Below are 72,089 nucleotides of genomic sequence, written 5' to 3'. Positions count from 1 at the left end.
AGGTCTCTAGTTTTAAAAAATGCACAGGTTTGGTAGGTTTCCCTAGGTGCCGGCTGAGCTAGAGGCCAAAATCTACAGGTAGTCACTTTGCAAAAAACACCTCTGTTTTCTTTAAAAAAATGTGATGTGTCCACGTTGCGTTTTGGGGCATTTCCTGTCACAGGCACTAGGCCTACCCACACAAGTGAAGTATCATTTTTATTGGGAGACTTGGGGGAACTCTGGGTGGAAGGAAATTTGTGGCTCCTCTCAGATTCCAGAACTTTCTGTCACCGAAATGTGAGGAAAACGTGTTTTTTTAGCCAGATTTTGAGGTTTGCAAAGGATTCTGGGGAACAGAACCTGGTCAGAGCCTCAAAAGTCACCCCATCTTGGATTCCCCTAGGTCTCTAGTTTTTAAAAATACACAGGTTTGGTAGGTTTCCCTAGGTGCCTGCTGAGCTAGAAGCCAAAATCTACAGGTAGTCACTTTGCAAAAAACACCTCTGTTTTCTTTAAAAAAATGTGATGTGTCCGCGTTGTGTTTTGGGGCATTTCATGTCACAGGCGCTAGGCCTACCCACACAAGTGAGGTATCATTTTTATCGAGAGACTTGGGGGAACGCTAGGTGGAAGGAAATGTGTGGCTCCTCTCAGATTCCAGAACTTTCTGTCACCGAAATGTGAGGAAAACTTGTTTTTTTAGCCACATTTTGAGGTTTGCAAAGGATTCCTGGTAACAGAACCTGGTCAGAGCCGCAAAAGTCACCCCATCTTGGATTCCCCTAGGTCTCTAGTTTTCAAAAATGCACAGGTTTGGTAGGTTTCCCTAGGTGCCGGCTGAGCTAGAGGCCAAAATCTACAGGTAGTAACTTTGCAAAAAACACCTCTGTTTTCTTTAAAAAAATGTGATGTGTCCACGCTGTGTTTTGGGGCATTTCCTGTCACGGGCGCTATGCCTACCCACACAAGTGAGGTGTCATTTTTATCGGGAGACTTGGGGGAACGCTGGGTGGAAGGAAATTTGTGGCTCTTCTCTGATTCCAGAACTTTCTGTCACCGAAATGAGAGGAAAACGTGTTTTTTTAGCCAGATTTTGAGGTTTGCAAAGGATTCTGGGGAACAGAACCTGGTCAGAGCCTCAAAAGTCACCCCATCTTGGATTCCCCTAGGTCTCTAGTTTTTAAAAATACACAGGTTTGGTAGGTTTCCCTAGGTGCCTGCTGAGCTAGAAGCCAAAATCTACAGGTAGTCACTTTGCAAAAAACACCTCTGTTTTCTTTAAAAAAATGTGATGTGTCCACTTTGTGTTTTGGGGCATTTCATGTCACAGGCGCTAGGCCTACCCACACAAGTGAGGTATCATTTTTATCGAGAGACTTGGGGGAACGCTAGGTGGAAGTGAGGTGTCATTTTTATCGGGAGACTGGGTGGAACGCTAGGTGGAAGGAAATTTGTGGCTCTTCTCTGACTCCAGAACTTTCTGTTACCAAAATGTGAGGAAAATGTGTTTTTTTAGCCAAATTTTGAGGTTTGCAAACGATTCTGGGTAACAGAACCTGGTCAGAGCCCCACAAGTCACCCCATCTTGGATTCCCCGAGGTCTCTAGTTTAAAAAAATGCACAGGTTTGGTAGGTTTCCCTAGGTGCCGGCTGAGCTAGAGGCCAAAATCTACAGGTAGTCACTTTGCAAAAAACACCTCTGTTTTCTTTAAAAAAATGTGATGTGTCCACGTTGTGTTTTGGGGCATTTCCTGTCACAGGCGCTAGGCCTACCCACACAATTGAGGTATCATTTTTATCGAGAGACTTGGGGGAACGCTAGGTGGAAGTAAATTTGTGGCTCCTCTCAGATTCCAGAACTTTCTGTCACCGAAATGTGAGGAAAACTTGTTTTTTTAGCCACATTTTGAGGTTTGCAAAGGATTCTGGGTAACAGAACCTGGTCAGAGCCCCAAAAGTCACCCCATCTTGGATTGCCCTAGGTCTCTAGTTTTCAAAAATGCACAGGTTTGGTAGGTTTCCCTAGGTGCCGGCTGAGCTAGAGACCAAAATCTACAGGTAGTCACTTTGCAAAAAAAACCTCTGTTTTCTTTAAAAAAATGTGATGTGTCCACGTTGTGTATGGGGCATTTCCTGTCACAGGCGCTAGGCCTACCCACACAATTGAGGTATCATTTTTATCGGGAGACTTGGGGGAACGCTGGGTGGAAGGAAATTTGTGGCTCTTCTCTGATTCCAGAACTTTCTGTTACCAAAATGTGAGGAAAATGTGTTTTTTTAGCCAAATTTTGAGGTTTGCAAAGGATTCTGGGTAACAGAACCTGGTCAGAGCCCCACAAGTCACCCCATCTTGGATTCCCCTAGGTCTCTAGTTTTAAAAAATGCACAGGTTTGGTAGGTTTCCCTAGGTGCCGGCTGAGCTAGAGGCCAAAATCTACAGGTAGTCACTTTGCAAAAAACACCTCTGTTTTATTTAAAAAAATGTGATGTGTCCACGTTGCGTTTTGGGGCATTTCCTGTCGCGAGCGCTAGGCCTACCCACACAATTGAGGTATCATTTTTATCAGGAGACTTGGGGGAATGCTGGGTGGAAGGAAATTTGTGGCTCCTCTCTGATTCCAGAACTTTCTGTCACCAAAATGTGAGGAAAACGTGTTTTTTTTAGCCAAATTCTGAGGTTTGCAAAGGATTCTGGGTAACAGAACCTGGTCAGAGCCCCACAAGTCACCCGATCTTGGATACCCCCAGGTCTCTAGTTTTCAAAAATGCACAGGTTTGGTAGGTTTCCATAGGTGCCTACTGAGCTAGAGGCCAAAAACTACAGGTAGGCACTTTGCAAAAAACACCTCTGTTTTCTTTAAAAAAATGTGATGTGTCCACGTTGTGTTTTGGGGCATTTCCTGCCACAGGCGCTAGGCCTACCCACACAAGTGAAGTATCATTTTTATTGGGAGACTTGGGGGAACTCTGGGTGGAAGGAAATTTGTGGCTCCTCTCAGATTCCAGAACTTTCTGTCACCGAAATGTGAGGAAAACTTGTTTTTTAGCCACATTTTGAGGTTTGCAAAGGAGTCTGGGTAACAGAACCTGGTCAGAGCCCCAAAAGTCACCCCATCTTGGATTGCCCTAGGTCTCTAGTTTAAAAAAATGCACAGGTTTGGTAGGTTTCCCTAGGTGCCGGCTGAGCTAGAGGCCAAAATCTACAGGTAGTCACTTTGCAAAAAACACCTCTGTTTTCTTTCAAAAAATGTGATGTGTCCACGTTGTGTTTTGGGGAATTTCCTGTCACGGGCCCTATGCCTACCCACACAAGTGAGGTGTCATTTTTATCGGGAGACTGGGGGGACCGCTGGGTGGAAGGAAATTTGTGGCTCTTCTCTGATTCCAGAACTTTCTGTTACCAAAATGTGAGGAAAATGTGTTTTTTTAGCCAAATTTTGAGGTTTGCAAAGGATTCTGGGTAACAGAGCCTGGTCAGAGCCCCACAAGTCACCCCATCTTGGATTCCCCGAGGTCTCTAGTTTTAAAAAATGCACAGGTTTGGTAGGTTTCCCTAGGTGACGGCTGAGCTAGAGGCCAAAATCTACAGGTAGTCACTTTGCAAAAAACACCTCTGTTTTCTTTCAAAAAATGTGATGTGTCCACATTGCGTTTTGGGGCATTTCCTGTCACAGGCGCTAGGCCTACCCATACAAGTGAAGTATCATTTTTATTGGGAGACTTGGGGGAGCTCTGGGTGGAAGGAAATTTGTGGCTCCTCTCAGATTCCAGAACTTTCTGTCACCGAAATGTGAGGAAAACTTGTTGTTTTAGCCAGATTTTGAGATTTGCAAAGGATTCTGGGTAACAGAACCTGGTCAGAGCCTCAAAAGTCACCCCATCTTGGATTCCCCTAGGTCTCTAGTTTTTAAAAATACACAGGTTTGGTAGGTTTCCCTAGGTGCCTGCTGAGCTAGAAGCCAAAATCTACAGGTAGTCACTTTGCAAAAAACACCTCTGTTTTCTTTAAAAAAATGTGATGTGTCCACGTTGTGTTTTGGGGCATTTCCTGTCACAGGCGCTAGGCCTACCCACACAATTGAGGTATCATTTTTATCGAGAGACTTGGGGGAACGCTAGGTGGAAGTAAATTTGTGGCTCCTCTCAGATTCCCGAACTTTCTGTCACCGAAATGTGAGGAAAACTTGTTTTTTTAGCCACATTTTGAGGTTTGCAAAGGATTCTGGGTAACAGAACCTGGTCAGAGCCCCAAAAGTCACCCCATCTTGGATTGCCCTAGGTCTCTAGTTTTCAAAAATGCACAGGTTTGGTAGGTTTCCCTAGGTGCCGGCTGAGCTAGAGACCAAAATCTACAGGTAGTCACTTTGCAAAAAACACCTCTGTTTTCTTTAAAAAAATGTGATGTGTCCACGTTGTGTTTTGGGGCATTTCCTGTCACAGGCGCTAGGCCTACCCACACAATTGAGGTATCATTTTTATCGGGAGACTTGGGGGAACGCTGGGTGGAAGGAAATTTGTGGCTCTTCTCTGATTCCAGAACTTTCTGTTACCAAAATGTGAGGAAAATGTGTTTTTTTAGCCAAATTTTGAGGTTTGCAAAGGATTCTGGGTAACAGAACCTGGTCAGAGCCCCACAAGTCACCCCATCTTGGATTCCCCTAGGTCTCTAGTTTTAAAAAATGCACAGGTTTGGTAGGTTTCCCTAGGTGCCGGCTGAGCTAGAGGCCAAAATCTACAGGTAGTCACTTTGCAAAAAACACCTCTGTTTTATTTTAAAAAATGTGATGTGTCCACGTTGCGTTTTGGGGCATTTCCTGTCGCGAGCGCTAGGCCTACCCACACAATTGAGGTATCATTTTTATCAGGAGACTTGGGGGAATGCTGGGTGGAAGGAAATTTGTGGCTCCTCTCTGATTCCAGAACTTTCTGTCACCAAAATGTGAGGAAAACGTGTTTTTTTTAGCCAAATTCTGAGGTTTGCAAAGGATTCTGGGTAACAGAACCTGGTCAGAGCCCCACAAGTCACCCGATCTTGGATATCCCCAGGTCTCTAGTTTTCAAAAATGCACAGGTTTGGTAGGTTTCCATAGGTGCCTACTGAGCTAGAGGCCAAAAACTACAGGTAGGCACTTTGCAAAAAACACCTCTGTTTTCTTTAAAAAAATGTGATGTGTCCACGTTGTGTTTTGGGGCATTTCCTGCCACAGGCGCTAGGCCTACCCACACAAGTGAAGTATCATTTTTATTGGGAGACTTGGGGGAACTCTGGGTGGAAGGAAATTTGTTGCTCCTCTCAGATTCCAGAACTTTCTGTCACCGAAATGTGAGGAAAACTTGTTTTTTAGCCACATTTTGAGGTTTGCAAAGGAGTCTGGGTAACAGAACCTGGTCAGAGCCCCAAAAGTCACCCCATCTTGGATTGCCCTAGGTCTCTAGTTTAAAAAAATGCACAGATTTGGTAGGTTTCCCTAGGTGCCGGCTGAGCTAGAGGCCAAAATCTACAGGTAGTCAGTTTGCAAAAAACACCTCTGTTTTCTTTCAAAAAAGTGATGTGTCCACGTTGTGTTTTGGGGAATTTCCTGTCACGGGCCCTATGCCTACCCACACAAGTGAGGTGTCATTTTTATCGGGAGACTGGGGGGACCGCTGGGTGGAAGGAAATTTGTGGCTCTTCTCTGATTCCAGAACTTTCTGTTACCAAAATGTGAGGAAAATGTGTTTTTTTAGCCAAATTTTGAGGTTTGCAAAGGATTCTGGGTAACAGAGCCTGGTCAGAGCCCCACAAGTCACCCCATCTTGGATTTCCCGAGGTCTCTAGTTTTAAAAAATGCACAGGTTTGGTAGGTTTCCCTAGGTGACGGCTGAGCTAGAGGCCAAAATCTACAGGTAGTCACTTTGCAAAAAATACCTCTGTTTTCTTTCAAAAAATGTGATGTGTCCACGTTGTGTTTTGGGGCATTTCCTGTCACAGGCGCTAGGCCTACCCACACAAGTGAGGTATCATTTTTATCGAGAGACTTGGGGGAACGCTAGGTGGAAGGAAATTTGTGGCTCCTCTCAGATTCCAGAACTTTCTGTCACCGAAATGTGAGGAAAACTTGCTTTTTAGCCACATTTTGAGATTTGCAAAGGATTCTGGGTAACAGAACCTGGTAAGAGCCCCAAAAGTCACCCCATCTTGGATTGCCCTAGGTCTCTAGTTTTCAAAAAGGCACAGGTTTGGTAGGTTTCCCTAGGTGCCGGCTGAGCTAGAGGCCAAAATCTACAGGTAGTCACTTTGCAAAAAACACCTCTGTTTTCTTTCAAAAAATTTGATGTGTCCACGTTGCATTTTGGGGCATTTCCTGTCACAGGCGCTCTGTCTACCCACACAAGTGAGGTGTCATTTTTATCGGGAGACTGGGGGGAATGCTGGGTGGAAGGAAATTTGTGGCTCCTCTCAGATTCCAGAACTTTCTGTCACCGAAATGTGAGGAAAACTTGTTTTTTAGCCACATTTTGAGGTTTGCAAAGGAGTCTGGGTAACAGAACCTGGTCAGAGCCCCAAAAGTCACCCCATCTTGGATTGCCCTAGGTCTCTAGTTTTCAAAAATGCACAGGTTTGGTAGGTTTCCCTAGGTGGCGGCTGAGCTAGAGGCCAAAATCTACAGGTAGTCACTTTGCAATAAACACCTCTGTTTTCTTTCAAAAAATGTGATGTGTCCACGTTGCGTTTTGGGGCATTTCCTGTCACAGGCGCTATGCCTACCCACACAAGTGAAGTATCATTTTTATTGGGAGACTTGGGGGAACTCTGGGTGGAAGGAAATTTGTGGCTCCTCTCATATTCCAGAACTTTCGGTCACCGAAATCTGAGGAAAATGTGTTTTTTTAGCCAGATTTTGAGGTTTGCAAAGGATTCTGGGTAACAGAACCTGGTCAGAGCCCCACAAGTCACCCCATCTTGGATTGCCCTAGGTCTCTAGTTTTCAAAAATGCACAGGTTTGGTAGGTTTCCCTAGGTGCCGGCTGAGCTAGAGGCCAAAATCTACAGGTAGTCACTTTGCAAAAAACACCTCTGTTTTCTTTAAAAAAATGTGATGTGTCCACGTTGTGTTTTGGGGCATTTCCTGTCACGGGCCCTATGCCTACCCACACAAGTGAGGTGTCATTTTTATCGGGAGACTGGGGGGAACGCTAGGTGGAAGGAAATTTGTGGCTCTTCTTTGACTCCAGAACTTTCTGTTACCAAAATGTGAGGAAAATGTGTTTTTTTAGCCAAATTTTGAGGTTTGCAAAGGATTCTGGGTAACAGAACCTGGTCAGAGCCCCACAAGTCACCCCATCTTGGATTCCCCTAGGTCTCTAGTTTTCAAAAATGCACAGGTTTGGTAGGTTTCCCTAGGTGCCGGCTGAGCTAGAGGCCAAAATCTACAGGTGGTCACTTTGCAAAAAACACCTCTGTTTTCTTTCAAAAAATGTGATGTGTCCACATTGCGTTTTGGGGCATTTCCTGTCACAGGCGCTAGGCCTACCCACACAAGTGAAGTATCATTTTTATTGGGAGACTTGGGGGAACTCTGGGTGGAAGGAAATTTGTGGCTCCTCTCAGATTCCAGAACTTTCTGTCACCGAAATGGGAGGAAAACTTGTTTTTTTAGCCACATTTTGAGGTTTGCAAAGGATTCCTGGTAACAGAACCTGGTCAGAGCCCCAAAAGTCACCCCATCTTGGATTCCCCTAGGTCTCTAGTTTTTAAAAATACACAGGTTTGGTAGGTTTCCCTAGGTCCCTGCTGAGCTAGAAGCCAAAATCTACAGGTAGTCACTTTGCAAAAAACAGCTCTGTTTTCTTTAAAAAAATGTGATGTGTCCACGTTGCGTTTTGGGGCATTTCCTGTCACAGGCGCTAGGCCTACCCACACAAGTGAGGTATCATTTTTATCGAGAGACTTGGGGGAACGCTAGGTTGAAGGAAATTTGTGGCTCCTCTCAGATTCCAGAACTTTCTGTCACCAAAATGTGAGGAAAACTTGTTTTTTTAGCCACATTTTGAGTTTTGCAAAGGATTCTGGGTAACAGAACCTGGTAAGAGCCCCAAAAGTCACCGCATCTTGGATTGCCCTAGGTCTCTAGTTTTCAAAAATGCACAGGTTTGGTAGGTTTCCCTAGGTGCCGGCTGAGCTAGAGGCCAAAATCTACAGGTAGTCACTTTGCAAAAAACACCTCTGTTTTCTTTTAAAAAATATGATGTGTCCACGTTGTGTTTTGGGGCATTTCCTGTCACGGGCGCTATGCCTACCCACACAAGTGATGTGTAATTTTTATCGGGAGACTGGGGGGAACGCTGGGTGGAAGGAAATTTGTGGCTCTTCTCTGATTCCAGAACTTTCTGTTACCAAAATGTGAGGAAAATGTGTTTTTTTAGCCAAATTTTGAGGTTTGCAAAGGATTCTGGGTAACAGAACCTGGTCAGAGCCCCACAAGTCACCCCATCTTGGATTCCCCTAGGTCTCTAGTTTTAAAAAATGCACAGGTTTGGTAGGTTTCCCTAGGTGCCGGCTGAGCTAGAGGCCAAAATCTACAGGTAGTCACTTTGCAAAAAACACCTCTGTTTTCTTTAAAAAAATGTGATGTGTCCACGTTGCGTTTTGGGGCATTTCCTGTCACAGGCACTAGGCCTACCCACACAAGTGAAGTATCATTTTTATTGGGAGACTTGGGGGAACTCTGGGTGGAAGGAAATTTGTGGCTCCTCTCAGATTCCAGAACTTTCTGTCACCGAAATGTGAGGAAAACGTGTTTTTTTAGCCAGATTTTGAGGTTTGCAAAGGATTCTGGGGAACAGAACCTGGTCAGAGCCTCAAAAGTTACCCCATCTTGGATTCCCCTAGGTCTCTAGTTTTTAAAAATACACAGGTTTGGTAGGTTTCCCTAGGTGCCTGCTGAGCTAGAAGCCAAAATCTACAGGTAGTCACTTTGCAAAAAACACCTCTGTTTTCTTGAAAAAAATGTGATGTGTCCACGTTGTGTTTTGGGGCATTTCATGTCACAGGCGCTAGGCCTACCCACACAAGTGAGGTATCATTTTTATCGAGAGACTTGGGGGAACGCTAGGTGGAAGGAAATTTGTGGCTCCTCTCAGATTCCAGAACTTTCTGTCACCGAAATGTGAGGAAAACTTGTTTTTTTAGCCACATTTTGAGGTTTGCAAAGGATTCCTGGTAACAGAACCTGGTCAGAGCCGCAAAAGTCACCCCATCTTGGATTGCCCTAGGTCTCTAGTTTTCAAAAATGCACAGGTTTGGTAGGTTTCCCTAGGTGAGCTAGAGGCCAAAATCTGTAGGTAGGCAGTTTGCAAAAAACACCTCTGTTTTCGTTAAAAAAATGTGATGTGTCCACGTTGCGTTTTGGGGCATTTCCTGTCGAGGGCGCTAGGCCTACGCACACAAGTGAGGCATCATTTTTATCAGGAGACTTGGGGGAATGCTGGGTGGAATTAAATTTGTGGCTCCTCTCTGATTCCAGAACTTTCTGTCACCAAAATGTGAGGAAAATGTGTTTTTTTAGCCACATTTTGAGGTTTGCCAAGGATTCTGGGTAACAGAACCTGGTCAGAGCCCCACAAGTCACCCCATCTTGGATTCCCCTAGGTCTCTAGTTTTCAAAAATGCACAGGTTTTGTAGGTTCCCCTAGGTGCCGGCTGAGCTAGAGGCCAAAATCTACAGATAGTCACTTTGCAAAAAACACCTCTGTTTTCTTTAAAAAAATGTGATGTGTCCACGTTGCGTTTTGGGGCATTTCCTGTCGCGGGCGCTAGGCCTACCCACACAAGTGTGGTATCATTTTTATCAGGAGACTTGGGGGAACGGTGGGTGGAAGGAAATTTGTGGCTCCTCTCTGATTCCAGAACTTTCTGTCACCAAAATATAAGGAAAACGTGTTTTTTAAGCCACATTTTGAGGTTTGCAAAGCATTCTGGATAACAGAACCTGGTCAGAGCCCCACAAGTCACCCCATCTTGGATTGCCCAAGGTCTCTAGTTTTCAAAAATGCACAGGTTTGGCAGGTTTCCGTACGTGCCGGCTGAGCTAGAGGCCAAAATCTACAGTTAGGCACTTTGCAAAAAACACCTCTGTTTTCTTTCAAAAAATGTGATGGGTCCACGTTGTGTTTTGGGGCATTTCCTGTCACGGGCGCTATGCCTACCCACACAAGTGATGTGTAATTTTTATCGGGAGACTGGGGGGAACGCTGGGTGGAAGGAAATTTGTGGCTCTTCTCTGATTCCAGAACTTTCTGTTACCAAAATGTGAGGAAAATGTGTTTTTTTAGCCAAATTTTGAGGTTTGCAAAGGATTCTGGGTAACAGAACCTGGTCAGAGCCCCACAAGTCACCCCATCTTGGATTCCCCTAGGTCTCTAGTTTTAAAAAATGCACAGGTTTGGTAGGTTTCCCTAGGTGCCGGCTGAGCTAGAGGCCAAAATCTACAGGTAGTCACTTTGCAAAAAACACCTCTGTTTTCTTTAAAAAAATGTGATGTGTCCACGTTGCGTTTTGGGGCATTTCCTGTCACAGGCACTAGGCCTACCCACACAAGTGAAGTATCATTTTTATTGGGAGACTTGGGGGAACTCTGGGTGGAAGGAAATTTGTGGCTCCTCTCAGATTCCAGAACTTTCTGTCACCGAAATGTGAGGAAAACGTGTTTTTTTAGCCAGATTTTGAGGTTTGCAAAGGATTCTGGGGAACAGAACCTGGTCAGAGCCTCAAAAGTTACCCCATCTTGGATTCCCCTAGGTCTCTAGTTTTTAAAAATACACAGGTTTGGTAGGTTTCCCTAGGTGCCTGCTGAGCTAGAAGCCAAAATCTACAGGTAGTCACTTTGCAAAAAACACCTCTGTTTTCTTGAAAAAAATGTGATGTGTCCACGTTGTGTTTTGGGGCATTTCATGTCACAGGCGCTAGGCCTACCCACACAAGTGAGGTATCATTTTTATCGAGAGACTTGGGGGAACGCTAGGTGGAAGGAAATTTGTGGCTCCTCTCAGATTCCAGAACTTTCTGTCACCGAAATGTGAGGAAAACTTGTTTTTTTAGCCACATTTTGAGGTTTGCAAAGGATTCCTGGTAACAGAACCTGGTCAGAGCCGCAAAAGTCACCCCATCTTGGATTGCCCTAGGTCTCTAGTTTTCAAAAATGCACAGGTTTGGTAGGTTTCCCTAGGTGAGCTAGAGGCCAAAATCTGTAGGTAGGCAGTTTGCAAAAAACACCTCTGTTTTCGTTAAAAAAATGTGATGTGTCCACGTTGCGTTTTGGGGCATTTCCTGTCGAGGGCGCTAGGCCTACGCACACAAGTGAGGCATCATTTTTATCAGGAGACTTGGGGGAATGCTGGGTGGAATTAAATTTGTGGCTCCTCTCTGATTCCAGAACTTTCTGTCACCAAAATGTGAGGAAAATGTGTTTTTTTAGCCACATTTTGAGGTTTGCAAAGGATTCTGGGTAACAGAACCTGGTCAGAGCCCCACAAGTCACCCCATCTTGGATTCCCCTAGGTCTCTAGTTTTCAAAAATGCACAGGTTTTGTAGGTTCCCCTAGGTGCCGGCTGAGCTAGAGGCCAAAATCTACAGATAGTCACTTTGCAAAAAACACCTCTGTTTTCTTTAAAAAAATGTGATGTGTCCACGTTGCGTTTTGGGGCATTTCCTGTCGCGGGCGCTAGGCCTACCCACACAAGTGTGGTATCATTTTTATCAGGAGACTTGGGGGAACGGTGGGTGGAAGGAAATTTGTGGCTCCTCTCTGATTCCAGAACTTTCTGTCACCAAAATATAAGGAAAACGTGTTTTTTAAGCCACATTTTGAGGTTTGCAAAGCATTCTGGATAACAGAACCTGGTCAGAGCCCCACAAGTCACCCCATCTTGGATTGCCCAAGGTCTCTAGTTTTCAAAAATGCACAGGTTTGGTAGGTTTCCGTACGTGCCGGCTGAGCTAGAGGCCAAAATCTACAGTTAGGCACTTTGCAAAAAACACCTCTGTTTTCTTTCAAAAAATGTGATGGGTCCACGTTGCGTTTTGGGGCATTTCCTGTCGCGGGCGCTAGGCCTACCCACACAAGTGAGGTATCATTTTTATCAGGAGACTTGAGGGAACGCTGGGTGGAAGGAAATTTGTGGCTCCTCTTTGATTCCAGAACATTCTGTCACCAAAATGTGAGGAAAACGTGTTTTTTTAGCCAAATGTTGAGGTTTGCAAAGGATTCTGGGTAACAGAACTTAGTCAGAGCCCCACAAGTCACCCCATCTTGGATTCCCCTAGGTCTCTAGCTTTAAAAAATGCACAGGTTTGGTAGGTTTCCCTAGGTGCCGGCTGAGCTAGAGGCCAAAATCTACAGGTAGGCACTTTGCAAAAAACACCTCTGTTTTCTTTAAAAAAATATGATGTGTCCACATTGTGTTTTGGGGCATTTCCTGTCACAGGCGCTAGGCCTACCCACACAAGTGAGGTATCATTTTTATCCGAAGACTTGGGGGAACACTGTGTGGAAGGAAATTTGTGGCTCCTCTCTGATTCCAGAACTTTCTATCACCAACATTTGAGGAAAATGTGTTTTGTTAGCCAAAGTTTGAGGTTTGCAAAGGATTCTGGGTAACAGAACCTGGTCAGAGCCCCACAAGTCACCCCATCTTGGATTCCCCTAGGTCTCAAGTACTCAAAAAGGCACAGGTTTGGTAGGGTTCCTGTTGGACTTTTGCTTATGCAGGGTCATCCCCAGTCTTTTTTTGCCTCCTGCCTCCTATTTTTTTTCTGACATGTTGCTGTTGGCTTTTCAACTCTGAGCACTTTACCACTGCTAACCAGTGCTAAAGTGCATATGCTCTCCTGTTTAAAATGTATGTAAGTGGTTTATCCATGATTGGCATATTTGATTTACTAGTAAGTCCCTAGTAAGGTGCACTAGAGGTGCCAGGGCCTGTAAATCAAATGCTACTAGTGGTCCTGCAGCACTGGTTGTGCCACCCACATAAGTAGCTCTGTAATCATGTCTCAGACCTGCCACTGCAGTGTCTGTATGTGTATTTTTACACTGTAAATTCGACTTGGCAAGTGTACCCACTTGCCAGGCCTAAACCTTCCCTTTCCTTACATGTAAGGCACCCCTAAGGTAGGCCCTAGGTAGCCCCAAGGGCAGGGTGCAGTGTATGGATAAGGTAGGACATATAGTAATGTGGTTTATATGTCCTGACAGTGAAAATACTGCCAATTTCGTTTTCACTGTTGCAAGGTCTGTCTCTCTCTCATAGGATAATATGGGGGCTACCTTTAAATATGATTAAAGTGTAGATTCCCCTAGAGAGTAGATGGACATGTGGAGTTTGGGATCCCTGAACTCACAATTTAAAAATACATCTTTTAGTAAAGTTGATTTTAAGATTGTGCGTGTGGAAATGCCACTTTTAGAAAGTGAGCATTTTCTTGCTTAAACCATTCTGTGACTCTGCCTTGTTTGTGGATTCCCTGTCTGGGTCAGTTTGACAGTTGGGTTGTTTTTCACCTCACACCAGACAGTGACACAAAGGGAGCTGGGGTGTGATCTGCATTTCCTGATTAGCTATCTCTACTAGGAGGGAGGGGTCGAGTGGTCACTCTCATCTGAAAGGACTGTGCCTGCCTCTGACAATGCTGTCTCCAGCCCCCTGGTGTGTGTCTGAGGCCTTGCCTGGGCAAGGCAGGATTTCACAAGAAGGTGTGAGTCCCCTTTGAAGAAAGGTGACTTCAAAGACTAAAATGGGTATAAGAAGGGCACCCAAACTTACAAACTTTAGAAACACTTCTGGAACCAAGAGGAACCTCTGCCTGGAGAAGAGCTGATAGCTGAGGAAAAAGTGCTGCCCTGCCTGTGACTGTGCTTTGTGGAGCTTTCCTGCAGTGCTGCTTCTGCCAGAGTAAGAGGGCAAAGACTGGACTTTGTGTGCCTTCCATCTTGAAGAAGAAATCTCCAAGGGCTTGATGTAGAGCTTGCCTCCTGTTGTTGAAGTCTCAGGGATAGCAAAGACTTCTTCCTGCCAGCACCTGGAGTCTCTGGAGAGACCCCTACTCTGCTCTGTGGTGCCCTTCCAGTTCCTGGGACCCTGAAAGGAGAGGCTGGCAGCCTAAGGACAAAAAATACACGCACTGAGCGCCGTGCGGAGAAAAGATCGACGCGAATCCGATCGCGGCTGAGAAAACGACGCGACGCCGGTTCCGCAGCTGAGAAACGACGCCGCAGGAAACGCGACCGAAAAACCGACGCCCGGAGCAGGAGAAACGACGCGCAGCATCGCTGACGGAGGCTGAGAGATCGCACCCTGCGCCGCGGGACTTTCGGATCGTCGTGTGGCTGGCTTTTTCAACACGCACCGCCGTGCCGAGTTGTTTTCGACGCACACAGCCGTGCAGGGTTACTTTCGACGCACACCGCCCGTGCGGGGTTATTTTTGACGCAAACCAGGTACATTTTCACGCTAGCAGCGCTAGTGTGGTGTTACAACTACCTAAAGACTCTTTTTATTTTAAACCTTTAAAAAAATCATAACTTGACTTGTGTATGTTGGATTTTTGTCGTTTTGGTCTTGTTTTGTCTAGATAAATATTTCCTATTTTTCTAAACTGGTGTTGTGTCATTTTGTAGTGTTTTCATTTAGTTACTGTGTGTGTTGGTACAAATACTTTACACCTAGCACTCTGAGGTTAAGCCTACTGCTCTGCCAAGCTACCAAGGGGGTAAGCAGGGGTTAGCTGAGGGTGATTCTCTTTTATCCTAACTAGAGTGAGGGTCCTTGCTTGAACAGGGGGTAACCGGACTGTCAACCAAAGACCCCATTTCTAACATTGGTGACCAGCGGTCGGGATTTGGACTTGTATTTGTACTTGACATACAGTAATTAAGTGTACACTACTGCTTTGATCTCAGACCACTACGTGACCACATACTACTTGTTTGGTGATCTTTTGATTTTTCTCTTAAGGACTCTTTTTATTCTACTTCCATGATTTTGCTGATCCATTGACTGATTCTTTTTTCTTCATTGGGAAATTATTTTCTGCCTTTGGAACTTTGCACTTGTGACCATCATGTCTCAATCTGGAGATGCAACAGCTGGAGCTGTGTTTGAAATGGAGAAACTGAAGGAGTACTCAGTTGCTCAATTGAAACAGTTCCTTAAAGATCTTGACTGTCCCACTGAGAGCTCCACCAGGGAGGGGGAGCTGCAACAGGCACAGAGGGCCTGGGTGACAATCAAGAAGGCTGGAAGGCACACAGAGGAGGAGAATATGGGGGGGGAAGTGCAGAGGATACACAGTGGTGTAGTGGAGGAACCTGTTACGCCTGGGGGGAGGGTCCCCAGGAGGGATGGCAGGGTGTCACCCAAGGGTCTGACTCCTGAAGAGTTACAGGACAGACAGGCAGAGAGGGAGTACCAATGGGAGCTGAAAAAGCTCAGTTGGGAGTTGGAAGAAAGGAGGAGGAACTTAGAGATTAAAAAAATGATTTATGCTTACGAGCTTAAATTGAAAGAGCTGGAAGTCATGAGGGCTGAGTCCAGCTGGAATGGTGGCAGCAACAATTGTATATCCAGTGATGCTGCAGAAGTGCACATGCCCAGAGAGGTGGTGCCCTACTTGAAGGAGGGAGTTAACACACGCCAGGAGGTTCAGGGGTATGAGGTAGCTCCAGTGATGCACAGGGTCCCTGAGGTGGATTGGGGAACTGGCATGGGGAGTCATATTCCTACTGGTGGGAGGGACACTCTACTGACTCTAGGTGAGAGTGACAGAGAGAGGGGTTCCCCCCAGGTAGAAGTCCTGGTTATGGAGTGTGAAAACATCCCAGAAGAGTGTGGGTTGAGTGTCAGGGACAGTCAGGTACTGTCTCACCAGTCTCAGGAGGGTGATGTGGGGTGCTTTTTCAAAGCAGAGTCACTGGATGGTTGGGTGAAGGGTACTTTGGTTAATTCATGTGAGGGGCTGAGTGATGTAATTGCTGGAGAGCATATGTCTAGTCCTTATTTTCCAGAGCTATGCCAACACCAGGTGGAGTGTGAGTTCTCTGACCCCAGGGAGCTTACAATGGAGGCAGACTTCTGGGTGAGTACCAGAGAGTCTGAAGAGGCATTTGGGGGTGCTCCTGAGAGGAGTGGTCTAGGTAGTTCCCAACCAGGTGAGGTAGGGAAGGATTGTAGTGTCCCAGGTAGGTTCCAGTGTAGTGGGATGGGTGAGGGACCCCATGTCCAGTCTCAGAGGAGAGGGAATGGGGATGGGTTGAGGCCCAAGGTGCCCGAGATCCGGTCCCAGGTCCTGGAGGGTTCCCTGCGGGAACACCAGGAGGGGAGCCTAGCCTGTACCATAGGGCCATCTGTTGAGGGAGACCCCACAGTGTCAGGAGAACTTGGGGGGGCGGCTGTAGCCAGCGTCCCACCAGTTCTGGTGTCTGGCAGTACCACTCCTAGTGAGGGGGTGCAGAAGTCCAGACAGAGGGTTGAGAGGGGGTTGCGGACCCCAGTGGAGAACCTGGAGGGTCAGGGGTCAGCTCTGAGAGCAGAGCCCCCCATGAATGACCTTGGTGAGACCATTTCTGGGTTGGGGGGAATCCAGACTCTGTCAGATGGGCAGAAGTCAGGAGACCTGCGCCAGCCAGACTCTTGTGTGGCCCTTCGGGACAGTGTGTCCCTTGAGGGGGGTAAGTGTGCCCCCCTGGAAGTCCTGGTGTGCCAGGCAATGGTTCAACCGCAGGGTGGTGACCCTGGGTTGAATGATCAGGTTCAGGGGGTAAACTCTGACCTGATGGGGGGTAAGTGTGCTCCCAAGGAAGTCCTGGTGTGCCAGGCAGTGGTTCAACCGCAGGGTGGTGACCCTGGGTTGGATGACCAGGTTCAGAGGGTAAACTCTGACCTGGTAGGGGGTAGGTATGCCCCCCAGGAAGTCCTGGTTTGCCAGGCAGTGATCCAGTCTGTGGGTACAGACCCTGGATTGGGAGGCCAGGTTAAGGGTGTCCCCCCTGACCTGGAGGAAGGGGCTACTGCTAACAGTGCCCCTACCATGTTGTCTTCTGGGGGGGCCACTCCTAGTTGGGTGGTTCAGGACCCCAGAAGAGAGGGCAGGGGGAGGGAAGCCTCACCCCTGGCCCTGGTCCAACCTGAAGGTACAGACCCCAGGTTGGAGGATCAGTTGCAGGTTAACATCCCTGCACTGGTGGAAGAATTGTGCAGGACTGCTTCTACAAGCACCCTGACAGTTTTTGACTCTGGGGGTGCCGCTTCTGCAGGGAGGTTACAGAGCCCCAGAGGGGAGGACCAGGGTCAGGTTGTCATCCCTGACCTGGTGGAAGAGAGAGTGGTCAAAGGGTGCCAGGCACCTGGGGCTACCACCCCCCACTCTCCACAGTCACAGTGGTTAGAGAGGCCTGAGGTCGGGCTCTCATCCCTGACAGTTGTCTGGGGCCACTGTGGCTTGCTGTCCTGGTGGACCGAGTTGCCCCTGGGGGGGGGAGGACGAGAGTCACACCCCGAGGGTGGAGTGGGCAACACCACTGTGTTGGCCCTGGTGGTACTATCTGCCCATTGCAATACATCTGTGAGCAAAGTAAAGTTAGGTGTTGCACAGATGGTGTCTGTAGATGTGGAGAAGGATTCCCCATGGGTTAGCTTAGTGGGCCCTGAGAGTATGGACAGAGGGATCCAACTGGAGTCAGGAAGGCGTAGAACTGGAACATGCCCCTGCTGTTGTGGGCCTGGGTCCCTGTTCTATCGCCCCAATCAGGGAAGTACATCAAGGTATTGATTGTTCTCCCCTGGCTTTAGGCTGGTAGGGGGTCGTGTTGGACTTTTGCTTATGCAGGGTCATCCCCAGTCTTTTTTTGCCTCCTGCCTCCTATTTTTTTCTGACATGTTGCTGTTGGCTTTTCAACTCTGAGCACTTTACCACTGCTAACCAGTGCTAAAGTGCATATGCTCTCCTGTTTAAATTGTATGTAAGTGGTTTATCCATGATTGGCATATTTGATTTACTAGTAAGTCCCTAGTAAGGTGCACTAGAGGTGCCAGGGCCTGTAAATCAAATGCTACTAGTGGGCCTGCAGCACTGGTTGTGCCACCCACATAAGTAGCTCTGTAATCATGTCTCAGACCTGCCACTGCAGTGTCTGTATGTGTATTTTTACACTGTAAATTCGACTTGGCAAGTGTACCCACTTGCCAGGCCTAAACCTTCCCTTTCCTTACATGTAAGGCACCCCTATGGTAGGCCCTAGGTAGCCCCAAGGGCAGGGTGCAGTGTATGGATAAGGTAGGACATATAGTAATGTGGTTTATATGTCCTGACAGTGAAAATACTGCCAATTTCGTTTTCACTGTTGCAAGGTCTGTCTCTCTCTCATAGGATAATATGGGGGCTACCTTTAAATATGATTAAAGTGTAGATTCCCCTAGAGAGTAGATGGACATGTGGAGTTTGGGATCCCTGAACTCACAATTTAAAAATACATCTTTTAGTAAAGTTGATTTTAAGATTGTGCGTGTGGAAATGCCACTTTTAGAAAGTGAGCATTTTCTTGCTTAAACCATTCTGTGACTCTGCCTTGTTTGTGGATTCCCTGTCTGGGTCAGTTTGACAGTTGGGTTGTTTTTCACCTCACACCAGACAGTGACACAAAGGGAGCTGGGGTGTGATCTGCATTTCCTGATTAGCTATCTCTACTAGGAGGGAGGGGTGGAGTGGTCACTCTCATCTGAAAGGACTGTGCCTGCCTCTGACAATGCTGTCTCCAGCCCCCTGGTGTGTGTCTGAGGCCTTGCCTGGGCAAGGCAGGATTTCACAAGAAGGTGTGAGTCCCCTTTGAAGAAAGGTGACTTCAAAGACTAAAATGGGTATAAGAAGGGCACCCAAACTTACAAACTTTAGAAACACTTCTGGAACCAAGAGGAACCTCTGCCTGGAGAAGAGCTGATAGCTGAGGAAAAAGTGCTGCCCTGCCTGTGACTGTGCTTTGTGGAGCTTTCCTGCAGTGCTGCTTCTGCCAGAGTAAGAGGGCAAAGACTGGACTTTGTGTGCCTTCCATCTTGAAGAAGAAATCTCCAAGGGCTTGATGTAGAGCTTGCCTCCTGTTGTTGAAGTCTCAGGGATAGCAAAGACTTCTTCCTGCCAGCACCTGGAGTCTCTGGAGAGACCCCTACTCTGCTCTGTGGTGCCCTTCCAGTTCCTGGGACCCTGAAAGGAGAGGCTGGCAGCCTAAGGACAAAAAATACACGCACTGAGCGCCGTGCGGAGAAAAGATCGACGCGAATCCGATCGCGGCTGAGAAAACGACGCGACGCCGGTTCCGCAGCTGAGAAACGATGCCGCAGGAAACGCGACCGAAAAACCGACGCCCGGAGCAGGAGAAACGACGCGCAGCATCGCTGACGGAGGCTGAGAGATCGCACCCTGCGCCGCGGGACTTTCGGATCGTCGTGTGGCTGGCTTTTTCAACACGCACCGCCGTGCCGAGTTGTTTTCGACGCACACAGCCGTGCAGGGTTACTTTCGACGCACACCGCCCGTGCGGGGTTATTTTTGACGCAAACCAGGTACATTTTCACGCTAGCAGCGCTAGTGTGGTGTTACAACTACCTAAAGACTCTTTTTATTTTAAACCTTTAAAAAAATCATAACTTGACTTGTGTATGTTGGATTTTTGTCGTTTTGGTCTTGTTTTGTCTAGATAAATATTTCCTATTTTTCTAAACTGGTGTTGTGTCATTTTGTAGTGTTTTCATTGAGTTACTGTGTGTGTTGGTACAAATACTTTACACCTAGCACTCTGAGGTTAAGCCTACTGCTCTGCCAAGCTACCAAGGGGGTAAGCAGGGGTTAGCTGAGGGTGATTCTCTTTTATCCTAACTAGAGTGAGGGTCCTTGCTTGAACAGGGGGTAACCGGACTGTCAACCAAAGACCCCATTTCTAACAGTTCCCTAGGTGGCGGCTGAGCTAGAGGCCAAAATCTACAGGTTGGCACTTTGCAAAAAACACATCTGTTTTCTTTCAAAAAATGTGATGTGTCCACATTGCGTTTTGGGGCGTTTCCTGTCGCGGGCCCTAGGCCTACCCACACAAGTGAGGTATCATTTTTATTGGGAGACTTGGGGGAACATAGATTAGCAAAACAAGTGTTATTGCCCCTTGTCTATCTCTACATTTTTTCCTTCCAAATATAAGAGAGTGTATGAAAAAGACATCTATTTGAGAAATGCCCTGTAATTCACATGCTAGTATGGCCACCCTGGAATTCAGAGATGTGCAAATAACCACTGCTCCTCAACACCTTATCTTGTGCCCATTTTGTAAATACAAAGGTTTTCTTGATAGCTATTTTTCACTCTTTATATTTCAGCAAATGAATTGCTGTATACCCAGTATAGAATGAAAACGCACTGCAGGGTGCAGCTCATTTATTGGCTCTGGGTACCTAGGGTTCTTGATGAACCTACAAGCCCTATATATCCCCGCAACGAGAAGAGTCCAGCAGACGTAACGGTATATTGCTTTGAAAAATCTGACATTGCAGGAAAAAGTTAAAAGAGTAAATTGTAGAGAAAAATTGCAGATTTTTTCACCTCAATTTCATTATTTTGTTTTTTTCAGTTGTTATTTTCTGTAGGAGACCCTTGTAGGATCTACACAAATTACCCCTTGCTGAATTCAGAATTTTGTCTACTTTTCAGAAATGTTGTGGTTTCTGGGATCCAGCATTGGTTTCATGCCCATTTTTGTCTCTGACTGGAAGGAGGCTGAAAGCTCAAAAAATCGTAAAATGGGGTATGTCCCAATAAAATGCCAAAATTGTGTTGAAAAATTGGGTTTTCTGATTCAAATCTGCCTGTTCCTGAAAGCTAGGAAGCTGGTGATTTTAGCACCACAAACCCTTTGTTGCTGCCATTTTCAGGGAAAAAAACACAATCCTTCTTCTGCAGCCCCTTTTTCCCAATTTGTTGAAAAAAACAAGATTTTCACTGTATTTTGGCTAATTTCTTGGCCTCCTTCTGGGGAACCCACAAAGTCTGGGTACCTATACAATCCTTAGGATGTTGGGAAAAAGGGACGCAAATTTGGTGTGGGTAGCTTATGTGAACAAAAAGTTATGACGGCCTAAGCATGAACTGCCCCAAATAGTGTGGGGGAAAAGGCCTGGCAGCGAAGGGGTTAAACACCTGTCTCCTAAGATAAGAGTACTCCTTGTGGGCTGAGCTGGTACCAAGAGTTGAGCAAAGATTAATTTATTGAGACCTTGACTGGCCCTAGTGGGGGATTGTGGTCATTTGCTAAGTGTATGTACTTACCTGCCCTGACCAAAAACCAGCTTTCCAACAATCTGACTTTACTATTAAAGAGGATTTTAAATTAAAGTTCAAATGAGTGGAAGAAGGATTTCTCTATCTGCTCCCAATCTGACGTTATCACTTATTAAGTGTAATAAAGTAACCCACTGTAGTCTATGAAAGAATTAGCCTTGCTACAGATAAACACCCTGCCTATTAGCTGTTCAATGGAGGCTGCTGACCTTGAAAATTGGTGAGGCGTAATTCTTGGCTCAAATTCGAAAGAGCTTTTTCTTGGAGGGCTCTCTGACACTTTTGTGCACTAAGTTTACTGTCTCACTCTGACTCACTCAGTCTCACTTGGTCTCACTAATTCACACAGTCTTAATCATTCTACTCTGGCCCACACTGTCTCATTCAGTCCCACTCATTCTCATTCATTCTGACTTAGTCTTACTATGACTCAGTCTCACACACAGTACCACTTAGTTACACTCACTATCATTCTCCCTGACTCACTCACATTTATTCTCACACATGCTGGTACTTACCATCATTCATTCTCACTCACTGTGACTCATTCCTTCACTCACTCTCTCTCACATTAAATCACACACATAGTCACACGCACATGCTCACAGTGCTCGGATTTCACTTGCTCCAAACAGTATCCCTGATGGCTGGCACAGGCACCTTCATGTACCTGTGTCAGCAATCAAACAATGTAACTAGCTGCCTGAGTTTGTTGCTGGACCAGAAGCGGGTCTGTATTTTATTGTTATTGTACAATTATTATTGTATAATTATTCACTCTTGATACAATAACAATAGACCACAAAACAAGGAGGGTGTAGTGTAGCTGTAGAGCCCATAAAGAAGAGCCGCTACTGGTCCAGAGACACCTATCCATCAAACCAACCCATTCACTCAATCATCTTTCCTTTCACTTATCCATCCCCCTTTCATCCATCCATTCAATCATCCATCCATCCTTTCACCTATCCATTCACCCTTTTGCTCATCTATCCATCCTTTCACTCACTCCTCTGCCTAGCTATCTATTCATCCTTTTACTCATCCATCCATTCATTCAGACATCTAGCTACCCTGACTTTCACTCATCTATCCATTGTTTTACTCATCCATCTTTACATAAATCCTTTCACTCATCCATCCTTTTGCTCATCCATCCATACTTTCACTCCATTGATTCATCCATCCACCCACTCATTCGTCTGTTTACCCTTTCACTCATTCATCTTTTAATTCATTCTACCATTCATCCATCCTCTCATCATCCATCCTCCCTTTCACTCATACACCGTCCCTGCCTTTCACACTTAGGTCCATACTTTCTCTCATTCATCCATGCATCTATCCATCCACCATTCCATCCATCCACCATTCCATCCATCCACCCACCCACCCATTGTTCCTTTCACTCACTTAGCCTCCCAAGTTAATTATGAGCCTTTATCTGCTGAGCTACAGACAGAAGAGGCACATCAAGAACCCCACCTCATTGTAGCTGCTAAAGGGGAGGAGGATGCTGATGCCCCTGAGGCAGGTAGAAGCTTAACTGCACACTTAGCCCTTCGTCCACTAGTGTAATTGTTGTCCATAGCTGGTTCTTTACCTTTCTTGGGCCTCTACAGTCGAGATAATGAGCACTCTGTCATGCTCAGCTCTATAATGTTTTTTCAAAGTGAAACCAAATGCAGTACTAAACACTTGTTACTGCCCGGATTGCAGCCTCCTGCACCCCTCCTACAGCCTGCTTCTCTGTTCCAACAACAAATTGTTGCCACCCACTTCGTCCTTGTTCTCATCGGCCTGCCCCACCCCCAGCCATTGAAGTGGCTGGAGCTTTGGTAACTTCTCCCAGGGCCACTGTGTTTCACCACAAAAGCAACCAGATCAATTGCTTTGTAAATCAGCACTGCCTCTCTCATCACTGCTGTAGCTTGTTTCTGTAGGTCGAAGAAGACCTCACCCGGCTGCCACTTGTGCAGTTAGGACATCTGCAGAGTTCACTAGAGTTCACCCAGGAGATTCAGCACACTGTCTCAGAGCAGTGATTTAGTTTCAGCTCCTCTGTTTATTTCCCTGTCCTTGTCTCTCCACAACAGAGGGTGGCAGGGCATCTCCCATTTGCCCATGAACACCAGTCACCCCTGGAGCTTTTAGGGCCTATCTTAGGGGTGACTTCTAAGTATTTGTTAGACCTGACAGCCTTAGGGTGGTCACCCCTAACTTTTTGTCTGCCTCCCTCCACTTTTTGGACACAGTTTTTGCTGGTTTTTATACTCTGCGCACTTTACCACTGCTAACCAGTGCTAAAGTGCATATGCTCTCTCCCTTTAAACATGATAACAATGGATCATACCCAAATGGACTATTTAATTTACTTATAAATCCCTAGTAGTGTACAATATATGTGCCCAGGGCCTGTAGAATAAATGCTACTAGTGGGCCTGCAGCACTGATTGTGCCACCCACTTAAGTAGCCCCTTAACCTTGTCTCAAGCCTGCCTTTGCAGGGCCTGTGTGTGCAGTTTCACTGCCAATTCGACATGCCATTTAAAAGTTCTTGCCAAGTCTAAAACTCCCTTTTTCTACATATTACACCCCTAAGGTATGCCCTAGGTAACCCACAGGGTAGGGTGCTGTGTAGGCAAAAGGCAGGACATGTACCTATGTAGTTTACATGTCCTGGTAGTGTAAAACTCCCAAATTCGTTTTAACACTGCTGTGAGGCCTGCTCCCTTCATAGGCTAACATTGGGGCTGCCCTCATACATTGTTTGAGTGGTAGCTGCTGATCTGAAAGGAGTAGGAAAGACATATTTAGTATGTCCAAAATGGTGATATAAAATCCTGCTGACTGGTGAAGTTCAATTTAATATTACTATTTTAGAAATGCCACTTTTAGAAAGTGAGAATTTCTCTGCACTTAAATCTTTCTGTGCCTTACAATCCACATCTGGCTGGGTTTAGTTGACAGCTCCTTGAGCATTCACTCAGACACACCCCAAACACAGGATACTCAGCCTCACCTGCATACATCTGCATTTTGAATGGGTCTTCCTGGGCTGGGAGGGTGGAGGGCCTGCTCTCACACAAAGGACTGCCTCACCCCCTACTGGATTGAACTGAAAGGGTACCTGGTGCACTTCTAAGCCACCCTTTGAAGTCTCCCCCACTTCAAAGGCACATTTGGGTATATAATCAGGGCCTCTGCCCCTTCCAACTCAGACACTTCCTGGAGAAGATAACTAGACCCAGAACCTGCATCCTGCCAAGAAGAACTGCCTGGCTGCCAAAAGGACTCACCTGACTGCTTTCTGTGAAGGACTGCTGCCTTGCTGTTGCCCTGCTGCCTTACTGCTCTCTGGCTGTGGTGAAGAAGTGCTCTCCAAGGGCTTGGATAGAGCATGCCACCTGTTCCCTGAAGTCTCAGGACTAAAAAGACTTCTCTCTTGCAACTGGACTCCTTGTGCGGCGAAAATTTGACGCACAGCTTGCTAAAAACTACGCACAGCCTGACCCACGGTGAGAAATTCACTGCACGCTGAACTGGAATGACGCAGCGCGACTTCGCAAGGAGAAGATTGACGCCGCGCCTGCGTTGCAACCGGAACATCGACGCCCGGTCCACCTGATCGATCCACAGCCGACCTAGGGCAACGCAGGCCGACTTCCAGAGGGGAAATCGACGCAGCGCCTGTCGTGCGGGAGAAAACTCCACGCAACGCCCACCAGAACGACACAGCGCTTGTGACCTCGCTCCAAAAGCCCAGGATTCCACGCACAGACCCCCGGGTGTCTGAAAACCCCGCAACCTGAAGAGGATCCACGGCCGAGCGCCAGAAACCGTCGCACAGCCATCCCCGTGTGGAAACTAAACCACGCATCGCCGTGTGCGTCCTGAGAAATCGATGCACATCCCTTTGTTTCCATGCTTCTCCTCCTTTGTGGAGATTTCTCACGCAAACCAGGTACTTTGTGCTTGAAAGAGACTCTGGCGGTCATTCTGACCCTGGCGGTCAAAGACCGCCAGGGCGGAGGACCGCGGGAGCACCGCCGACAGGCCGGCGGTGCTCCAATGGGGATTCCGACCGCGGCGGTAAAGCCGCGGTCGGACCGGCACCACTGGCGGGCTCCCGCCAGTGTACCGCCGCCCCATTGAATCCTCCAAGGCGGCGCAGCTTGCTGCGCCGCCGAGGGGATTCCGACCCCCCCTACCGCCATCCAGATCCCGGCGGTCCGACCGCCGGGATCTGGATGGCGGTAGGGGGGGTCGCGGGGCCCCTGGGGGCCCCTGCAGTGCCCATGCCACTGGCATGGGCATTGCAGGGGCCCCCGTAAGAGGGCCTCTACATGTATTTCACTGTCTGCTGCGCAGACAGTGAAATACGCGACGGGTGCAACTGCACCCGTCGCACAGCTTCCACTCCGCCGGCTCGATTCCGAGCCGGCTTCATCGTGGAAGCCTCTTTCCCGCTGGGCTGGCGGGCGGTCTGAAGGCGACCGCCCGCCAGCCCAGCGGGAAAGTCAGAATTACCGCCGCGGTCTTTCGACCGCGGAACGGTAACCTGACGGCGGGACTTTGGCGGGCGGCCTCCGCCGCCCGCCAAGGTCAGAATGAGGGCCTCTGTTTGTGTCAGCGAGACCGGATCCTCGGGGTTTGCACCTGTTCCCAATATGTCCACCTCTTGGCAGCTCCAAACTCTACTAGCTATCATAGCACAGAGGTAAAGAATGGCCAAGTGGGGGATGGGGTTTAGGTTGGGAACAGCAGGGAAGGAGACCTGTGGAAGCAAGAGTTAAGAACACAATAGCAAGGTATTCACATTAATCTTCATGAACTTTGTTTTAATTATCTATGCTCTAATAACATGAGAGATCATGAACTTTTCAATAACGTGACCTTTTTATAATCATATATTCTGAACATTGAACTCTCTCAAGTTAATCCTTAGAATAGCAATTACATCATAACAAGAGTCAATGAGTACATTTGTTCCCAAAGAATTAACTGCTATAGGATTCATGAATGATACTGTAGAATAGGCAAACTGACTAAACTTATTTTGTCTAGAAAGATCACACTCTATTTGATCTAATTGTCAAGATTCAATTGCCCAGAAATTATTGCACACCTTACTGTGAGACTGCTCATCAATACTCAAGTACCTGGAATGATCGCGCGCTCTGCCGATCTGAACTGCAGGGTCAATTGCCAAGAATGAATCTCGCACACTGTTGCCGATTCAACCATAAGATTGAAATGCCTCGAAATGATCGCGCACTCTGCCGATCCAAACTGCAAGGGTTAATTGCCAATAATGAATCGTGCAAACTGTTGCCGATTCAAGCATCAAGATTCAAATGCCTCGAAATGATCGTGCATTCTGCCGATCCGAACTACAAGGGTTAATTGCCAAGAATGAATCGCTCACACTGTTGCCGATTCAACCATCAAGATTCAAATGCCTCGAAATGATTGCGCACTCTGCCGATCCGAACTGCAAGGGTTAATTGCCAAGAATGAATCGTGAACACTATTGCCGATTCAACCATCAAGATTCAAATGCCTCAAAATGATTGCGCACTCTGCCGATCAGAACTGCAAGGGTTAAGTGCCAAGAAAAAATTGCACACACTATAAATCACAAAACCAAAACTCAAATGTTTCTAGAAACTGAGTCAAGGGATCCCCCCGACCTCCGCCTTACCGCCCTGCTTGAAGATCAGCAAGATAATGAGGACAGGGCCAGGAAATATCTAAGTAGGCCTCCGGAACAGGAGTTCAGGAAAATGCTGCTGCTCCGCACCAGGACCTCTGAATAGTGAGCACGTGGAGCTGGGATGGGTCCCTTAAATAGACCCAAGCCCCACCCACATGCCACACCCAGCCAGGCTGCAGGAAAGACTTGAAAATAAACAATACATTACAAACAGCATTAACCTTTTAGGTGCGGGCGTCGGCCACTGGCCGACGCCCACACACCCTCCCTGGTGCGGGTCACGACCAGTGGCCGACACCAGGAAGGGTATTAATAAGTCCTCGGGTGCGTCGCACCCGAGGATTATTATTTTTTTTTTAAACTTCCCTCGGGAGACACGGAAGCTTCCGTGTCTCCCCCCGCCCCCACCCGCCCCTTTGTGACGTCAGCACGCCGCAAGGCACGCTGACGTTTCAAAGGTGTTTTCCCCATCAAAGCAGGAAGCAGTCTTGCGGCCGCTTCCTGCTTTGATGGGGAAAACGGCCTTTTCCACGTTCGGGAAGGCCTCGTAAGAAAGGGGAGAGTCTCCCCTTTCTTACGAGGCCTTCCTGAAAGTGTTTCCTGGCCCCCGATCGCAGCACAGCTGCGATCGGGGGGGCCAGGAAACACTTTGAAAAGGCCTCGTAAGAAAGGGGAGACTCTCCCCTTTCTTACGAGGCCTTCTGAAACTGTTTCTGGCCCCAGCTGTGCTGCGATCGGGGGCCAGGAAACACCACTAGACACCAGGGATTTTACTTTGGGGGGGCGCCCCCCACCGGAAAACGGGACCCAGGGGATTTTTTTTTTCCCCCCAAAAAAAAATAAATAAATAAAATGAAATGACAGGGGGTCGCCAGTGGGCAGGGTGACCCCCTGTGGGGGCAATATTTTTTTTTAGATGTTGTAGGGTTTCCCTGGGGGCCATTTTGGCCCCCAAGGAAACCATACAACAACTAAAAAAAAAAAAATGTATATATAGATCTATATATATCTATGTAGATAGATATATCTAGGTACATGGATATATCTATAGATATATCTATGTAGATATATATATATATATAGATATAGAGGTAGATCTATATCAAAGAGATTTATAAAGCGCGCTACTCACCTGTGAGGGTCTCAAGGCGCTGGGGGGGGGGGGTGGGGGGAGGGAAAGGGGCTGGGAGGTTCACTGTTCGAAAAGCCAGGTTTTGAGGCCCTTCCTGAAAAGAAGTAGGTTTTGGGTCTTGCGAAGGTGGGTTGTGAGGGCGTTCCAGGTTTTGGGTGCAAGGTAGGAGAAGGATCTGCCCCCGGTGGTGGTGTGTTTGATGCGGGGGACAGAGGCGAGAGAGAGGTCAGCTGAGCGGACGTTTCGTGTGGGGGTGTGGAAGGTGACTCTCGTTGAGGTAGGCAGGGCCTGTGTTGTGGAGTGATTTGTGTGCGAGGATAAGGATCTTGAAGGTGATCCTTTTGTCAATGGGGAGCCAGTGGAGGGATTTGAGGTGTGGAGAGATGTGTTCGTGTCAGCGGAGGTCGAGGATGAGTTGTGCTGCTGAGTTCTGGATGCGTGTAGTTTGCGCTTGAGTTTTAGAGTGGTGCCGGCGTAGAGGGCGTTTCCGTAATCAAACCTGCTACTGATGAGTGCGTGAGTGACAGTTTTTCTGGTCTCTGTGGGGATCCATTTGAATGTTTTTCAGTATACGGAGTGTGTTGAAGCATGAGGAGGTAAGAGCGTTGATTTGTTGGGTCATCGAGAGGGAGGAGTCTAGGATGATGCTGAGGTTGCGTGCGTGGTTGGCGGGGGTGGGTGCAGGGCGTAGCGTGGTGGGCCACCATGAGGGGTCCCAGGTGTTTTTGTGTGGGCCAAAGAGGATTATTTCGGTTTTGCTTGAGTTGAGTTTCAGGTGGTTGGCTGTCATATATATATCACTTTTGTCAATATGTGTGTGGTTTCCCTGGGGGGAAAAGGGTCCGACTTGTCTAGTGGCAGTTTTAGTGCCATAAAGAAGCGCAGAAGGTTTATATGCCTACTGCAAAGAGCAAATCTGTATTTTATGTAAATAGCTGAGTACATTAGTAAAGTCTATGGAGAGATGAGGGGCCCTTTTGCTGGGTGGTAATGAGGGAATCCGAGGAGGAGGGAGTGGGAGCACCAATAATGATTGTTGGACTGGGCGCAGGAGGTGCTAAAGACTGTGACGAATGGTATGTGACAAGGTGTTTTTTGAGTGTCTTGAAAGTACGTGCTGATTGAGGGAAGAAGCGCAGGTAAGGTGGCCTCTACTGTTGCACGTATCTCACACACAACATCGATTTTGTGACTGTCTACGTAGGCTAGTGATTTAGAGCAACAGTTTAGCCAATAGCAGAGATGGCATTTTGATGGATGACTGATGCCTGCACTCGGGTTATAGAGGACCGCTCTGACATAGGATCAGAGACTGAGACATCAGATACTGAGACAGCATCTGAGGGATAGGACAATGGCGCAGACTCTGGGAGTGATTTTTCAGTCAGAGGAGTCCCATTCGATAACTCCTCTTCCAGTACATTATGAGGGAGGTGATGAGGACAGTCCTGCTGTCCCTTCGCAAGCTGTTCGTGCAACTGGGTAATAGTGGGTTAGGCCAACCCAGAGAACAGGTGATTGCGGCGGCAAGCAGAGAGAGAGTGCTCTCTTGGGAGCTCCCCAATTTAGTTCAGCCCCAAATTCCACCACCCAAATCATATTGTGGAGACATCAAAATTGTCTATGGCAAAACAAACTGGTTTTGTAAGGCAGGCACCTGTGTTTTTGGTCCTGGATTCGGCGGCCATATAGAGAAACACACTAAACCCAAACATTTCTGGAAACTAGACATTCGGGGGAGTCCACAGAGGTGTGACTTGTGTGGATTCCCCAAAGTTTTCTTACCCAGAATACCCTGCAAAGCAGAAATGTTGAAAAAAAACTCAATTTTTCTCGCATTTCTGTCACACAAACTACAGGAATATGCTGGGATTCACAACATTCCTACCACCCAGTGACTCCTCACCTGTCCTGATAAAAACACTACCCCACTTGAGTGCCTACACCTAGTGCCTGTGTCAGGAATGGATCACCCCAGGGTCAACAGCTGCCTCACGTAAGGACCAACATTGACCGTTGTGTGATCTATTCCTGTCGCAGGCACCAGGCCTAACCACACAAGTGAGGTATCATATTTATCGGGAGACTTGGGGGAACGCTGGGTGGAAGGAAATTTGTGGCTCCTCTCAGATTCCAGAACTTTCTGTCACCGAAATGTGAGGAAAACGTGTTATTTTAGCCACATTTTGAGGTTTGCAAAGGATTCTGGGTAACAGAATCTGGTCCGAGCCCCACAAGTCACCCCTCCTTGGATTCCCCTAGGTCTCTAGTTTTCAGAAATGCACAGGTTTGGTAGGTTTCCCTATGTGCCGGCTGAGCTAGAGGCCAAAATCTACAGGCACTTTGGAAAAAACAGCTGTGTTTTCTATTAAAAAAATAGGATGTGTCCATGTTGTGTTTTGGGGCATTTCCTGTCGCGGACACTAGGCCTACCCACACAAGTGAGGTATCATTTTTATCGGGAGACTTGGGGGAACATAGAATAGCAAAACAAGTGTTATTGCCCCTTATCTTTCTCTACATTTTTTCCTTCCAAATATAAGAGAGTGTGTAAAAAAGACGTCTATTTGAGAAATGCCCTCACATGCTAGTATGGGCACCTCGGAATTCAGCGATGTGCAAATAACCACTGCTCCTCAAAACCTTATCTTGATCCCATTTTTTAAATGCAAAGATTTTCTTGATACCTCTTTTTCACTCTTCATATTTCAGCAAATGAATTGCTGTATACCCAGTATAGAATGAAAACCAACTGCAGGGTGCAGCTCATTTATTGGCTCTGGGTACCTAGGGTTCTTGATGAACCTACAAGCCCTTTATATCCCCGCAACTAGAAGAGTCCAGCAGACAAAACGGTATATTGCTTTCAGAAATCTGACATCGCAGGAAAAAGTTACAGAGTAAAACATAAAGAAAAATGGCTGTTGTTTTCAGCTCAATTTCAAAAATTTTGTATTTCAGCTGTTATTTTCTGTAGGAAAACTTTGTAGGATCTACACAAATGACCCCTTGCTGAATTCAGAATTTTGTCTAGTTTTCAGCAATGTTTAGCATTCCGGGATCCAGCATTGATTTCACACCCATTCCTGTCACTAACTAGAAGGAGGCTGAAAGCACCAAATATAGTAAAAATGGGGTATGTCCCAGTAAAATGCCAAATTTGTGTTGAAAAATGTAGTTTTCTGATTCAAGTCTGCCCGTTCCTGAAAGGTGGGAAGATAGTGATTTCAGCACCAGAAACCCTTTGTTGATGGCATTTTCAGGGAAAAAACCACAAGCCTTCTTCGGCAGCCCTTTTTCCCCATTTTTTTGGAAAAAACAACATTTTCACTCTATTTTGGCTATTTTCTTGGTCTCCTCCAGGGGAAACCACCAACTCTGGGTACCATTAGAATCCCTAGGATGTTGGAAAAAAAGGACGCAAATTTGGCGTGGTTAGCTTATGTGGACAAAAAGTTATGAAGCCCTAAGCGCGAACTACCCCTAATAGCCAAAAAAGGGCTCAGCACTGGGGGGGAAAAGGGCCAGCAGCTAAGGGGTTAACAACATTTCAAGATAAATACCTCCAATGCAAAAAGTTAGTATGCAATATCAACACATAGGCCCTCATTACAACCCTGGCGGTCGGTGGTAAAGTGGCGGTAAAACCGCCAACAGGCCGGTGGTAAAAAAAATTGAATCACGACCGTGGCAGAAACCGCCAACATAGACAGCCACTGGTTCCGCCCACTGTATTACAACAGTCCAATCCGCCACCTTTTCCGGGGCGGTTTAACCGCGAACAAAAACACAGCGGAAACAGGACTTGGAAGAGAAAACGCTCACCTCTACACACCCCACGAGGAACCAGGACGCCATGGAACCCGAGCTCCAGATACGCCCAGCCTTTGTCTTCCTGCTCCTCTACCAGGAACATCAAAGACGGCGGCGAAGACCACGGTGAGTACTGCACCTACGACACAGGGGAGGGAAAAAAGAGTGACACACACATGCAACACGCAACACTCCCACCCCCACCCTCACCAACTACAACACACACACAAGTACATGTTGATACATTACATTTACAACCCCCAACCCCCCCTGGAAGAATGCAAGGACAAAAGGAAATGAGTTGAACGTTTGTAATCTATTAAAATACAGAAATCAAAAATATATATACACACTATAAACAAATATATACACCAAGAATACAAGTCCAAGGCATTCCACCATTAGAGTCCGTGGACCACTGGGCCCAAAAGGCATGGGCGAGGCCCACACTCGATACCCGATCAAAACGGAGAGAACACTGCTGGGGCATCAGATTGAAATACAACAGGCACCTCAGGGGGAAGGGAAGGCGGGCACCTCAGCCGGATGAGTGCACAATGCCAGATCCACGAGGGGGCTCCATGCCCACTTCTGTATCCTGGGGAGTGCAAAGCCACAGTCTCACAAGTCTTTACAGTGGGTGGTTTGCCCACTGCTGTATCCTGGGGAGTGGAAAGCCCAGCTGGGCCTCTGCCGTCTTCTTGCTCCAGCGGCGAATGTCCTCCCATCTTTTCCAGCAGTGGGTGCTCTGTCTGTGGTGGACCTGCAAGGTCCGGACTTCCTTGGCGATGGCACGCCAAACATCCTTCTTCTGGTGGGCGCTGACCTACACGAATAATACAGGGGAAAAGGAGAAGATATAACTGTCCGCACCGTCACAGTCATCGGCCCGCATCCCTACCCTTGCCATGACGCACATGCACTCACCGTCGTTTCATGCACGCCTCATTCTTCCCCCCACTATCTTTCATCCACACCACTCCACACAGCCATTGCCCATTTGGCATGCTCACAGTGTACTTACCTGTTTGTCTGGAGGACCGTAGAATAGCGTGTACTGGGGGAGGACCCCATCCACGAGTTTCTCCAACTCCTCCGTGCTGAAGGCAGGGGCCCTTTCCCCAGACAAATGAGCCATTGTGTCTTCAAGACTGAGGTCACATCAGCACTTGCAGTGTAGCTCCTCTCCTGTCGAAGATCAAGTATCAAGTGAGTGAACAGACAGAAAATGGCAGTGACGTCCGTGGCGGTGCGTACCGTCACTGCCGGCGTACATCGTCATTGGCTCCTGGGACCCATAGGGTCCAATGTTAACCAATGCAGGATTGCGCCGCTGTCTTCGACCGCCTACCACGACGGTGTACAACGCCAGCGCAGTTACCTCATTTCCCCTTGTCCCACCTTACAGGTGAGTCAGCCGCCATTTCAGGGGGCCACATGGCATTAATTTTGACTGCGTCACACATATCTAGGCCTTGCATAAACACTAATACAGGCATATATCGATTTAAAAAAAATATGAAATAAAGTTGTGTTTACGTACCTCAGTGTTGGTTGACTCTCTGCTCACTGTTCTCCTCCATAGAGCACGTCCGCTGGGGCAGGTGAGGAGATGGCGGCATCCTCTGGTGTACAGACCGCTGGTGGACCTGTCGACAATGGAAGAGCGACATGTAATTGTCACATACAGACTTGATCGCACCACAATCCTGGAACTGTGTGCCCAGTTGGAGTCAGACCTGATGTCAGCTATCCGCCGTCCCACAGGAATCCTCCCTCTAGTGCAGGTCCTGTCAGTACTCCATTTCCTGGCAAGTGGGTCTTTTCAAACAACAGTGGCCATTGCATCAGGGATGTCCCAGCCTATGTTCTCCAACGTGTTGTCCAGAGTGTTGTCTGCCCTGCTGAAACACATGCACAGCTACATCGTTTTCCCTCCGGTGGAGGATTTGCCTACAGTGAAAGGTGACTTCTATGCCCTGGGACATATCCCCAACATCATAGGTGCCATTGATGGGACACATGTGGCCTTGCCCCCCGCAGGAGTGAACAGGTGTACAGAAACCGGAAGAGTTACCATTCCATGAATGTGCAGATGGTGTGTTTGGCCGACCAGCACATCTCCCATGTGAATGCCTAGTTTCCTGGCTCAGTGCATGACGCTTACATTTTGAGGAATAGCAGCATCTCTTATGTGATGAGGCAACTCCAGAGGCACTGTGTGTGGCTATTAGGTGAGGACATGGACCCAATACAGTGTGACTAGGTGTCTGGGTCTGAGAATGTCGCCAAGAGTTGGTGTGTGTCTAACAGTTGTCCCTCGACATTTGCAGGTGACTCTGGTTACCCCAACCTGTCATGGCTACTGACCCCAGTGAGGAATCCCACGACAAGGGCAGAGGAACGCTACAATGAGGCACATGGGCGAACTAGGAGGATTATAGAAAGGATCTTCGGCCTCCATATGACAGGTGTTTCCCTATTCTTCTCACCAAAGAAGGTGTGCCAGATCATCGTGGCCTGCTGTATGCTTCACAACTTGGCTATGCGACGACAGGTGCCTTTTCTGCAGGAGGTTGGTAAAGATGGAGGTGTTGTGGCAGCTGTGGAGCCTGTGGACAGTGAAGACGAGGAAGCAGAAGAAGAGGACATAGACAACAGGAACACGGTGATTCATCAATACTTCCAGTGAGACACAGGTAAGAAGACAACACTGCCTGCTACATCTGATATTATTCTTCCACCTCTCATCTGTCTGTCACTTTCACCCAGTGTATGGACCCTGATTTGTCACTTTCCCTTTCAATTTCACAGATGTGTGTCCCACTGTGTGACATCTGCTTTGTTTCCGCATGGACTAGAGCTGTGTGACATTGGTATGTTGACAATACATTGGATATAGCATTTTCCCACAGTTATTGCAAATACACATTTTTGAAAGCACAGACAGACTCCAGATTGTTCTGTGATTTAAGGGTGTTTATTTAAGTGCAAAATAGTGGAGGGGGTTGTAAATTGGTCAGGGGTGATGGTGGAGGAATGTCCATGGCAGAGTCCAGTCCATTAGTCTCACAGGTGCATTGTCCAAAGGGGCATAGGAAGTGGAGCTGGGGCAGTTTAAGGATGGACAGGGTGACAAAGTGGGACAGAAGGATGACATTCAGGGTGGTCTCATTTCTTGGCGGGGGTCTTGGCATTGTTCTCTGTCTTTGTCCTGCATCTCAGGGACCGTTTGCGGGGTGGTTCTCCATCTGCAGGGGGTGGGGTGCTGGTGTCGTGGTCCTGTGGTGGTGCCTCCTGTCCACGAGCGCCGGCAGAGGTGGTGGGCAGTTCATCGCTCAGGCTAGTGTCAGGGGCCCCTTGTTGTGCAACAGTGTCCCTCCTGGTGTTGACGAGTTCCTTCAGCACCCCTACAATGGTGCCCAGGGTGGTATTGATGGATTTGAGTTCCTCCCTGAACCCCAAATACTGTTCCTCCTTTTAGCTGCTGGGTCTCCTGAAACTTGGACAGTACCGTTGCCATCGTCTCCTAGGAATGGTGGTAGGCTCCAATGATGTTGGAGAGGGCCTCGTGGAGAGTGGGTTCTCTGGGCCTGTCCTCCCCCTGTTGCACAGCAGTCCTCCCAGTTCCCCGGTTTTCATGGGCCTCTGTCCCCTGAACCGTGTGCCCACTACCACTGCCCCCAGGTCCCTGGTGTTATTGGGGTGGTGGGTTAGCCTGGGTTCCCTGTAGTGGTGGACACACTGCTGCTTGACGTACCCTGGGGACAGAGGCATGGGCCCGCTGGGTGGGTGCTGTGCTGGTGTTTCCAGAGGGGGGAAGCTCTGTAGTGGCCTGTGACTGTGTGAGGGGAACCAACTGTCCCGAGGTCCCAGATGGGCCGGGCTGGTCGTCTAGATCCAGTTTGACAGAGCTGCTGTCATCACTGTGGGCCTCTTCTGTGGGTGGAGTGGACATGTCTGGACCCTCCTGTCCAGTGACGTTGGGTAGGGGTCTTGCAGGGGTGTAAAGGCATGATTATTGCATCTGTATGTGCCATGGTGTGCAATTGGTGGGTGACCCTGTACCCCAGTGCTTGCATTCTTGTGTGGGACCTTCTGTGATAATGGTTTAGGGGGTGTGGGTATGTGCAGCGGCCATGCATTGGTGATGGGTGTCCATGCTTTGGTGTTGCATGCAGGGTTTGGGTTTAGGATGAGTGGTTTGTGATAGTGGGACGTATGTGAGGATTTGGAGTGATGGGGGTGAGGGCAAGGGTGGGGGCATGTGATAGCATGCAGGTAGGGTGGGGGATGAAGTAGTTAAGATTTGCCTTACCAGAGTCCATTCCTCCAGCTACTCCTGCGAGGCCCTCAGGATGCAGTATAGCCAAGACCTGCTCCTCCCATGTTGTTAGTTCTGGGGGAGGAGGTGGGGGTCCGCCGCCAGTCCTCTGAACTGCAATCTGGTGTCTAGAGACCAAGGAACGCACCTTCCCCCGTAGGTCGTTCCACCTCTTCCTGATGTCATCCCGTGTTCTTGGATGCTATCCCACAGCGTTGACCCTGTCCGCGATTCTGCGCCATAGCTCCATCTAGCTATGGTGGTGTGCTGCACCTGTGATCCGAATAGCTGTGGCTCTACCCAGGTGATTTCCTCCACCATGACCCTGAGCTCCTCCTCAGAAAACCTGGGGTGTCTTTGCGGTGCCATGGGGTGGTGTAGGTGATGTGTGGGGTGGTGTGTGTTGTGATGTGTGGGGTGATATTTAGTGGTGTGTTGTGTGAGGTGCGTGGATGTTGTGTGAGTGATGGTGTTGAGTGCCTGTGGAGGATAGTGTTGTTTCTGGTGGTGTCTCTCTCTGGCCTTCAGTTACAATTGTGGTCGTAGGGGTTTGTTGGTGATGTAGGTGTGTGTTTTATATTGTATTGAGTGTGTGGGAGTGGTGTGTGTATGTGTATCAGGTGTGTGTATTTCGATTTGTCAAATGTGGATGTGTTTTGTAAGAGTGTGTATTTTGAGCGCGGCGGTGTGTACCGCCAATGGAATACCGTGGTTGAAAGACCGCCGCGTGGATTCATGGGTCGAGATAGTGTGGGCGTATTCCTGTTGGCGTGACGGTGTCGGTTTTGTTATTGCCAGTTTATCACTGACCTTTGGTGTGGACGGACTTGTGTGGGTGTCTACATTTTGGTGGATTCCGAGCTGTGGGTCACAATAGCTGTGGCGGAATTCCGCGGCCGCGGCGGTGTGTTGGCGGTCTTCTGCATGGCGATAAGCGGCTTTTACCCCCAATGTTGTAATGACCCCCATAATGCATGAATTATTATATTGCATAAGGTTTGTCATTTTGCATTTATGTTGTCCGTAGAGCGCGCACTGTCCTGGTGTTGACAGTTTGCTTTTAAAAGATTTAAGACACTTTATATCACTTTTCAGTGATATCTCTACATTTACTTCTTGCATCTTTGATCGTTTTGACCTGCAAATATCCAGATAAATATTATATATTTTTTGAAACACTGTGCGCTGTATTTTTGTGGTGCTATATTGTGTTATTGTATGATTTATTGCACAAATATTTTACACATTGCCTTCTAAGTTAAGCCTGACTGCTCAGTGCCAAGCTACCAGAGGGTGGGCACAGGATAATTTGGTTTGTATGTGACTTACCCTGACTAGAGTGAGGATCCTTGCTTAGACAGGGGGTAACCTGACTGCCAACCAAAGACCCAATTTCTAACAGTATTGAAAAGGAAGGTTTAGGCCTGGAAAAAGGTTCCATTTAGCAGGTCAAAATGGCAGTTTAAAACTGCATATACAGGCTGCAAGGGCAGACCTGGAGATATGGTGTAGAGGGCTACTTTAGTGGGTGGCACAATGAGTGCTGCAGCCCACTAGTAACATTTAATTTAAAGGCCCTGGGTACATGTAATACCTTATGCCAGGGACATATAAATAAATAATCTCATTAGGTGTATGCCAATTTTATTCTCTTAGGATGGAAGGGGTGGAGCACTATCACTTTACAACGTGGTAGTAGGAGTAAGATCTACAGTCTCCAAAAAGCCAACAAAATTGGACCCGGCAAATGCAAAAATCTGGGGCGACCCTGTAGAAAGGGCCTGGTCCAGCACATTTTATAATTGAATATAAAATTATTTGAGCTGTCACAATAAATATCTACTACTTTTCAAAGATACATATGTTTAAGAGAACAGAAAGGTATAGTGCGGGTGACTTCACATTCAAGTGTTTTTTTCATATCTGAATATGCAAAACAAAGTTGATGCCACTATCAGAAGGTGCGTTATTCTTCATGTATTAAACCTTAGGACTAATGCTCAATAAAATGAAAATTGAAAGATAAAAAATCAACCTCATATCAGAAAATATCCTTTTTCAAAGGACAAGAAGTGCAGTGGAACCGCACACAATATTTGCCTAAGTGATTTCCCTCACTCAGTAGAAAATGTATTGGCTGTTTCAGACCCCATTTTTTGAGACACAAAGAGATTGCCATTCCTCAAGATCAAATCTAATTTAAGGTTCCTTCTTTGACTTCTTGCAAATATCAGCATTCCCATGAAACACTGCGTATAGTTGAGAAGAATCCTGTGTTCCTAATTCATTTTAATACAAATTATATTCAAAATGTGTGGATTTACTTTGTTCTGTAAATCTATAGAGTTGGGCATACTTGCAAGTTATCTCAAACTTAGGGATAGGTGTTGCATTGTGTGAAAGGTAAGTGGCAGGAATGCACTGTACTTAACATGATGCAGCTATTTCCTGCCCTTCCCTTGCACTGGCACACAATGTGCTGCATTACACCAATGCAGGCACCCTTGCACTGTGGTGCAAGGCTCTCTATGTTGCAGGCAGGATTGTTTTAGTGCAGGAAGGGGCACATTCCTGCACAAAAACAATCCTCAGAGGCATTATTCTCTTTCTGAATGTGCTGTGCTCAAGGAGAAATACATATATTTCTCCTTGTTACCCCTCCTCTGGGAAGGTGCAGCATTTTGACATTCAGGTTTCCAGGTATCCATGTTTACCAGTGTTGGTAAATCAGGATATGCTGCCAAATTCATGGATGGACGTGTAGGAAAACTCAGGCTTTACCCATGGAACAGCTCCCTGGGGCAGAGTAAATCAAGCCAGTGATTTGAGCTGCCTTGCATTACTGCAAATTTATGAAGCCACTCGGGTCCAAGCAAAGTGGCCTTGTGTGGTGTGATGTATGTGACTTTGTTGTTGACACCCTTGCATGGGGCAAGGCCAATGCAACACAATAATAAATATGCCCCTTAGTTTGTAGATCAAAAGAATCTGCATTTTTTCATCTGTGTACTTTCCATCTGTCATCTGACGAAGTTTCAGAGTACATTTCTGTCTAATGCATATGCCTTTTAATAATTTGCTGAACAGTTTTCAGAATTCCCGAAAAGGGGGAGAGTTTTGTTCATCTGCTACCTTCAAGAGACACAGTGTTGCCACATTGCAAATACATTTTAAATACTTTCAATTGGGTCTTTCAGTACAAAGTAGAATGTTGATACTAATCAGAGGAAAGCTCTGTAGGCACCTGCAGAGTTATATTTATAGCAATTTTATGGTCTGATGCTTCTCAAATGTGTATTCCAGCATAAAGAACACAGTGAGTCTGGAATTCTTAGGATGCTATTCAAGGGAAGTCTGATGATGATGACCAATGACCAAAAAAAATTACTATGTTTACAAAGCCTTAGAAGATGTTTGATAGTGGCTAGCCCTTCCAGAATCAAGATGTGGGCCTTCCTGTCTGGGAAAGCAGATAAAGGTGTGGTATATGGGATCTCAAGCTTTCAGTGGTTTGCATCCTGTCCAAGTAGGGACCCTCACTCTAGTAAGAGTGAGAGAGCCACACAGCTAAGATAACCCCTGCCCACCCGCTTGGTAGCTTGGTACGAGCAGTGAGGCTTATCTCAGAGGCAATGTGTGAAGTAATTTTACACACACAAGTAACAGTGAAAACACCACAAAAGTATTCCACACCGGTTTAGAAAAATAGCCAATATTTATATGAGTAAAACAAGACCAAAACATCAAAAATTCTACATAGATAAGTAAATATACGTGTTTTCAGAGCGTAAGGCCCTCATTATGATGTTGGCAGTCTGGGCCTTTTTCCGACCTAAACCTTCCGGATCAATTTTTCCACAACCAAAGGGGTTTTTTACTTGTACCAAATGTTCCGTTTGCAAACTTGGACTTAACAGATCTACCACAATCAACCTCAACGGCAAGGAATTCAGGATCAATGACTTTATCAACTGTGAGAGTATCAATGTTGTATACTCAATATGGTGTCCCTGCCAAAAAGCCGATATAGGGAGTACTATTCGACCACTAAAAATCCGTATTCAAGAACATTACCGTAACATTCTTAAACTGGAGTCGAAGGCACCCCTTGTGGAACACTATAAAACATTTCACTCCCATGAACGACAGTTTACCTTCTGTGGCCTTAAACGTATCACCTTGTCCCCTAGGGGTGGTAATCTACATCTACGCTTACCACGGGGTATTACTTAGTATTTTCATGTTGCCTAATTGGGTTCCCGTCACTACTCACCTTTATAGCCGTGTTTTTCTATAGCTCACCTACACAAACTCGCACCTAATAGTTACGTTCTCTGGTTTTTACACTGGAGTACAATACACAGATATGTATCCAATACTTGTTGTCATTACTGTATTACAGCCTTGATAAAGTCACCTGTGTGACGAAACACGTGTTGGCTGTATCTCCACGATGACTTAATGCCTTCTAAGCATCTACAAATAAAGACAACATCTACAAACCGGATTTGAGACTCATTTCAACACAATTCCTCTCCGAACCTACAGTACCACACCAGCAATATCTTTGCTGGTTTCATTGTTGGACATTACTCTCTGTGTGCTGTGGCCGTTTTTTACCATACATCTACGCTTACGTCAAGAAGAAAGTCGAATTATTATCCATCATAATACAGTGCATCAAGTCTTAAACCAGGACCATGAATGGCACTACTGGCTGTTATAATCTGATGTATCTTTGTCTTCTATTTTGCTTGTATTCAATTTTTGCTCCTCATTCTACTATATTCTCTCTCCTTTTTCTCTGTCCAATTTTTTCCTCCTTCTTTTCTCTTTCCTATACATTGTTAGTCCTATTGTGCATTCAATTCCCTTTGCCGCACACATGTTGCTTGTATGTTACTTACCTGTTATTGTTTATAGGAAGGGCACCATTTTTTCAATTTTTTCTATTTTTTTTCTTTTCTGTTTTTTCTTTTTTTTCTATTTTTTTGTTTCCATTTTTTAATTTTTTCTATTTTTTTTCTATTTATACCTTTCTACTATTTCCATTCTTTCCATTTTATTCACTTTTTCCATTTCTCTATTTTTTTTCTCTACTTTTCCTCTACTTTTTATTTTAGTTTTTCTATTTCTCTCTAGTCTTCCTTTTTTCTCCTTATTCGGTTTCCTTCAGGTCGATCAGACTTATCCTTGACTTCCTTGTATTTCCCTTGATTATTTGTACAGTTATGTTCTAAAGTGTTATAGAATTGATATTATACAACATTTTTTGTAAGCATTTCCTTTGTCTCTCTCCTCCCTTTTCCCTTTTTCTCTTCTTTCCTTTCACCTGTCTTTTTCTTGCCTTTAACTCAGCATTTTTCTCCCCAAAGTTATGTGCGACGTGCCATTTCCTGTCTTTTCAAAAATGGCGGCACCATTTCACATGACACTTAGAGGGTCATTCTGACCCTGGCGGGCGGCGGGAGCCGCCCGCCTGGCGGGAACCGCCAAATGGCCGCTCCGCGGTCAGAAGACCGTGGATGCCATTCTGGCTTTCCCGCTGGGCCGGCGGGCCACCGCCAAAAGAGCGCCCGCCGGCCCAGCGCGAAAGGCCCTGCAACAAGGAAGCCGGCTCCGAATGGAGCCGGCGGAGTTGCAGGGGTGCGACGGGTGCAGTTGCACCCGTCGCGATTTTCACTGTCTGCTAAGCAGACAGTGAAAATCTTTATGGGGCCCTGTTAGGGGGCCCCTGCACTGCCCATGCCAGTGGCATGGGCAGTGCAGGGGCCCCCAGGGGCCCCACGACACCCGTTCCCGCCATCCTGTTCCTGGCGGTAAAAACCGCCAGAAACAGGATGGCGGGAAGGGGGTCGGAATGCGCCGCCATGGAGATTCAGCCCATGCATGGGAAATCCGGCGGGAAACCGCCGGATCCCCTTTTCTGACCGCGGCTTTACCGCCGCGGTCAGAATGGGCTGGGAAGCACCGCCAGCCTGTTGGCGGTGCTTCCGTGGTCCCCGGCCCGCCAGGGTCGGAATGACCCCCTAAGACCCCTTTCCAGTCCTTCCTCTGTTTTTACAATCTAGATCAGAGGAAGGACCATAGATATTTAACGCGGGGATTTTCATCGCGCACTGGCGATTTACCACGGGACGCGAAGAAAGTCTTTTCCCACTTCTAGTCCGGTAAGAATTTTCTTCGTAAAATTGCTTGTCCATTTCTCAGAATTGAAGGCTGCTTCAGGGTCGTATTTTACTTCCCTAAGTAATAATCGTTTTTGTTTTGTACCATCTTCCTTTCCCCTCGTTAGTCCAGAATTAAACTGCTGTATTCCTTTTACTTACGAATTTTCTTATACATGTCCAGATAGATTACAGTGTATTAATTTTACATGTGCTATATGTATTTGACATTGTAATCCATGTCCAGTGTTTTCCTGGTCCTTGCAATGCATGATGTAGCTACTGCGCTTATTTCACCTTATTGAAATGGTGTTTGCAAGAACATTTCTCTAAACTAGTTTTACCCTTTAACTGATGGTCGCTTAGTGGTTTTCACTTAGCTTTCTATGGAGCTTACCGTTGTGTGATCTGGATTCTTCTCACTGCGGTATATTTGAATCTAACTGTTGTTTCCTTCTTATTCATGAACCTCTTCATATGCGAACTGACAACTGACTTTGTATCATTTTCTGATGTATTGATTTGGTTTAGACCTTGTACTTCTTTATTTGTATTCACAAGGTCCTTCCTATGCATGATGGAATTTTTACTTACATCCAGTTTAGTGAATTAGTCCTTCTAAATGTCATGTACATTTTTGTACTTAGACTACCATCAACAAAAGTGATATTTGTATCTGAGGATGTTCTTACCTTATACGACTTGGTATGCAATCGTTTCGTACTTATTTGTATATTTATCTATACTACTCTCTACTATACTTTTTCACCTTCTTAATTATTTCCATCTCTTATTTAAATCACAAATGTGCCAGCATGCTTTCACTCGCTTGTTATCAACTAATGGTGCTACTCCGTCAAGTACTTATTTTCCTTTACCACGTTTTTATAAGGGATCATTTACAGTTTAACCTCATTTTCCCTCTCTTTTTATAGCAAATTACAGTAATATTTCTCAGGATTTTCAGACTAATAACCCCAATAACCCTCATAACTAGGATCTTTGCAATATTTATTTGCCTCTGAATTCTACTATGGGCTTGTCCCTCTAAATAATCTTTTTTCTCTCACTATTTGGGGAGCACAACAGACAAGGCTGCTTGGCTTACTTGCCTGTTCCTATATCATTAAAAATTTTTGGTAGCACCCTTTGCTAGCATTAGTTTTACCTTGTATATCACTACATCTTTTTATATATATTTTTCACAGCCTTGAGAAAGCCCTGGCGTATCTGCAATAAGGGGCGAAACACGTGTTGGCTGACATTTCGATGAACACTGGCTGAATAATTAAGTGTTAAAGAAGAAATTGCCTCTATATTCTACAATAAACAATGTGTTGAACTTGACTTATGACACTGCCTAAGTGGGTTTCTCACCATTTTATAGTACAGTATTTCTACATGAGGAGGGCTAGGGCCCAGGCCCTTCGGTGACAAGTTCCCACAGCCTTATAAAACGGCATTCTCTACAGGAAGTTCCCCGTTTGGACCCTTGGATTTTTTATGCCACTTACAAACACAGTAGCTTCAACTGGGGCTATCACGGCGCCTTGATGGAGTCGCTCCCAAAAAGTCTGATACCACTCGCTAGGGAGTGTGGGCCGGTTATGGAGTTGCACGGACCCCAAGTACAGTACTTTGGAAAACGATCAGGAAACAAAGACGTTGCATGGAGTCGAGGAGGTGAGGCATTGCTGGATCCAGTGCTGCGTCAGTTCCTTACTGCTACCAGGGAGGTGAGGCTTCGGTTCTTTACTGATAGGCATGGGAGGTGAGGTGTTGGTTCCTTACGGTTGCAGGGGAGGTGATGCAGCGTTGGTGGTGAGTCATTGGTTCCTTATGACAAGGCAGGTTTGATGAATCCAGCAGGTCAAGATGCCAGGCCGTACCTTTGTGGTGCTATGGTCACACCAAGGTTCCACAGGTGCAATGGCGGAGTCAGAGTTGAGTGTTATGGACGTCGGTGACACGCCACTTGCAACTCATGCTGTTGCAGGACTTTGGAGGTGCTGTGGCAGCTTTGTCCCTGCAGCGTTGGTAGCGGTTGTTGCAATCAGTGTGGACCACGGCTCCGGGGCAGGCAGCGGCGCGGAGTCGGACAGCTGTGCCAGTTCCAAAGTTACTCTGGAGTTGATGTGCTTGGTTTCTTCTTGGTTGCACCAGAACACACTCCCAAGGGCCCAGGAACTGGATTTGGCACCACTTGGCAAGTCAGGAGTCTCAGCAAGAGAGCCCAAGTGCTGGTAGATGAAGTCTTTGATGTCCCTGAGACTTCTTTACAGGAGGCAAGCTCAGTCCAAGCCCTTGGAGAACCTCTGGAAGCAGGATGTAGAAATGTTTTCTTTGGTAGTCATGTTTTGGCATGGTGCCAAACTCCTTAAGGGAACACAGAGTGACCATCAATTTTTAGTCAGATTCTGAAAAAGAACTTGGAGTCCCTTAAAATTTCCTAGCATTCAGTTTTGATTCAGTATATCAATGACCTTCTGGGGGCCTCAAACACCCATGAAGCATGCAAAAGAGATACCATAACTCTCTTAAATCATTTGGGAGAAAATGGACCTAAGGAGTCCCCATCAAAGTTACAGTATTGCAAGAAAGAAGTCCTGTAATTAGGTCTTAACGCTGAAAAGGGTGTGAGGAAGGTGTCTCAAGAGAGAATCTCAGTGATCCAGCAGATGAATCCCCCTGAAGGACATCAGTGTTTTTAGGAATGGTTGGCTACTGCTGCCAGTGGATTCCAAACTTTTCCGTTTGATTCAAGCCTTTACAAAGGCTGACTCACGAGGATGTGTCTGATCTGGTACCATTTGATGAAAACTGCATGAGTGGCTTCACGGAGCTGAAAGGAAGTTTGTGCTGAGCCCCAGCTCTGGGAATGTCCGACTATAACAAATACCTTTCTTTGGTTTGTTTGGAGAGGGATGGGATTCTCTCTCACTGTTTTGACTCAGGTGCATGAAAAAGTAAACAAGCCTGTAGCTTACTTTTCTGCTACACTTGATCCTGCAGCATCAGCACTGCCTGGTTGCTTAAAAGCTGTTTCAGTCCTTAACATCAGCCTGTCACAGTGCGAAGGCATTGTTATGGGCCACCCCCTGAATGTTTTTATTCCCCACTCAGTGGAGTTATTATTGATCCACACCAAGATGCAAACCTGACCAGTGCACACTTGAACCGTTGTGAACAGTCATTCTTGGTTCCCATAACATCAGTATAAAGTGTTGCAATGTATTAAATGTGGCAACCCTTTTTCCTAATCCTGTTGGAAATACTGATGACCATGAAGATGAGATTGAGCATGACTGTCTCAATGTGACTGAACTGTGCACCAAGCCTAGACCTGACATTCAAGATGTTCCCTTAAATGAAAATGACTGTCATGTTCATTGATGGCTCCTGTTTAAGAGATAATGATGGACATCTGAGAGCTGTTAATGCAGTTTGCACAGTCTCGGGTGTGATAGAAGCCTCCTGACTTCAAGGAGTCTTTTCTGACCAAGTAGCTGAATTGATTGTTCTTACCAGGGCATAAGGTGTTTCTAAAGAGATTAAAGTGACAATTTTTACTGATAGTCAGTATGGGCTTGGTGTTGTTCATGAGTTTGCACAGTTGTGGTCCCAGAGGGGTTTTATGACCTCTTCTGGATACCCTATCCGAAACAGTGATAGAGCTAACCAGTTGGTGAAGGCATTGCTTTTGCCTGTGAAAATTGCAGTTGTTAAGTGTGTTGTACATCAAAAATCCAAAAATGTAATCTCTTTGGGTAACACCTATGCAGACAAAGGCCCACATTATGACTTTGGCGGGCAACGGAGCTGCCTGCCAAAGTCCGGTGTCAGGATGACTGCGTATGCGGCTGTCCCTCCTCTGGGGTACTTATTACAAGTTTGCTGCTGGGCTGGTGGATAGAAACAGCATTTCTGCCCACAGGCCCAGTGGGAAACACACCACAACTTTGACGCCAGTGGCAATATTGCGGTGCGTAATCAAGCAGTGAAAAGCGGGACAGGGCTGTCCATGGGTGCCCCTGCACTGCCCATGCCAAGTGCATGGGCAGTGCATGCATCCACATGGGGCCCCTGGCACCCCCTTTCTGTCAGCCTTTGCATGATAGTGGGACCACCATGCACAGGCTGGCGGAAATGTGGATCGTAATCCGGAGGGCAGTGCTGCTAGCAGTGCTGCCCTGGTGGATTGAGACCGCCGGCAACCTGGCGGTGCCGGAGGTCGGACCATGGCGGCTCTGCCACACCCATGATATGGTAGTCGGACTGCCGCTGACAAGCGCAACCACGAGTCTGGTGGTTCATGGACTGCCAGACTCGTAATGAGGCCCAAAGTGTTGAGCTACTATGCTCTGAACTGTACTTCCTTTAATGAGAAGTAGAATAATGGAAATTATGTTGAGACAGGTCAAAATTATTTCATGACCATCATTGATACCTGGGAAGAAGTTTAGAGATTGCAGTAATAAGTGAGGAAGAAAAGCAGAGTTGGATTACAACAGGATGTATTAAGAGAGTTGAAGATGATGTTTCGGATTCAAGTGATGGGAAAACAGTGCTGCCAAACAGCTTACTGTCCCCTATGCAAGACATTGCCATGGAAAGGCGCACATAGGTAGGGACCCAATGATTAGAATGCTCTGACAAACATGGTACGACCCCAGATTCAGATTGATTGCAGAGGCAGTATGTCACAGATGTGCTACATGTCAGCAAATGAATGAAGGTAAACACACTGTTTCACTGAGTCATATAGGTAGATCAAGATGACTTTTCAATAGAATGTAGCATGATTTCCTAGAATTGCAGTGTGCAATGGGCTGAGATTCATTTTGGATGTGGTTTGTGTCTTTTCTCACTGAGCTGAGGCTTACCCAACCTGGAGAAGTTATAGCCTCACAGTAGCAAAGCTGCTATTGAGGGAGTTGATACACCGATAAAGCTTTCTGACTTTTTTCGAAGCAGACTGAGGAACTCATTTCAACAGTGAGATCCTACAGACCTGAGGCTTATGGACTTGTAGAACAGATTAATGGAACACTGAAGTACAGACTGGCAAAAGTATGTGGATCAACCACTTTGAAATGGCCAGAAGCATTGCCTCTTGCCCTGATGAGTAAGCACAGTACACCTGATTGAAAAACAGGACTGTTCCTGCAGGGAATCATCATGTGGCGTGCTGTAAGATTGCCAGCAGTGCCTGCAAATGAGCTTATGAACATTACAGATGCTTGCTACTGGATTATTATAAAGGTCTGTCTGATGTGGTTCATTCTTTGTCATATCAGTTTGGAGAAGTCACGGCACAGCTGAACCAGGAGCTTTGTCAAGATCTGAGCCCTGGTGATTGGGTAATGCTAAAAAAGCATATGAGAAAAACATGCTTGGAACCCTGTTTGAAAGGGCCTTACCATGTGGGTTTGGTAACCACTACAGCTGTGAAGTGTGCTGGTCTCCCGAACTGGATAAACGTGAGCCACACTCACAAAGTGCTAGGTCCCGAAGGGTCGGTTACAGTGAGAGAGAGAGAGGGATCAGGTTAACCAAGCTGTGGGGACTGGACAAGTGGCTGCAGCAGGGCACGCACGATCTGGTGTGATTCTGAGAGAATCAACATCAGTGGAAGGAACAGAAGGGTTAAGACCGAGTCAGTTGGCTCATGCTAGCTCAGGTGACATTGAAAATCCAGTTATGCCAAAGAACAGAGCTGAACCCGGGGATCTGTGGTCTGAGAAGCATTCAATGATAGTGATACAGAAGGTCAGGCAAAGATGAGGTCAAAGAGAAAAAGAGTTCTAAGTCAAAAATATTCGGCTCCTGAATGAACATATTTTGCTGCCAATGACTGGGAGAAGGAGTTTGTTACCTTTTGTTCTAACTATTTGGTACCAGTTGAATGTCCTGGAAATTGAAATCACATTTGAACTAAACTCTGAAATCTCATTGCCGCTTGATGAACAAAGACATTACGTATCGGAAGTGATTATTTATGATTATCTGCTTCTTTATTAGAGACATTTGAACTTTTAGTAGGAACCTTTGAATATTTTCAATTAGAGAAAAATCTTGATTAACTTTCTAGAAGATGAGGAACTAAATGAAGAGTTGCAATTATGTTTGATTTCGTAAGAGACTATTTTGATTTGCTTTGCTCATAAATTAAATGAAGCGTTGCAATTATTTTTGATTTCGTAAGAGACTATTTTGATTTGCTTTGCTCATAAATAAAAAAGACTAAAAAAGGACAGTGATAAATAATAGCCACTTTGCATTTTTTTATTTTTTGTTATTTTTTTTATTTTGTAATTTGTTCTTTTTGGTCTGCCTGCAGACAAGTCCTGTATTCTGACTGAAATAAGAGAAGTAAATGTATACATGTATGTATGTTTTTTGTTGTGAGTATAGCATTGATTATTGGACTGAGTTTACCCATAGAAAATGAGTTGGGGAAAATTGTAGTCACAAATGCCCTGAAGTTAGAAGACCCTATGATAGATCAAGATACCCTGTATAGAGATGAGAGACTCTTGCATACTGATAGTTGTGAGTGAGACTTGTCAGCAAAGGTGTACTACAAATTGCTCCACGTATATAGATATCATGGAAGTCTGACATTGCTATATGTATACACTTATCCCTTCTTCAGTACACAAAGGAATCAAGGAATCCCCTATCGCATTTGCCACTAACATATGGAATTTCATGATGCCTGTTATTAACACTGTTATATCAGCAGGAGTATTTTCAATAAATTCAAATTATTACCTAGTGTTTTCTTTTGTGTCCATCATGAAGAACCGGAGCAGCGTTGCCAAAGCGAAAAACATTGAAAAAATGGGAGGATTCTTTAAACCTACATTCAAACTCAATATGCACACACAAATAAATTAACCTGCATACTTAGCTTGGTAGAAAAGGAGTTCATTGGACAAGTGAAGGAATGAAGGAGGGTAATGAAGTCAAAAATAGAAAAGGGAGTAGTTTTTCAAAATTGGAAAAATACAACACACATTGGATTTGGATTTGCAACATGTAGGGACATTATGGGCCTGATTCTAACTTTGGAGGACGGTGTTAAACCGTCCCAAAAGTGGCGGATATACCACCTACCGTATTACGAGTCCATTATATCCTATGGAACTCGTAATACGGTAGGTGGTATATCCGCCACTTTTGGGACGGTTTAACACCGTCCTCCAAAGTTAGAATCAGGCCCTATGTGTACATAGACATAAATCGAGAACTGACACTCATTTTGTAGGTAGTAGTGAATGTAGACATGTTTTTGTGTTTAAGTATTTGGGCATTTATGCTAATTGGACTTTGGGCAGAAGCAGATGCAGATTCGGAAGCTAGGAGATGCTGTCTTGATTCCTATCCCTGATCCTTTGCTGCTCTCCTTGGAGAGATATCTTCCTCTCTACTTTGCTCTTTTTGAGATGTCCATTTGAGTATTACAAATGTTTCTTTCCCACTTCAGAAGACTTTACTGAGCTTCTGATATGCCAACACTATCCCTTTTTACCTATCTTTTGTCTATTTTAGTTAGTAACCTAGAGTTGGAGATTATCTTTTAGCTAATTATTTTTGCCCTTTTTGTGCTTTTTGTATGTTGCCGGCATGTGTTTCGCCCCACACATGCATATATATGATCTGGCTAGAATAGGGTTTTCCACTGCCCAGCCTGAATTTATAATCTTGTTAAATTGAAATTACTGATGATTGCTAACCCTGAGCAACATTGGATTTCTGTATTTCAGATATTCCTTTTAATGTTCTATATTGTTCTTCTTGAATGTTTAGTTTTAGTTTGACTAAACGTCTATCATCGCCTTGGGCACCCCTGGAGATAATGTATATCTATAACTTTGTATTGAGAATAACTTATGTGACTTTAATTTTGAGTTTGTAATACATATTTTTACCTTATGTTTGATTGGAGTTTTCTTTGTATGGCCAAATGGGTCATAATGTTTACATTTATTGAATGGTGATTGTGTTTGGTTTAATGGTTCTACCACAATTTATTACTGGGTCAAAAGGTCCATTGGCCTTCAATGAGCATTGATTCCTGCGAAGCATGAAATTGCTCCAGGAGGTCCAACCACAGTCTCCGGGAGCACAAATACAGGCACAACTCTGGAAGCATCAGAAAATGGACCTTGTTTTTAATGGGGCTACTAATCTTTTACCCTGACTTTAAGTGAAAATTTCCTTGTTGCAAGCAGCCACTGGGCTTGGGTTGTCTCCAGAACCCCTCAGCATTACTTGTGGTACCCCTACCCACCTGAGGTGCTGCCAGGAGAAATAATTCAAAATTTCAACCTAGTCCACCAGCTTTATGGGGCCTTCCTAGGGACCTTCATTGGTCCCAGTGGCTTTTTCTTAGATGCAGCTGTGACATGTAACATCGTACTTTTTCTTTGATTTTGATTTCACTTTTGATGTAATCTCCAGCAAAAATCTGAAGTGCAGTTGAGATACTCCTGCCTATTCCTTGGGCATGGTGCATTCGATTTCTTGGGCCACATGATGGCCCCAAGGAAACCTGCAGTTCTCTTCTTTGCTCAGCACTGAGTCAGAGGATGCAGGCAAGAAAGGCTCTCTTGTCTGCCCATACGTGAGCATGGGCATGCAACAAAAGCAGTGTTCTGTGTGTCTGGTGATTCCCTTCTCCTTTGGGATACATTCAGCTCTTGCCCGGAAACAGGAAAAATTTATTGGAAGGTGGTTTTGCTAAAAATAACACAATACATCAGGGACCCTGAAGTCCAACTAGCATTTAACACAAACATAGCAAGCCACACAGCAAACGATCAAAGCAGTTGTCATTTCAAACAACTAGGAAATTCTCCAGGAAAAAATCAGTTGGAGCTAAGAACTGAAATACATATGAAATCTCCTTATTACATACACATTTTCTCTCATTGCAAGTCAATGAAGCTTATCACATGACAAACGTATTACTGTCAGTGAAAACGTATCTAATGTGCAGGTGTGACAGTAAGATATCAGTCAAATGCAAAATTCTAGCCTCATAAATTCTCACAAAATTCTTCTTCCACTTGCCTGTTAGGAAATGTTTAGGGTTCAATCCTGAGCCATAAGGCTTCTGAGCCTACTAGAGCCATAAAATGTATCAAGCATATTCAGTGTTACAGGAAGTCTCTAACTAATATGAAGCATCATTCATATTTGAGTATAAGTGTTGGCACATTCTGGATTTTGTACATGATTGCTAAACCTACATTATGCAGGAATATATGGACATGATAAAGGAAAGAATTAAGTTTTCCCAGTTCTCACCTCTAATCACTGGGACAAATAGCAGGTAGTGTGGTTTTGCTTGGAATCCCATGGGAGGCTGGTTTATAATAGTTCCATTCGGTGATTTCTGCAGTGCGGTGAGTGCTCATGTTTCAGTTTTCTGCATTCCTCACCTCTGTGTGTACAGTTAGCTCCATTCCAATGCTTCTGATATGCTGATGCCTCTACTCAGTAAAAGTAACTCATTAGTGGTCTAGAACTGTTGTCAAGTCCAGCTGTGGTGCCTTTCTGACCTATGGTCTTGCTACTAGTAGCACACCAAGGTTCTCAGGCAAATCCTTCTCTCTGTCTGCATTCCCTAAGTACAAAGTCCCTCACCTTCCTGAAGAGTGTCTGTATTTCCCGGAGATTCATGTAATATCCACCCCAAGGGCATCCACAAACAGATATACCTCACAGACGTCCACAAAGACCCCCTTTTTCCAAGGTCTCAGCAAGTTCACCTACATTTGACCCTGAAGAATTAGGGAGCTTGTGCTACTAGCTCTAGAGATAGAGTTCACAAAGGTCCCAGAAGTACACACCCAATGTGGTGTTCTTCAAACTGCAGACACAGATTCTTCAGTTTGCTTGTCTGTACTCTTCTTCTTGATCACCTTCTTTTCACCTTTTCTTCCCTGTGCTTGGGTCTGAAAATGGAGGAAGGTCTTGAACCTGAGAGTTTACAACCAAACCCAGTGATTCACTCATTCTGACACTTCCAAGGATAAGTCTACTTGTTGGTCAACCCATTGGACAACATCCTGGGGAAAAAGAATGATGGCAGTAGAGAATAACAGCACTGCACACCTCTTCTTTGAGCTAGGATTGGCTCACCCAAGGCTAGTATCTTGCCTTCAAAATTGCAAATAACCCACCTCTTGAGCAAGTGGTCTGTCTATCCTCTCTTTTTCCTTTGTGAAACATACACTACCACTTGACAGTGAAGTGCTGCTAAACAGCTTATGGAAATTTCAACCAGGGATCATTTGTCTGCTAGTAGAAATCTAATCCTCTAGGATGGTCTATAGTCCACTAACCAGAAAAACTCGAAGCATGGAATTCAGTAAGGTTGGCTCAGGGAAATGTGCCCAATTTCAAAACTACATGAAACAACTCAAATCAAGTAAAATTTACTTTGGATATGCTTTTGTGTCTCATTAACTGATAGGAAAGGAAATATTACTAATCATTTTACCTCACTCTAATCAAGAGTATACCTGTACCTTAAAGTCAAAGGAGTAGGCAACTTTACTCTCGGACTCTGAATTGAATTAGCAGGCCTTCAAAATTTAAATGTGAGTACTATCAGCAACAGTGCTGTCTGTGAACATATGCCAGGTTAAGTCAGATAACAGCCTTCTCTCTTAGCCTGCATATGTGCCTCCTTGCCTGTGAATTCTTCTCTCCTGTCTCATGGTCTTCTACAAAGGGATGTCATTGTTCTACCCAGACACACATTATTTCCTTGCATATTTTGTCTCTAGACACCTTCTAAGGACATCACCGGATTAAACGTGGTCTGTGTACTGTTTTTACTTGTTTTATGAGTTGCTATTTTCTCACTTTAATTTTAGTTTTAACTTACATTCCCAGGAGCCACAGCTACTAAGAAAGCTTACCAACTGTAGGATAGGCTCCAGGTCAGATCTTTACTAGATCCCTCTAGTTTTAACATGTTTCAGTGCATTTCAGACCATGCCCATCAACTTCATGGTGACCATTGAAACAGCGCAGCCAAGTGTGCTTGCTGGTTCAGATTATTCCTCTCCTGCCTCACCGTCTTCTGTCATAGGAAGTCCTCAATCACTCAGAAACATTTTTATTTCCTTGTACATTTTCAGAGCTGCCTGGCTTCAGTCACCTCCTAAGGACAATCCACTAGGTCAGACACAGTCTGTGTGTTGCTTTTACTTGTTTTATGAGTTGCTATGTTCTCACTTTTATTTTAGTTTTAAGTTACTTTCCCAATAGACAATGCATCATGGATAACTAGCTGGATCTGATTTCTTTCCACTTGCCCCTCTGTCTTCGGTACCCAGAAAAACCTTGATCTGCTGGGCCCAAAAACCGAATGTCTGCTCTTGGCTGCACCTGTGCCACACCCAGTGTTATGACCCCTGGCAGGCACTTTTTCAATTCTCCTCAAATCACTTAAGATGCCTCTGTACTACTTGCTTTGAATCCTTGAGGGTAACCTTTGCACCAAAATCACTTCTGAGCCACTTAAACTTTGCAGCCCTTTTGTATGCTGAGTATGTTTCTTATGTGTTCTCTTTGTTGACTGCGCACAGTGCTGAGGCTCAAAAAGAAGTCATAATTAAATGCACTGATATTAATGCTTGTCCCCTGGTTTAACACCAATTTGAGGTATTTAAATTTATAGAGTGACATGACGCTGATACATTTTTTTCCATGGAAACTTAGGGCCTGATTTAGATCTTGGCAGATGGGTTACTCCATCCCAACAGTGACAGATATCCCATCTGCCGAAAAATAAATCCCATAGAATATATTGGAATTTATTTTTCGGCGTACAAAATATCTGTCACCATTATGCCCGCATTAACTTGTCCGCCAAGATCTAAATCCAGCCCTTAGTTGAAAAACGCCTTTATCCCTGACATTGTCACAGTCGTGCCTTCTGGCAATCTTTTTTTCCAGATGCACTGCCAAGACAAACCCAAGGTTTTGTTGTTAATTATAAATCTTCCTACTCATGTAGACTGGATGAAACACCTGCTTTCTAGCCTGCAGAAACTATTGTCCTAAAGCTTCAAATCAGCCCTGCCTATGTATTTGTCAGTGCTCTCATTTTTTGCCCCCAGGTCCACAGCATTATTTAAGTCTGGCCCTCATTGATTTCTTAACTCTGTCCTTACCTAAATTCTACAACTTCTTGGTAATTGGGGGTGTCAGTTTTCATCTAGCAAATTTGGCCAATTCTGATTAGCTTCCTTAACTGAGTCTCTTAAAAGCATTGGACTCATTCAGGTGGCCTCTTCTCAATATGTAAGGCCAGCCACTTGCTGGATCCACTCTTTTCCAATGTTATGGAACTCAAAACTAGTGGTCTGCAAACATGCAAATCCGTCATTTAGCACTATACTTTAAAAGAATGCTTCCTTGCATCGATTTTTGATACCAGAATGTATTTTGCAATATAAAAAATTGAAACAAACCCAAAAACAATACATACAGCTGCTTGTATTATGTAGTTCCCATGCATTTGTGGTCCATTTTAACAGTAAATGAGACATTCTCTGTAAATGCTAACTGGAAATGGTGCACAATTACACAATGTGGTTTAATTTTGGGAATCCCACATATCAAGCTTAAGATGAAATTCCCAAAGCTATGCAAAGTAGGCCAGTGCAATTTAAATTTCACCCATGCTCACTCAAATCTCTTCAACTCATTCCTCTGGACTGACAGACAGCTATGCTGTCCTGTTGCTATTACTTCAGATAGGGCATCTATCTCTGCTATATTAAGCAATAACCCAAGACTAATAGAGTGTGGCCCAGCAACACGTGTGAATGAGCCAAGTGACCAATCTTGATTGAGATATGGTCTTGACCAACCAGCAATTTCACAACTGGGTCTCCAGCACAGGTGAATATCTTGTGTCTCTCCTATAGCATGCCATTCCTCCTGCACCACGAAATATGGAAGAAATACACAAAAGCAAGTGCTATTGTAAATGTTTGGAATGGGTCTGGAGACAATCGTATGATTCAATATTTAGGCATTTCTATAAAGCAGCTATAAACATGTCAGTGATTTATCTGTGCTATTAAAATGAATGACCTAGCACAGAAAATCAATAGATCATCTAATTCTTCTTAGACTATCTTTTCTGTAGTCAAAAATCATCTTGCACCCACTACCCGATCTGATAATATTTCTCCCTCTAAGGAAAAAGGTCAAAATTTCTCCACAAAAATATCTTACAAATGTTTGATTTATTTCTCCACTCATTCTCAACAACACATCGGATCTTGTGACGTCCTCTAAGTAGAAAAATGTCAGAGCACTTTCCTTACAGAGACACCCGACTTGATGCATAGCATCAGATCAGGGTCTACTTTAGATGCCTATGCGACTTGTCTTTTCTCTGTGAAGGTGTTTTTGATCATGTCTTAAAGTATATTAGGGCCAGATGTAGGAAGCCTTTTGCGCCTCGCAAACGGCGAAAAATGCAGTTTGCGAGGCACAAAAGGCTGAACGCGATGCAGAGTCGCATTTTGCGAGTCAGTACCGACTCGCAAAATGTGATTCCGACTCGCAAATAGGAAGGGGTGTTCTCTTCCTATTTGCGACTGCATCGCGATGCTGAGTTGCTTTGTGACCGCAAAAGCGGTCGCAAAGCAACTCGCAGTTACCATCCACTTGAAGTGGATGGTAACTCATTCGCAAAAGGGAAGGGGTCCCCATGGGGACCCCTTCCCCTTTGTGAATGCCCACAAAAATATTTTTTCAGAGCAGGCAGTGGTCCTATGGACCACTGCCGACTCTAAAAAAAACGAAACTAAATGGTTTCGGTATTTTTTCTTTTTGCAGCTCGTTTTCTTTTAAGGAAAACGGGCTGCAAAAAGAAAAAAAAAACTGCTTTATTTAAAAGCAGTCACAGACATGGTGGTCTGCTGTCTCCAGCGGGCCACCATCCCTGTGAGTGCCTAGACTCGCTATGGGGTGGCAAACAGCGACCCGCCTCATTAATATTCATGAGGTGGGTCTTTGCGACCCCATAGGGAGTCGCAGAAGGTGTCTGAGACACCGTACTGCATTTCATTTTGCGAGTTGCAAATTGCGAGTCGCTAGTGCTCGCAATTTGCAACTCGCAAAATGAAACCTACCTACATCTGGCCCCTAGTAATTCTTCTTTGAGCTCTTGTCCTGTTCATGCATAAGTTATCCATTTGTTGAAAAATACTTCTGCTGACTCAAAAAAACAATGTAACTTTAGACTGATCCATCTTCTACCTTTTTCTGTTAAACTGTTTGAGGAGGCAGTGAAAAAGCAAATCCCCATCTTCTTAGAGTATAATAGAATCAATGAATCCGCTCAGTCTAGCTTCAACGTTGGTTGCAGCAAATAAAAAGGTCTGTTAGCAGTGACAAATGACCTTAAGATGCTGCTGGCCAGCAGGCATTCTGTGGCACTGGTTATCTTGGGCCAGTTTGCCAATTTGCCACAGTCACTTCTTATTATAGGTATTTGGAAAAAAAAACTGGTGTGATTTGGCTCTTTTTTGACTGGAAGAACCCAAACTGTATCACTAAATCCATAGCATTCAGACACCTTGAAAGTCACAGGTGTGGTACCCTCATCATTGAAACCCCCAATGTTCAGTATTTGTTAAACCACTGATTGCCATTATGCGGTCATTCGTTCTAAATGTCATATCCTATGCAGACAACATCCAATTTATTTATTTTCCTCAGAGGACACCACCATAATTGCCTCCTTTTGTTTACGCATCAAGCAGACGCTGGCTGGATGTCCTCAAATTGCCTTAAACTGCACAGGGACAAGATCCAAATCCTATTTTTTGGTGAGAGGTCAATAGACGCAACTCCAAGAATGTGGCCACCAGAACTTGGGCCCACTCTCATATCTATAGAATCTGCCAAGAATCTTGGATTTGTGGTGGACCACCAGCTTCTTTTTGCTAAGCGATAAGGTAGGTTGGTGGCACCTGTTTTGCTATGCTCAATATGCAGAGGAAAATACTTCCTCTTCCACCAAGCTTTCAAGAAACATTGCTATCCATCACTCTGAGACTCAACTATAGTAATTTGTTTTTCTGGGGAATCCCTGATTATCTGATCTGTCAGCTGCAGGTAGTGTAGAATTTTGCAGCCATGATTCTGCTCAGTGTTCCTACCACTGCATCTGTTTCAGATAAGCTACAAATCTTGAATGGCTACCTGTGAAGTAAGAATTATCTTCAAGTCCCTCTGTTGAGTTCATAATGACATCCACATGAAAGGACCTCTTCATTGCAAATCTAAAGTTTATGTTTATGTCCTATAATGATCCCTTTGCTCTGCTTCGCATCTTTTCCTACCCATTCTGTCTTTCAAAATTAGTCATCTGGGTGGTTGATCCTTTTGGTACTTGGCCAGCAAACACCGGAATTCTCTATCTTTCAATATCTGGTCTATCTCAAACTCTTCAGTATTGTGATCTACAAGCTTCTTCCTCTATTTTGCTAGTTTATTAATCCCAGGACTAGGATACCCTTCCAAGTAACAGTTGCGCTTTGTAAATACCCCTATAGAGACATAGACACATGTGCACATATGTTCATGTGTAACCTGCTACATGTAACCTGCCTGAAGCCTCTTACCCTAGTTTAAAAGGTGAGCACTTGAAGCTACAGCTCAAATCTATTTTAACACAGAGCTTACATTGAATGAAACACCCTTAGAAAGACTTACTCACAGCAGTGGGTTTACAGTTCAGGTAACCACTCAGCCAGTCATTGTGTGATAATACTCTGTACTCCAACCTACTTGAAAGCATCCCAACTCAGCCTTCTTTGGGATGTCTTCTTCAGCCTTCTCTGGGATTGTCTGGCAGAAGAGCTTCAAAAGGCATCTTGCATTGAAGGGATAGCAATGTAAGCAGCTGAACAGGCCACAATTTGAATACTAATCTGCACCTTTGTTTAAGAAACTTTCTATCCCTTTATTGAACCTCCTCTTCAACCTCCATGGAGGAGGCAAAGAAAATGCTGATGAAGCCACTTCAAACTTAGGAGGGGAAAATATTTTTTTGCCATTTTTTTCTGTACCTTCCATGGTGCTCTTTCACATATTCAAGAATAAAAGCGACTAAAATCCAATTTTTTCAATGAGTTTTTTCCACAGGATATGTAAGTTAAATGTTCAAAATGAATTCAGTTCAAAATTAATTTAGTTACACGCATGATGCAAGAATAAAAATACTTGACACATAAACATGGACTTGTAGAAATATACTCAACAGTATACCAATTGCAGTCAACACCTGACGCCACTAAGATAACAATAAAAAAAAAAATGCCAAGCAGGGACATACAAATCTGGGAGATCTCCTCCAGTATTGATCTTTCAAAAAAGTGGAACAATGCAGGGTGACGGTAACACAGACAACTCCTAATCTATTTCTGGCATTTCTTAAGCTCATCAAACCTGGAGGTATTGAAGCATTGGAAAGCAGGAGAGAACAGCATAAGGAACTGCTACTAAGCTACAGTGTAAGAAGCCAGGTTTTAAGTTGCTTGCAGAATTGTAAATACGAATTCAGACTCCATATATGAACTGGAGAGAGTTCCAAAGTCTTGCTGCAGCAGCTGAAAAAGCCCTGTCACCCCATCTAGCTTTCGTACAGCATGGTACAGTTACCTTAACCCCTTCGCTGTCAGGCCTTTTCCCCCTCAGGTGCCAAGCCTTTCTTTGGCTATTTGGGGCAGTTCGCGCTTAGGCTCTCATAGCTTTTTGTCCACATAAGCTACCCACGCCAAATTTATGTCTTTTTTTTTCCAACATCCTAGCGATTCTAGAGGTATGAATGGGACAAATGGGAAAAAAGGGCTGCAGATGGCGGCTTGTGGTGTTTTCCTTGAGAATGGCATCAACAAAGGGTTTGCAGGAATAAAATCACCATCTTCCCAGCTGTCAAGAACAGGCAGACTTCAACCAGAAAAACCAATTTTTCTAAAATATTTTGGCATTTTACTGGGACATACCCCATTTTTATTATTTTTTGTGCTTTCAGCCTCCTTCCAGTTAGTGACAGCAATGGGTGTTCAAACAATGCTAGATCCCAGAAAGCTAAACATTTGTGAAAAGTAGACAAAATTCTGAATTCAGCAAGGGGTGATTGGTGTAGATCCTACAAGGGTTTCCTACAGCAAATAATAGCTGAAATAAAATATTATTGAAATTGAGGTGAAAAATAGATTTTTTTTTCTCCAGGTTTTACTCTGTAACTTTTTCCTGCGATGTCAGATTTTTTAAAGCAATATACTTTTATGTCTGCTGGCCTCTTCTGGTTCTGTGGATATATAGGGCTTGTATTGAGAAAACCTTTGTATTTCCAAAATGGACACAAGACAAGGTGTTGGGAAGCAGTGGTTATTTGCACATCTGTGAATTACGGGGTGCCCATACTAGCATGTGAACTACAGGGCATTTCTCAAATAGATGTCTTTTTGTGCTGCGAGGCCTGATTACAGCAGAGCAAGTTTTGTCATTTTTACCACACATATTGGGTGGATTTGGCAAGAGGGTGAGTGATGGTTCAGTAGATCAAATGTTATTAACAAGAGACTTCACAAAAGTGAAATGCGCTGTTAATAATTGAAAGGCCAAAAAAGTTAACCAATTACTCACAGCTCATGAGCTGGAAAGCCGCGTCAAGGCACCAACCACTCCTCAGTCCATTCACACACCTTTCATACATGACATGCACAAGACTATTCACATCACCAGCCGCGGGCACAACACATTACAACACTCGCATCAACAGACAGCGCCATTCAAGTGCCCATCACTTTCATAAGCTCACATGCCTCGTACAGCAATCAAACCAGCTGATGGGAGTGTGTGGACTGGCGTGTGGCTGGCACTGCCAGCCAAGTGCCATCCCACACACACCGCCAGCCAAGCGCCACACCATGCACACCGCCAGCCAGACGCCACCACACAAACACGCCATCACTTTTTTTTTTTAAACAACAAAGAAACCACTAATTATAAATAAGTACAACACTACAAACACTAAAGCCCTAACTGAATACATGACAGTAATGTCAACCGTGAAACTGAACATATGAAAATATAAAACAGCAGTTTACGCTCACGGTATTTCCCAATAATTCTTCTGTGTGTGGTAGCTCCTGAAACAGCCACCCACACACAACCCAGGTTTTGAAGGACAATCAGGGCAGTACATCCTAGTCTCCTTCCTGATACCTCTTCGAGCACAGACTCTACATCTCTTAGCAGGAAATACTTTTTGGCCGTGGGAGGAATGTGCTCAGCAAAGTGACGATCTTTCAATCTAGCCACATCCCCCACCACTGCTTCTCTAGGAACTCTTGCCTGTTCCAGCACAACAAGGCTCGCTAGGATAGACTCCTGAAATTTCACAAATGTCATCCTTGACTCTGGAGAACTATCCTTGAACACAACAAAAGCATTAAAGAGTTGCCAAGTGGATCAGGTGAACCGCTAATTTCTTATACCAAACATAAGCCTTACGAGCAGCAGTATAAGGTTTCAACCTCTGATCTACTCTATCAACACCACCCATGTGCTTATTATATTCTAAAATGCACACAGGTTTGTGCACTTCAGAAACTTGACCCCAAACAGCCACAGGTGAAGTACTCTCATCATGGATGGTAGTTAGCAAGAACACATCCCTCCTGTCTACAAATTTCAGAGCTAGCAGCTCTCCGCCAGGCACTGCACTGTCCCTTCTCAAGTTTTTTTTCAGACAACCTCTCTTGGATAGCCTTTCCGATTGGAGTGGATTGTGCCACAAGCAACAGTGTCCACTCTGAACAGTTCCTTGAATAACTGAACTCCAGTGTAGAAGTTATCTACATATAAATGGTGACCTTTGTTAAATGGTCATCTACCAAGTTCCCACACAATTTTCTCACTATCTACAAAATTGGGTGGACATCCAGGGGGGTCAATACTGGAATCTCTACCAGTGTAGACCCCGAAATTATAAACATATCCTGTATTACTTTCAGACAGCATATACAATTTAATTCCATACCATGCCCTCTTGCTAGGAATGTACTGCCTAAAAACCAAACAACCCTTGAACAGGACCAAACACTCATCTACAGATATTTCTTTGCCAGGAACATAGATCTCTGAAAACCGATCTACCAAATGGTCAAAGACAGGTCTAATCTTAAAAAGACGGTCAGAATCAGGGTGATCTTGAGGCAAGGCTGAAGCATTATCTACAAAATGCAACACCAGAAGAAGAAGCTCATACCGGTTACGACTTGTGAGTGCAGGAAATATAGCAGTTGCCATCAAGGGACTAGTAGACCAATATGAGGACAGTGATGGCTTCCTTATCAACTTCATCAAAAAAGTTAAACCCAATAACTTTTTCAACTCTTCCAGATTTGTGGGAATCTATCGGCTAGCTCTAGAGTGTGGCCTAAGTCTGGCAGTGTTGTCCCTCAAATACTGCTCTCCATAGAAATTAGTCTGCTCAACAATCTCTTCCAAAAATACATCGTCCATAAACAACTCAAAGAAGTTGACAGGCAAAACGTTTTCCATATTACTTTACACCCTGGGAAACCAGCAAAGGAAGGCAACTGTGACTGCTCCATGTTTGGTGCAACCCATGTGTCAGGTCCTCCAATGGGAAGCCTTTCAGCTGCTGGCTGCTGCACCATTGGAACATCAGTCTCCTCCTCTAAAACAGGCACTTCAAGAGCACTGAGAGTGGCTTCATCATCAGATGATTCCTCTCTGACAGAAAATTCACTTCCAGAATCTTGCACTTCCTCCTCTGCCTCAGATGAAGAGTCAGTCTCATAATCATGGTCAGAAGACGACTCAGAAAGCACACCAACAACCTGCTGAGCGGTCATCCTACGGCTAGCCATGATCCTTCCTACAAAAAGTAACTGGACAAATGCACCACCAACAACCAGTGCTGTGTAAGATAAGTAATAAACAAAGTTTAGCTTTATCGCTAAGAGTTATAAACTCAAAAACTATTCCGCTCACTTGCCTGAAAAAGCTTGACTCACCATCAACTACTCTGCACAGCCACAGCAATCACTAATGATATCCCACTAAAAAGCAACTTAGACATAAGACAACACAAATATAATTGTGCATAAATCTAAAGAAAATTTCACACGCAATCCTGCATTTAGTACACCGCCTACAAACATGTCATTCATGCATGACAACAATACTCCTTAGCAGTAAATGTATTTACTTAGCTAAAACATGCAACTACGCAAACCGCAGGACAACCACTGCCAAAACCACAACAAGGCACAGCAAAGGAAGCAAAAGCTTTGAACTAGAACAAAAAGGACACATAAACTGTTATAATCATAAATGAAATACTTCGCCAGTTGACAAACACCCAGCCATCAAACATTTATATATTTTCCTTGGTGTCTAGTGTTCTCTGCCCCCCTTTGGGGATCAGATGGGCATAAACAAAATAGGCCAATCTGTCCCCAAGGGTGGCAGAAATAGCATAGAATATATTGCCCCCTTTGAGGGGGGCCCAAGGGGCCACCCGACACACAAAGCACACACATGATCCCTGGCGCTAAGTGGATTGTGCCCCCCTTGGGGGCAGATAGGCCTAAAACAAAAAGGCTGATCTGCCCCCAAGGGGGGGCAGAACTACCCAACAGTGTTTTGTGTCCTTTGGGGGAGCGACCCTTGCCAAAGAGGCGCCCCCCAACACAAAAAAAACAAAGGAAATAAAATAAAATCCCTGGCGTCTTTATGGCTAAAAAAATAGGCCAATCTGCCACCAAGGGGGGCAGAAATGGCATAGAATATATTGCCCCCTTTGGGGGGCAACATTTGCCCAAGTGGCCACCCCCCACACAAAGTGTATACACACACACACAAACACACACACATGATCCCTGGCGCTAAGTGGATTCTGCCCCCTTTAGGGGCAGATGGGCCTAAAAAAATAGGCCGATCTTCCCCCAAGGGGGGCATAACTACCCAACAGTGCTTTGTCCCCTTGGGGGTGACCCTTGCCCAAGGCGCCACCCCCCCAAACAAATAAACAGGCACAAAAACAATCCCTTGTTTCTAGTGACTTCTGCCCCCAGATCAGCCTAAAAATAAAAGCCCTATCTGCCCCCAAGGGGGGCAGAAATGGCAATAAATATATTGGCCCCCCAAGAGGAGCGACCCTTGCCCATTGGGTCGCTCCCCCACACTGTAAACACACACACACATAAACAAATTCCCTGGTGTCAAATGGGCATTCCTGCTGCCCGATCGCATTGCGATCAGGCAACACGAATGCTGAAAGAGACATCGAGGGAAAGGAAAAGCTTTTCCTTTTTCCCCGATGCCTGTTTTTTAGTAAACCCCCCCCCCCACCCTGCCGGAGGAAAGACTTACCTCCTTTGTCGAAGACGTGCTGGAAGCAAATGGCTTCCAACGCGTCTGGCACCCTCTGATGATGCCAGTGCGTGATCGCGTGCTGATGTCATTGGGGGTGCGGGGGGGTTGGGGGTGTAAGGGGATGCGATTCCCCTTACAACCCTGACCTGTGGGGATGGCCCTCGGGGGGAGCGCTAGCGCTTCCCCCAAGGGCCAGACGCAGGACTTAATGGTTACGTCCGTAGCGCTTCAGCGCCGCAGCCACGGACGTAACCATTACTTCCTTGGCGGGGAAGGGGTTGAAGAGGCCTGCAGATCTTAAGAATCAGCTGGGAGTATGCCACTTCAATGTAGATTGCAGATACCTGGACCCCTGAGAATGGAGGGCTTTATAAGTCAGGCAGAGAGACTTATAAGATACTTGGTTCCTTATTGGTAACCAGTAAGATGTCTCAGACCCTGCCTGATGGGAAGAATACTTTGGTAGTGCTAGGACCAGTTGGGTAGACACATTCTGGATGAGTTGGAGCTTATTCAAAGAACATTGGTTGATGTTCAAGCAGAATACATTGCAATAGTGCAATCTTGATGTAATACAAGCTAGGACCACTGGTACACTAAGCTCTTTGGGAACAAAAGGTAGAATTTGTTTTTAGAATCCTAACCATCTAGAAGCAGGTACTAGTGTTTGATTAACCCGAGTAAAAGTCAAAAAATTATCAAACATCACCCCAAGTTTCTTGGCCGCTGCTATAGCAGTAGGTAAAGTTCTGCAAGACTCAGGCCAGGATCCCTGTAGTGCAAAGTGCTACAGGGATCCTGGTCACAATACTCCACTAGACCCCACATAACCTGACAGTTACCCAAATGCAAGATACATATAATCACTACACTATATAGGAGGGGTCTTCAAACTGGGGTATGGGCCCCCATAGGGTGGCTTCAAGTGATCTTAGGGAGGGCACCAGACTCTGGCCAAATAATTATTATGCTAATAACAGGGTTTTGTTTTAAGCTTAAAAAATTAGCAGCAGCATCTGTAATGGGCCATTACTAACATGTTTTGTCATTTATATGTAAGCTGGGAGTATGTATCAAAAGGAAGGGACTCCAAATACTCTTCAATACGCCTAACCTCTCTTCTAATAATCACACTATGGATACTTTTACCCATTAGTAATGTCTGCCTGACCAGAATAGTATCTTTGGCATCATGTACTTGATTGCATTTTTAAAATCGTATTATAACTTAACTGAAATGTTTAAGTACGTGTATATATTTAAACATTGTCAATTTAATAGCATAATTGTGAAAAATTTGGAGCGGGCCCCCGATGATCTTTTTTTTCCACTGGGGGGCACGGCATTGAAAAGTCTGAAGACTACTGCTATATAGGGATACATTGAGCCACTCATACAGAAGGCACAGAGGGGTCAGGAGAGTGTGGAAGACAGACTTACGGGAAGAGATTTCAGACTCTCATTGGAACTACTGCTGCACTCAAATTAAAGCAGTCTCTTTGAATAGTGAATATAGGCTCCTATACAATTACATCCATACAGCATATCTATTACACACTTGGTGAGTCTCCACAAAGCTATATTGCAGCAGGTCATGGATATGTGGGTGGTTCATGTGCTCTGATGCAGGCTTTCTATATCTGGGGCTGTATTATAGGAAGTGCCCCAGGGGTGCAACAGGCAGGTGTGCCCACTTTGTACACCCCTGATGCACTTTGGTATTATAGAAGGGACCGCAGACACTGGTGTTGTCGTTTCTGTAATAAAGATAGCACTGGTGCACATGTGGGGCCAGCATTATCTAAGGAGTGCATTCACTCAAATGCATGGGGTTTTGGAACCGTGCAAATGAAGGAATCTATTTGCCTCTGTGCCCGTGCAGTAAATAAACTGTCAGGAGACATACTGACAGCGCATCACAAAAAGGTGCTGCACTGTCAGTGTGCTCCCTGATAGCAGCCATCTGGAGGACTTCAGGGGGTCCTATGGACGCCTCAGACATCCCCTTGCTGGCATGGGCAGTCAGTCAGTGCACCTGCCTGCAATGGGATCTCTCTCACCTCTTAAAAGTGCAGGCAGGTTGCTGCCTGCCCACTGAAACATGGAGCAGATTTGAAGCAGCCACTCCATGCTTTCACTTGATTGTGCTGGCCCTACAGCACCATGACTTAGTGGCTGTCCTAAGGGCAGTGCATTCAACATAATAGGGTGCACTTTCCTTTTTGCTCATGGCGCACCGGTTGGAATGTGCAACCTATATGTAATAGGGCCCCTGGTGTGTGGTTCTTAGGGGTGACATCATACTGCCAGAACATATTTAGCAAAATTAGTGCAAAGATGTATCACAGTGTTACACCATCTCCATTGATTGCAGTATTGGGATATGAAAATGATACCCGATCCCTGTCACGGGTTTTACTATGATGGCACTATTAATCATGAAATGCAGGTTAGGCATTTGCTGGAGTAGGGGTCCACTGTCCACTATTGAGGAATGGCTTAAAGACATGCACTTGTGACAAATGGCTGAAAACAAAGCATCACTCATCCCCGTCTCAGGCCCCGATTCTCAAAGTTTTAGCTTCAGTTTGGCTTTGCTTTTTTAATGTTAAACAATGCTGAACTTTTTTAACATTCACAAACTAACGCAAATTGCTATTTGCGTTGGTTTGTGTGGCAAAGTAATGCAAAGCAGTGCGAAACAGTGCTTTGCATTACTTGGGTTCGTGGTACATGGGCTACCACCCATGCTGTTTGACGCTATACTGTATTCTGAAACATCAGAAGAAAGGTTTTAGCACCAAAGTTAGGCCCTGATTTATACTTTTTGGTGCAAAACTGCACTTATGCAGTTTTGCACCAAAAAGTTTAGCACCGGTTTGCACCATTTCTGAGCACCAGCCGGGCACCATATTTATGGAATGGTGCAATCCAGTGCAAAGGGCAGGCTAGCGTAAAAAAAAAAAAGACGTTAGCCGGGTGTATATATTTAAACATTGTCAATTTAATAGCATTATTGTGAAAAATTTGGAGCGGGCCCCCGATGATCTTTTTTTTCCACTGGGGGGCACGGCATTGAAAAGTCTGAAGACTACTGCTATATAGGGATACATTGAGCCACTCATACAGAAGGCACAGAGGGGTCAGGAAAATGTGGAAGACAGACTTACGGGAAGAGATTTCAGACTCTCATTGGAACTACTGCTGCACTTGTGACAAATGGCTGAAAACAAAGCATCACTCATCCCCGTCTCAGGCCCAGATTCTCAAAGTTTTAGCTTCAGTTTGGCTTTGCTTTTTTAATGTTAAACAATGCTGAACTTTTTTAACATTCACAAACTAACGCAAATTGCTATTTGCGTTGGTTTGTGTGGCAAAGTAATGCAAAGCAGTGCGAAACTCCAATATTTTGGCGCTAGACATGTCTAGCGCCAAGACATAAATATGGAGTTAAGTTTGAGCCGGATTTGCGTAAAACAATGACGCAAATCTGGCGCAAACAGAGTATAAATATGCCCCGTAATACATTTGAAAAGCAAGCACAAAATGGAGAAATGTTTTAATTTCTCTCTGCTTTTTCGACTTTGCATGTGTGCTGCACTGTACAGCACACATACACAGTGGGAAAAGCGTTTGCACTTGCCTAGGCATAGTATTTTGTACAGGAACAATGCCCTTCCTGTACAAAACCAATGCTAGACTCACGCACACACCTTACCACTTAAGTTATTAGACAGAATTGTTCTGGCATGAACATTTCTACATAACTTAGAAGACCGTGTGCAACAGGTAATAACCTATTTGCATGTGCTTGTTTTCCTTAGGAAGATGGGTTATCTGTAAAGTTTTCACCACAGTATGAAGGCTGCAGGTATTATGATCTTTAGCACTTAAGACCTTGGCTATTATAAGTGATGCATCTTTTTTGACAAGTGTTTCATAGAGTGTACACTGTTCATAGTAGATACTATGGTGCTCATTACAACCCTGGCGGACAGAGTTAAAGCAGCGGTAAGACCGCCAACAGGCCGGCGGTAAAAAAAAATGGAATTACGACCGTGGCGGAAACCGCCAACAAAGACAGCCACTTTAACCCTCCGACCGACACGGCGGTACAGACAAACAGCATGGCGGTCACCGCCAACAGACAGGCGGAAGTCAAAGTACCGCCCACAGTATCACAACCTATTAATTCGCCACCTTTTCCGGGGCGGATTCACCGCGGACAAAAACACGGCAGAAACAGGACTTTGAAGGGAAAATGCTCACCTCTACACACCCCACGAGGAATCCGGACGCCATGGAACCAGAGCTGCACATTTTTCCAGCCCTCATCTTCTTGCTCCTCTACCAGGAGCACGAACGCCGGCGGCGAAGACAACGGTGAGTAATGCACCTATGACAGAGGGGAGGGGGGAGGGGAAAAAACAGGGACACACACACGCAACACCCCCACCCCCACCCTCACCCACTACAACACACACAGTAATACAGCATGATACATTACAGTTACCCCCCCAAAACCCCCGGAAGAATGCAAAGACAAAAGCAAATGAGAGTAACCATTGTAATATATTAAAATCAACTACACAAAAATATATATATATACACCATAAATGAAATATACACCAAGCTTAGTAGTCCAGGTAGTGCTCCAATGAAGTCCGTGGAACACTGGGCCCACACGGTATGGGCGAGGCCCACACAAGGTCCCCGACCATGTCGTAGAGAACACTGCAGGGGCATCAGAGAGCAAGAAAACAGGCACCTCAGGGAGAAGGAAGGGGGGGGCACCTCAGCCGGTTGAGTGCACAACGCCAAATCCACGAGGGGGCCAGATGCCCACTGTTTTATCCTGGGGAGTGCAAAGCCACAGTCTCTCAAGTCTCTACAGTGGGTGGGTTGCCCACTCTTCCATCCTGGGGAGTGCAAAGCTACAGTCTCTCAAGTCTCTACAGTGGGTGGGTTGCCCACTCTTCCATCCTGGGGAGTGCAAAGCCACAGTCTCTCAAGTCTCTACAGTGGGTGGGTTGCCCACTTTTCTATCCTGGGGAGTTCAAAGCCACAGTCTCTCAAATCTATACAGTGGGTGGGTTTCCCACTCTTCCATCCTGGGGAGTGCAAAGCCACAGTCTCTCAAGTCTCTACAGTGGGTGGGTTGCCCACTCTTCCATCCTGGGGAGTGCAAAGCCACAGTCTCTCAAGTCTCTACAGTGGGTGGGTTGCCCACTCTTCCATCCTGGGGAGTGCAAAGCCACAGTCTCTCAAGTCTCTACAGTGGGTGTGTTGCCCACTGTTCTATCCTGGGGAGTGCAAAGCCACAGTCTCTCAATTCTATACAGTGGGTGCGATGCCCACTCTTCCATCCTGGGGAGTGCAAAGCCACAGTCTCTCAAGTCTCTACAGTGGGTGGGTTGCCCACTCTTCCATCCTGGGGAGTGCAAAGCCACAGTCTCTCAAGTGTCTTCAGTGGGTGGGTTGCCCACTGTTCCATCCTGGGGAGTGCAAAGCCACAGTCTCTCAAGTGGATAACAGTCTCTACTGGTTCTGGAGGGGGCCTGGTGCCCAGAGTGCTTCATCCTGCTAAGGAAAGCGGTAGTGGATGTATCTCCCCACTGGTTCTGGAGGAGACCTGGTGCCCAGAGTGCTTCATCCTGCTAAGGACAGAGGTAGTGGATGTATCTCTCCACTGGTTCTGGAGGGGGCCTGGTACCCAGAGTGCTACATCCTGCTAGTGACTGACTCAGTAGTGTCAGTGCCCTTGGCGCTCATGGGCCAGCGGTGCTTGACGCGGCGGGGCCCTGTTCAGCGGTGCTTGAGGCGGCGGGCCCTGTTCAACGGTGCTTGAGGCGGTGGGGCCCTGTTCAGCGGTGCTTGAGGCGGTGGTGCCCTGTTCAGCGGTGCTTGAGGCGGCGGGCCCTGTTCAGCGGTGCTTGAGGCGGCAGGCCCTGTTCAGCAGTGCTTTAGGCGGCAGGGCCCTGTTCAGCGGTGCTTGAGGCAGCGGTGCCCTGTTCTGCGCTGCTTGAGGCGGCGGGTCCCTGTTCAGTGGTGCTTGAGGCAGCGGGCTCCTTTGCAGTGACTCAGCTGCTGGCGGTCCTATCTGTCCCAGCGGGGCTTGTGCTGGTGGTCCTCTCTGTCCCAGCAGGGCTTGTGCTGGCGGTCCTCTCTGTGCGAGCGGGGCTTGTGCTGGCGGTCCTCTCTGTCCCAGCGGGGCTTGTGCTGGCGGTCCTTTCTGTCCCAGCGGAGCTTGTGCTGGTGGTGGCCTCGTGGGCAGCGGGGATGATGATGGCGGTGGCCTCCTGGGCAGAAGGGATAATGGTGGTGGCCTCCTGGGCAGCGGGGATGATGATGGCGGTGGCCTCCTGGGCAGCGGGGATGATGGCGGTGGCCTCCTGAGCAGCGGGGATGATGGCGGTGGCCTAATGGCAGCGGGGATGATGGCGGTGGCCTCCTGGGCAGGTGGGATGATGTCGGTCTCCTCTGCCGTGCTGCTCTTCCCAGACTTTCCTGGTTTCTTGTGGCCCTTCCCCACCTTGGAAGGTGTTGCAGCTGACTCCACACTCCCACCGGGACCCCTTGGAGCGGATTTGGTGGCTGGAGGCTTCCCCCTCTCCCGCAGGGCACTGGCCAACTTCTGATGCTTGACAGGTGGGGGACTGTCCGTGCTGTGGCTCCATGCCACACTGGCTGCCGGTGCACTCCAGATTCCGGTGACTACAGGCACCACTGGTCCCGGAGATGTTGTGGCTGAGGTGCTAGGTTTGGACCTGGAGAGTCGGGACCTAGGAGACGGACGGGGTGGGGGAGGTATGGGAAAGAGGTCAAGGTTGGACAGGAAATGTTTTTGGGAGACACTGGGACGGGTAGCTGGAGGGGGTTTGGGATTGGAGGAAGAGATTGTGGTTGTAGGAGGTGTTCGTTTGGTGACTTTGGGTGAAGGTGCATGTGCTGGAGGCTGTTGTGAGGTGGATGGCTGTTGGGTGGGTGTGTGCCTGCATTTGTGTATTTTGGGAGGTGGCGTCACAGACACACTTGGAGAGGACACAGGGGACGTGTGAATGGTAGTGGGGGTGGTGACTGCATCGGGACGGGGTGTGGTGGTGGGTATGCTGGTGATGGCAGTAGTGGCTGTGGATGTAGTGCATGCAGGTGTGAGTGTAGACAAGACTGGGAGGGAGGAGGGAGACAAGGAGGAGGGGGACACAGTGAAGGCAGTGGATGTTGTGTCTGCATGTGTGTGATGCTTGTGTGAGTGCCTGTGGGATGTGTGGTGCTTATGTTTGCCTGAGCTTCCCTTGTGTGTTGACGTGTGTGCATGCTGGTCTGAAGGTGTGCTTGGGATAGGCGGGGGTACGGGGGATTGGGTCTGGGTGGAGGAAGTTGGAAGGGGGAGGCTAGACACAGGGACAATGGCTGCCATCAGTGCTGAGGCCAGAGTCTGAAAAGCTCGCTGAAGGGCCGCCTGACCAGAATGAATGCCCTACAGGAAAGCATTGGTTTGCTGCAACTGCCTTTCGACACCCTGGATGGCATTCAAAATGGTAGACTGCCCAACAGTGAGGGACCTGAGGAGGTCAATGGCCTCCTCACTGAGGGCAGCAGGGGTGACTGGGGCAGGGCCTGAGGTGCCTGGGGCGAAGGTGATGCCCACCCTCCTGGGTGAGGGGGCACGGGGCAAAGGCTGAGGGGCTGCTGGGAGGGCGATGCTGGTGGGGGGTTGGCAGCTGTACCTGTAGATGCAGGGGGCACAGATGTTGCCGCCACCACAAGGGAGCTCCCATCAGAGGATGAGTCTGTGTCGCTGTTGTCAGCTCCTGTCCCCGCCGTGGAGCTCCCCTCGCCCTCCGTCCCATTGGTGAACTCCGAGTCCATAGTCTCGCCCTCCATGGACATGTGGGATGCAGGTGCCACTGCTCCTCCGCCTGAAGATGCTAATGCACACAAGAACAGGGAGACCACAAAAAGGGGAGGGACGACAGAAGAAAGACATGTTGAGTGCATGCATTACCGCTACAGATGGCGGACACAACAGACACAAAAGCCCCCTGCACTACGTTGCCCTCTTGGGCTCCACTGTTCAATCCCTGGGAAATTGTCTACTAGGCTATGGACGACATCTGCACACATGGATGACACA

This window comes from Pleurodeles waltl, chromosome 8 (genome assembly GCF_031143425.1).
Source record: "Pleurodeles waltl isolate 20211129_DDA chromosome 8, aPleWal1.hap1.20221129, whole genome shotgun sequence".
Lineage (NCBI taxonomy): Eukaryota > Metazoa > Chordata > Amphibia > Caudata > Salamandridae > Pleurodeles > Pleurodeles waltl.
This window is presented reverse-complemented; position numbering follows the sequence as displayed.